Genomic DNA, 50,729 nt, shown 5'->3' on the forward strand with positions numbered 1-50,729 from the left:
TTAAAGTAACGAAGAAACCATTGATAAATTGATAAAATCAGCATAGATCAAGCAATTTAGTCGGGAGTTTGCGGTTTTCACACCTAATCCTGACTGAATCGTTTGACCTTATTTGAAAATTTCGAGGGCAGTGATAGCGAAGAATAGCAGATTATAGCACATAAGTCTGGTCTGTTGGTTCCTAACTATAGTCTAGGTCTCTAGGACAGCGACCCGGACTAGGTCGTGTCCAGCCTAATTCCCTATAGTTATGGCTCTTATACCAATCTGTCACACCCCAACCGATGGCGGAATCATCGGGGCATGGCACTGAGCGAAACAGATTGTCCAGAAGTTTCTAAATCTGTCACACTCCAACCGATGGCGGAATCATCGGGGCATGGCACTGAGCGAAACAGATTGTCCAGAAGTTTCCACAACAACTATTTACATAATTCAGTTAAAGATACGTCCCATACCGTATCCCGAATAAATAAATATATTATTACAGATAACATCTAGTCAAGTAATTCTGCTCCGACAATTCAGATTTTATCATAACATAAATAAATATTGTTCAAATGCTCCTAAAGACCCAGCCTGACAAAATCTACAGACAACTAGGCTCTAGTCGCTCGTCCTTGACAGACAACTATTTGTTGGGGGCCTCTATAGCTTTATTCTAGCCTCGCTTTCCTAGCAAGCAAACATCTTAAACACCTGTCACATACGTTAAAATAAAGTCAATACATATAATGTAAAGGTGAGCATACAAGTTTTATAATAGCATATACAGTTCGAATAGTTTACGCATAACCATCACGTACACAGAGGAAAACGAAGCATGTTAATTATCGACATGGGTCTATCGATACCAATGACTGCGGGTTGACTGTCCAAGACAGTTCGCAATACACGATTACCACCGTAATCCATGCAAGTAATTGTCCTTAACAACCCCCGTGTGAACGGGTGCTGAGTCAAAACTATAGTACTACGTCGTTAAGGCAGGTAGACAGCATTCCACGTGTAAACATAATAACAAGCATTCATTTAGTCACATAATACATGCAATCGGTTAGCGTTCAAATAATTGAATAGTGTGTTTCGATTGTGGTTTTGATAAGTAACGTATGTAACACCCAAAAGTGCTAAAGCAAAAAGGGATCGAGTATACTCACAGCGATTTGATTAATGGATTGAAGGGAGCGCTGGGGAGTAGGGTTAGCCTGAATAGTTCGACGATATAACGATGAGTAACGTGGAAATGCAAACAAGTGTAAATGGGTCGAACAGCCTGGTCGATCGAACAGTAGGTTCGATCGGACGGCTGGTTCGTTCGAGTAGACAAACCGTTCTGACAGTCCATTCGATCGGCCGGTAGGCTCGATCGGGTGGGCTGTTCGAGTAGATTGCTTCTTCCTATGAGTAAGATGTGTTTGTGTATAATGGTTTGAACTTTTGAAGTTTTAGTTGCAGTATTTGAAAACATTGAAGTATCCCTACCTTTCAGGTCGGTCGATCTCGATCGATCGACTAGCTCAACCGATCGGTTAGGTTCCTCAGTACTAGTCCTTAGCAGAGTGTCACCGGGTCGAACAGTACGTTCGATCGGTCGGCACTCCAACGCCTTGGAATGAGTTGAAAATCGATTAAGTGTTGAAGCATAGCATCTCATGATCCGAAGAGTAATGTTTACCAATCGTCGTTCGATCGGTCATTCCTTCGTTCAATACCATATATAACAACTCTCATTAAAATCCGTAATTAGAATGATAATTACTCTATAAGGAAACCCTAATTGAGACACCCAAGTAATTCTACACTAACCCTAAAATTTTCAAAACAATCAGAATCAGGATCAGGGCCCCTAAAACTAAGGGGGGGGGGGTAAACCCTAGTTATAATTATCTACAGAAAACGTTGTCAAAAATTCGAAATAACACGAAACCAACTCAGCAAGCCTAACTGGGACACAAGGCTACCCTAGGGTAGATTGCTACCCCAGGCGAGTCGCGACAGGACCAGAGACATCTCCCGCGACATGCGGGAGGTACCAAATTCGGGTATATATAGGGGGGTCTGGGATTGAATCAGATTGCTTACTTCGACGTTAAAGTTCTAAATGTTCGCTGAGATATAGTTGAAATACTATAAATACACACACTGATCACGAAGTGCTGCCACAATTCAGGGTAATAACTCGATCGCTATTACGATTCATTTTCCGACTGATCAATATATCCAATGGATGTTTAAGTGCCGCCCACATAGGGTTATACTTTGTCGTTCGTCGTTCAATCGATGAATGTTTAAGTATTGCACTTTGTCGTTCGTTGTGAGAATTTGATCTCGTGAGTTATCGTAAATGCTGTATTGATTAACCCGGTTTTGTGTGCATTGTTACTTAAATTAGGTTAACAAGGCTAATCCATATTCTGTCCGTGTTAAATCTGCAAAGTGAGTCATTCTCTTTTTATCAAATGTTTTACAATACTCCAAATTTATTTTCAGAATTATAATTACAGTGATTAAGTTTATGTAATCACCAAATTACAGCCAGTATGTGGGGTATTGTGCACATTACTACTGTTTTAATCACATTAGGTGGGCGAACCTAAAATTAAGTGATATACGTCATTAATTGGGGCAGCCAATGGTGATATGACCACAGTCACAGATCCGGTCGAGTGACAAATACTGTGGGTAGTTGGTAGATATCAGAAACATATGTAAAAACTCTTAATACTGTAAATTATAATAAATGAGTCATTTTAGTAAACTGAATGATTCACTCAGTATTTCCCGCTGACAAAACCTTTTTCAAACATGTTTCAGGTGATCTATTGTAATTCAGGAAAAGTGCTGGGGAGCATTTCAAGCTTAAGAAAGTGGCTCATTATAAAATAAAGAAATATGTTTTGTAAAAATAAAGATTTCTCAGTAAAATCTTGTTATTGTAAATTATCGGGGTTTTATCCCGAATTGTGAAATAAAATAATCGGGAAAAGTTTTAAGCTTTAAAACGATCCTGATGATAAAATTCCGCTGCTAAAATCACATAAATAAATATCACGGGATTTCTGTCCCGTGGCTCCTGAAACGGGTCAAACCGGGTCGGGGGCCGTGACAGAAATGAGGTGGTATCAGAGCCACTGAGTTAAGCTAATTAAGTATTTAGAGATACTTAATTTTCCTGATTACTATTATGTGATTATGTGTTATATTAAACTGACTATGTGTTAGTTACAGTATGGGTAAGCAAAAGCTGCAAGATATCTATCTTAAATTAGATAGGTCAGTCTATGAAGAGGGAAGTTCATCCCAAAACAAATCTTCAAAACTCCCTACAATTTCTGAAGAAGGAATATTTGTGCGAAAAGCACAATATGAGAAACCGCTTTCTCCTAGAAAAAAGGAGTATGATTATTAAGAAAAGTAAAGAGCAAATCCGAGAAAAGAGGATTAAAAGGGAAACCTAGGAATTAATCAATAAATCACCTTGGGAAGACAATCTAGATGAGAAATGGGCAAATTTGTATATGCTAGCTACAGTAGCAGAACATGCAGATCTTTAAAAACCCTAAAGTCTAGTAATAGCACTTCCCAGTAAATAAATAAATAAATCCGAGTGTGATCTTTCCTGTTATTTTGTACAAATAGTGTGCAATAAAACTTCAATGTTTATTTGTTAAACTTTGTTCCAAAGTTTTAACTTAGTATTTTTGTGCATTTTGCATATATGCTACACAGCATGAATGAGATATCTGAAGCCTTTCAGAACCTCGATCTTTACCCGGCGAATGTAGAAGTTTCCTAAGAACTCACTGGATACTTTGCTGATGTGGAACAACCTGTAGAATTCAATGCTCCACCTTTAACAAAGCCAAAACGAAAGAAAAGAAAGAATTATGTATGGGGTAGTCGTATACGTAGGAAAAAGCCAGCCACGAAACTTCCTAAAATAAACAACCCTTTAGGAAAAGGAAAAGAAATTGTAATCAAAGAAAGTACTAAACAGCAAGAGACGGAAACTGAAGTCAAGAGAGACTCTAGGCAAATGGAAGAACAGTTTGAGGAATATTCTAAAGATATAGAAATGGAAGTAGGACAAGGTTCTAGACCAACTCAGATAGAAATTGGAGAGAGCTCCAACCAAAACCAAAACCAGGGAATAACTTTTCAGGAGGAAATAGATTTTCTATTGGCAAACTGTGAGACTATTCAAACTGTCAATACTAATGTTTTTACCTATCCTAGTGAAAATCCACTCCCTATAAACCTTGAACCAGCAATCCCGGAACCAATAGTCCACTCTCAACCTGTAGAAATGGACGAATGGTGGACGAATGATTGGCAATTTCAAAATATTGTCAATGATCCTTATTCCTTTCTTCCACAATTCGATCCAGAACCCCTACCTAATCCACCAATGAGTAACGAAAATATGGCTGAACTTCGCCATTATGGTGAAGAATTGATGGATGCAGGAAATAGAATCAGGGAGATAGGGGGACAAATTGCCTGGAAGTATGATGAAAGGAAATTTCGTTTTTAGAACGACAAGTGGCGAGAGATAGGAGGGTGGTAAAATTATAGTTGTGTAATAGTAAAAGAAATAGTGAAATCAGTCTGTAACATAACTACGAATAAAAACTTTGTAAAATATTGGTGTGTATTGATGCATACTATAACCAATATAAAATGAAATCGAGAAATCGATAGTTTTGACTATACGTGTATTGTAAATTGTCTGATTGTTTGTATATAATTGCTATTTATCAAATACTAATAAAAATTATATATATATTATCAGATGGCAAACATTGGTAATGAACCGGTAAATGAGGTTAATCAGTCGGAGCAACATCCAGGGGATTAATATATGACTAGACAAGATATTGAAAATATTGTTGCTCAAGGGATAGCCAATGCTATTCCAGCATTCGTTGCTGCTATAAAAAGTCCAATCGAACCACAACATATCGTTCCTAGTAAACGTACTTCTGAAGATAACTTCAGTAACAGTATAAATGGGGGCAATAATCATGTTAATCATGATAATGAATCCCAGCACACGCCGCTCCCTAAGAAACTGAAAGCTGCAACATCTGGTTGCACTTTCAAAGAATTCCTTGCTTGTAAACCCACTGAATTTGCAGGCAATGAAGGGGCAACTGCATCACTGCGTTGGTTAGAGAAAACCGAAGCAGTAATTGCAACCAGTAAGTGTGCCAAAGATGATCAGGTCATGTACGCATCAAATATGTTTAAAGAAGGAGCACTCGAATGCTGGAACACTGTGTTACAAGCTAAAGGAAGAAATAGGGCTTATGCTATGACTTGGGAAGAATTTAAGAATCTTGTAGAAAGAAAATTCTGTCCTGAGTATGAAAAGGAACAAATGGCAAATAAGTTCCTAACTCATCGGATGATAGGTGTGGATTGTCGTGGTTATACTTCGACATTCTTTGAATATGCTAGAGTAGTACCAACACTGGCTTCGCCAGAACCGGTACTCATTTCTCGCTATATTTGGGGATTAATTAGCGAAATTCGCAATATCGTTAAGGCTGCGAGACCTCGCACTATTGACGATGCTGTAGAATTAGCTAACACTCTGACTGATGAATTGATACGCACAAGAGATGAAGACAAGAAGAAGGAACTAGCCCAGAAAATTACCCAAGGATTTAGGGTGGGTAATAGTAGTTTCCAGAAAAGAAGTGCAGGGCAATCTTCAACTTTGCCATTCTGCAAAATTTGCAAAAAGAAACATTTTGGAAAATGTAATAAAATTTGCAATTTTTGCAAAACGATAGGACATCATGAAGAAAACTGCAGAAAGAAATCCATAATTTGTTACAATTGTGGAGAAGCTGAACATTTCAAAACAGAATGTCCTAAGTTAGTCAAACCAGTAGACAATAAAACCAAGGCGACCGAAGGAGCTACTAAGAAGAATGCCAGAGCATTCCAGCTAACCACTCAAGAAGCAGAGATCATCCCGGATGTGATAGCCGGTACGTTTTTAGTTCATGACGTTTATGCAAAAGTATTATTTGACTCTGGTGCAAATCAAAGTTTTATAAATACTTCATTTTGCCAAGCTCTTAAGTTACCCTTAACTACCATTAGGTAGATTTTTACAGTCGAAACCGCAGATGGGAATTCAGTAAAAATCAATCAGGTTTTGCAAAAAGTAGGAATAGAACTTGCAGGTCATAAATTTGCTGCAAACCTATTACCTATGAAATTAGCTGAATTTGATGTTGTGTTAGGAATGGATTGGTTAATAGCCAACCATGCTCAAATCATTTGTGATAAAAACTCTATAGAAATTCAAGCACCTACTGGAGAAGTAATCATGATTACAGGAGATAAACCTCGAAAGCCACTGAAGTTCATATCAGTAATGAAAGTTGCTAATTATGAAAGAAAACAAGGAATAGTATATATGATTTCAGTAATCATTAGTACTAAAGGTAAAGAACTTAAGGAAATTCCTGTAGTCTCAGAATACCCAGATATATTCCCGGAAGATTTACCTGGGTTACCACCAGATAGGGAGGTAGAATTTAGGATTCATCTAATTCCAGGAACTACACCGATAGCCAAGGCACCCTATCGATTAGCTCCTACCGAAATGCTAGAATTGAAGAAGCAATTAGATGAATTACTAAGCAAAGGATTTATACAACCTAGTTCATCCCCTTGGGGTGCACCAGTGTTGTTTGTGAAAAAGAAAGATGGATCAATGAGAATGTGTATCGATTATAGAGAGCTAAATAAGGTTACAATTAAGAATCGATACCCATTACCTAGGATTGATGATCTTTTCGATCAATTACAAGGCGCTAGGTACTTTTCTAAGATAGACTTGCGCTCCGGATATCATTAATTAAAGGTTCAAGAAGAAGACATACCTAAAACTGCTTTTAGAACTAGGTATGGACACTATGAGTTTACAGTCATGCCCTTCGGATTAACTAATGCACCTGCAGCATTCATGGACATGATGAACAGGATCTGTAAACCATATTTGGATAAATTTGTAATTGTTTTCATAGACGATATACTTATTTATTCAAAAAGTCAGGACGAACATTGTCAGCACTTGCATGCACTCTTAACTTTGTTAAGAAAAGAAAAGTTGTACGCCAAATTTTCAAAGTGTGAATTTTGGCTACAAGAAGTGCAATTCTTAGGACACATGGTAAACCATGAAGGTATTTACGTAGATCCTGCTAAGATAGAAGCAATTACCAATTGGAAGGTTCCGCAAACCGCAATGGAAATTAGAAGTTTTATAGGTTTAGCCGGATATTATAGACGGTTTATTAAGGATTTTTCCAAGATAGCAATACCATTAACTAAGCTAACCTGTAAAGCCATTAAGTTTGAATGGGGACCTAAACAAGAAGAAGCCTTCAGAATCTTAAAGCAGAAATTAACTAATGCTCCAATCTTAGCCTTACCAGAAGGAACAGAAGACTTTGAAGTATACTGTGATGCTTCAAAATTAGGATTCGGATGTGTGTTAATGCAACGCAAAAAGGTAATTGCGTATGCTTCCAGACAATTGAAGAAGCACGAGGAAAACTATACGACTCATGACTTAGAATTAGGAGCTATAGTTTTTGCCCTGAAGATATAGAGACATTATCTGTATGGAAGTAAGTTTATTGTTTATACAGATCATAAAAGTTTAAGGTATATATTTGGGCAAAAAGAGTTAAATATGAGGCAAAGAAGATGGATGGAAATCCTGAGTGATTACGACTGTGATATTCAATATCACGAAGGAAAGGCAAACGTAGTCGCAGATGCCTTAAGTCGTAAGTATCACGAGAACCAAAGGCGAGTCCGTGCTCTTAGAATAAATCTACAAGTAGATTTAATGGAACAATTAAAGGAAATTCAGGAAACGGCAATCAAGGACGATGCCGAAGGAATGAAAGGTTACCTAAAAGAACTGGAACAAGGAAATGATGGAATTTGGAAATTCCACAAAAGCAGAATTTGGGTACCTAAACAGGGAAATTTAAGATCAAAAATTTTAGAGGAAGCTCATAAATCTAGGTATACTGTACATCCAGGAAATAATAAGATGTACCAAGATTTAAGAAAGAATTTCTGGTGGATAGGAATGAAAAAGGATATAGCCGAATACGTATCTAAGTGTCTAACCTGTTCACAAGTTAAATCTGAACATCAGAAACCTTCAGGTCTACTACAACAGCTAGAAATGCCTGTATGGAAATGGGAACTCATAACAATGGACTTTGTTACTAAGTTACCCAAAACCAGAAAAGGTAATGATGCGATTTGGGTAATTGTGGACCGATTAACCAAATCTGCTCATTTTCTACCTATGAAAGAAACCTTTAGCATGGAAAGGTTAGCCAAGTTGTATGTGGATGAAGTAGTATCCTTACATGGAGTCCCACTCTCCATTATATCGGATAGAGATAGTCGTTTCACTTCCCGTTTCTGGACAAGCTTCCAAGAAGCAATGGGAACCCGACTCAATCTAAGTACTGCATATCATCCACAAACAGACGGAAAAAGTGAAAGGACGATCCAAACTCTAGAAGACATGCTCCGAGCATGTGTAATTGACTTTGGTGGTAATTGGGATAACCATTTACCATTAATCGAATTCTCCTATAACAATAGTTATCACTCAAGCATCGAGGCCGCTCCATTCGAAGCACTGTATGGACGCAAGCGCAGAACTCCCATATGTTGGGCAGAAATAGGAGAAAGTCAATTATCAGGTCCAGAGATTGTGCAAGAAACCACAGACAAGATAACCCAAATCAAGGAAAGATTGAAGACAGCTAGAGATCGCCAGAAAAGCTATGCAGACAATTGCCGCAAGCCACTAGAATTCCAGATAGGAGACAAAGTACTATTGAAAGTTTTTCCTTGGAAAGGAGTAGTACGATTCGGTAAGAAAGGAAAACTAAGTCCAAGATATGTTGGACCATTTCCAGTGATCCAACGGATAGGACCAGTAGCTTATCGTTTACAACTACCAGAAGAATTAGCTGGAGTACATGATGTATTTCATGTATCCAATCTTAAGAAATGTTTATCAGACGAATCACTGGTAGTACCTCTTTGAGATATAGAGGTAAACGAAAAGCTGAAATTCGTTGAGAAACCTCTTCAAATTGAGGATCGAAAGATCAAGTTTCTCAAACACAAACGACTAGTTTTAGTCAAAGTCAGATGGAATTCAAAGAGAGGAGCTGAATATACTTGGGAGCTAGAATCAGAAATGAAGCGGAAATACCCTCATCTATTTCAGTGAATCTCGAGGACGAGATTTTTCTTAAGGTGGGGAGGATGTAACAACTCTCAATAAGGAAACCCTAATTGAGACACCCAAGTAATTCTACACTAACCCTAAAATTTTCAAAACAATCAGAATCAGGATCAGGGCCCCTAAAACTAAGGGGGGGGGTAAACCCTAGTTATAATTATCTACAGAAAACGTTGTCAAAAATTCGAAATAACACGAAACCAACTCAGCAAGCCTAACTGGGACACAAGGCTACCCTAGGGTAGATTGCTACCCCAGGCGAGTCGCGACAGGACCAGAGACATCTCCCGCGACATGCGGGAGGTACCAAATTCGGGTATATATAAGGGGGTCTGGGATTGAATCAGATTGCTTACTTCGACGTTAAAGTTCTAAATGTTCGCTGAGATATAGTTGAAATACTATAAATACACACACTGATCACGAAGTGCTGCCACAATTCAGGGTAATAACTCGATCGCTATTACGATTCATTTTCCGACTGATCAATATATCCAATGGATGTTTAAGTGCCGCCCACATAGGGTTATACTTTGTCGTTCGTCGTTCAATCGATGAATGTTTAAGTATTGCACTTTGTCGTTCGTTGTGAGAATTTGATCTCGTGAGTTATCGTAAATGCTGTATTGATTAACCCGGTTTTGTGTGCATTGTTACTTAAATTAGGTTAACAAGGCTAATCCATATTCTGTCCGTGTTAAATCTGCAAAGTGAGTCATTCTCTTTTTATCAAATGTTTTACAATACTCCAAATTTATTTTCAGAATTATAATTACAGTGATTAAGTTTATGTAATCACCAAATTACAGCCAGTATGTGGGGTATTGTGCACATTACTACTGTTTTAATCACATTAGGTGGGCGAACCTAAAATTAAGTGATATACGTCATTAATTGGGGCAGCCAATGGTGATATGACCACAGTCACAGATCCGGTCGAGTGACAAATACTGTGGGTAGTTGGTAGATATCAGAAACATATGTAAAAACTCTTAATACTGTAAATTATAATAAATGAGTCATTTTAGTAAACTGAATGATTCACTCAGTATTTCCCGCTGACAAAACCTTTTTCAAACATGTTTCAGGTGATCTATTGTAATTCAGGAAAAGTGCTGGGGAGCATTTCAAGCTTAAGAAAGTGGCTCATTATAAAATAAAGAAATATGTTTTGTAAAAATAAAGATTTCTCAGTAAAATCTTGTTATTGTAAATTATCGGGGTTTTATCCCGAATTGTGAAATAAAATAATCGGGAAAAGTTTTTAGCTTTAAAACGATCCTGATGATAAAATTCCGCTGCTAAAATCACATAAATAAATATCACGGGATTTCTGTCCCGCGGCTCCTGAAACGGGTCAAACCGGGTCGGGGGGCCGTGACACCATACTTTGTGAAATTGTCAAAGTATGGGGCCATGTGCTAGCCGACCGACTGGCCTGGTCGATCGGCTAGCGAGTCCAATCGGTTAGGCTGTTCGTTCGGACAGCCTAGCCGTTCGGCCAGCATTCTGACCTGGTCGGCCTGTCGTCTAACACTTGGCTGTTTTTGATTATTTGACGTTATATCGAGGTAGTTTGACAACGAGTTGAACCATGGAACCTTCGTTCTTACTTGTTTCCCTTGCTCGGACAGGAATCACCCAAGCCCGACAGATGAACTGTTCGGAACGGTAGTTTGGCGTTTAACCCGAAATCGGTGAACCTCGTAGTTAGAATCCAAATCTTGAACCACGTGGTTGTTAGAATGATTAATGAACTGGTTCAAGCTCCGTTTCCACTGGTTTGAAGGCTTTGAGTGTAAAAGAGTTGAAAGAAAGTCGGAAAATCCGTCTTTCAATCTTTCACACCGTGTAATGTTTAGATCTATGATAGATTTTAGTTTATTTATGTGGAAATCAGTTAGATCCAAGCTATTCATGGTGGAATGAGGCCAAAACATGATGTTCTTCAAGAACACCATGATGACATCATCCAAGAACACTTAGATCTTGGTGATTTCACGGTTAGAATTCAAGATTTGAAAGATAGAAAGGTGTAGAAGTGTGTATTGATAAAAAACGTACAAGATTTAGAGTGAAAACTTACCGGAATCGGAAGAAATCTGAAAAAAGAAGGGGAGCACGAGCTGGTCGGCCAGAGAGTTTCCAAAAGTGGAAAGAATGACAATGACAGCCCTATTTATAGGCTCCAAAAGAGGAAAGTGTTGGCCGATCGGCCAGGCACCCTGATCGGACGACCTGCTCGATCGAACAGCAGGTTCGATCGGCTGGGCTGTTCGATCAGCAGAATCCTGTTCGATCAGTGGCCTGTTTCGAGTGTTTTGGCGACGATTTTTGATATTTTGATTTCGACTGAGGACGATACGAATACGATAGAGTTTCCTTTTCAAATTACTTTTAGTCCCAACTACTATATCTAACATATAAGCATCTATAATTTCTATCCGACTTCGATTTCGATTCGATGTGATTGAGTTTGATTTGCTTTTCGAGTTTCGATACGATTCGATAGATCACCACACATAACAACATAAAGTAAACATGCACAAGTAACACATAAGGAACACACATATGTATAATAACACCAAAGTTCGCATTATTCGAGTTTCGAGCTTGATTTGATTAGCTTGATTATTGATTGATTAACTTTATCACATTGTTACTTCCTGCTATTCAAGGTCGTTAAGCGGTTCGCATTGATTAAACATTCGATCTTTGATTAGACAACACTTACTCCACATAATACAAAAATTAAAATAGACTAATTACAGTCAAGAAGTCAACCTTTGAATTTGACTTTGACTTTCGGTAACACGGGGTGTTACATGATGTGTGTTAGAGATAAGAGAAAGATGATATGACATTGAGAGAAAAAGACTAAAATATCCTTTTGAATTAAATTAACTGTAGGTGATGTGTTAAAATTCTATTGGATGAGAGGAGTTCTCATGGTTCTCGCAACTGGGGGTGGTTTTCATTTGAACCAGATCCCCCATATATATATATATATATATATATATATATATATATATATATATATATATATATATATATATATATATATTTTAGCATCCCTTAACCAAAATATAGTGATAAATAAGGTTTATATATGATTTAATGTATAAATCACTTAATGTACAACAATTTTAGCTACATGTATAACACTTTAAAGGACCAAAACGCCTTTTTGTACAAGCAGCGTCCGCCTTAGTGGGATTTTTTTTCCAAAAAAGCTCGCTTTTTGTACAGAGCTCGCCTTTTGTCACACAAGGCGCAACTCTTTGTGCCTAGGGTCGCTTTGCGCTTAAGCGTGCTCAAGGCGCGCTTTTTAAAACCAAGATTCCATACACCACCAAAAGTGCACTTCCTGGGTAGTCTTCGTTTCTTCCACGATATTGCCTATAGGCGTGAACGTTCCTAAAAACCATGTTTTTTGTTAATAAAAATGACATGGAGAATGTATACGTAAACAATATGAAGTAAAAGTTGTCGTGGTCATACCAGGTTCCATAGCCAGAATCCATAACCATTGTTGGGTGAAGTTCGACTGGCCAGAGCCCTACCTCGCGGCTGCTCGTTTTTCGCACATAAACAACAATCACATTCACATTCACAATCACTAACCTACTAACAGTTTTGTAACAATATCAAATAGAGAAAGAACTCAAGTCGACTCATTTGTTGTTACTATATTTTTATAAACAAAAGTCTTTTTTAGGAACCTGCATTGCAGAGTATTCTTTTTTCTTATAGGCTTATAGCGCAATGTCTGGTGCATGCAAGGCTATTATGCATCCAGAAAACCTTTCTTCTGATCTATTTTCACACACTACCATACAACAACCTTGATAGTTTTTTTAGTATGAAGTGTGTACTTTATACTGATACAAAGTTATAGACAATTGTCCGAAAAATGCACTATATTGCCGAATTTTTATTGAATAGTATTTTAAATCTTTCGTGACACTTGTGTTGTCGCTAAACGATGTCGTGATAGATGCATGCATGATAACTAGTGTTGTATGATAAAATGTGCTACGTGCTAGATACGTGTAGGATTCGTGTTTTCGCGTGAGCACGCACACTAACTCTTATACGGTAATCATGTTAGAACGGGATTGACCGATTCCACCTCGCGCATTTCTTTTCATTCCTTAGTCCGAGCATTCAAAGGTGAGTTCACTACTCTTTCACAGGCATGCGTCCAGTAGGGACAAACAAACAAACTTACATCCCTGTAGGGGATACTTTATAACTGTTGTTTAATTTTGATGTTGGATAATACACTCAAATCTATCACTTTAAGTCCCATCTTACTACCGAACTAGTTGCTTGGAGGGCAACGGGGTATTAGTTGATAGCGCTATTAGGCTAGACAACCTCACACCGTACCTGGATAGGACGGGCGTGAACTAATGACCTTAACCACATGACCAATGTTGATAGGCATTGGGGAAGGGCAAACAAACTGACGTCACTGCGGTATCGAGTTATTATCAACATGTCTTTAAACTAAACACCTACTTGTTTTATGTTAAACAAAACCGTGAACTCACCGGCTTAATCGTTGATACACTTTTTTCTGCATGTTTGCAGGTCGTTAGATATATCTGGCATGGGAACTTGCAGTCCGAGGAGCGGGAGCTGTCATGGGTCGTATTGTTTGATGAAACGCTTAAATGTTACGTTTACGTTTTGAACAAAAATGGTTTTTATTATTTAAACAATTGTTTATGCTTCCGTTGAATACTTAATATGTTTGAAACGTTTAACTTGAAGTTCACTATTCATGTTGGACATGATGACTTGTTTTATATTATTTATTATGGTTCGACATGATTAGTGGCTAGATCCTGGTATGTCACACGCCTCGCAGTAAGACTCCACAAGTGGATTTTTGAGGGTGTGACAATATATTGTGAAATTATCTATATGAATTGAAACTTCTCATGAATAGTAACTTGATTTTATGTTTTGTTTTTTAATTTTTTTAGGGAGTGAGAAAATATGACATATATCAAAACTTGAATTTTGTTTTCATAAAGTGACGTAGATATGAGGTTGGACATTTTCTTTTATTTGTTTTGCTCATGACATATCCATTCAATTCTTTAGTTTAGACGTATCTTGGTTTTTTTATTGGCATAAGCATTCTTAGTTGTCTTATTTTCTATTTTCAAAAATAAAATTGCAACTTTAAATAAGAAATTTATGGGTATATTAACCTGTTGATTTTTTATTGTGAACAAATGAGAGTTTAAGTTTATAAAAAATTATAGAAAGTTTCTTAAAGTTAATTATATTGAGATTAAGTAGATAAGACGGTTGAATTGAGTTTTCTTTTTCGTTTGCTATACCGAGTGCATCGAGACTGATCAAATTCTCGCCCCTGTTGCGACGTGTCTATATTTATCTACGTTTGTATATATGTTTTGTTCTAAATCGAACGAGTCAATTTTTTTTTGTCGTGACAAATCTAATCAGTACAATCTAACAAACTTTGATATTGGTACTAATATTAACTTTTATGGTTTCCGATCTAAATTTCGTTTTTTACATGACTAACTAAATCAATATCGTCGGAAGAACTTTGATAGAAGTACCTATATTCGTTTTTATGGTTTTCCATTAAAACATTCGTTAAAAATGTAGTTCTATTTCACTACAGAATATCTTTGTATATCATAAGCTTTAGCACGTGTCGGTATTATGCTGGTACAGTGATGAACCGAATTGATACAGTCCCAACAATAACGGTATCTGGTCAACTTCACCCGAACATCATCAGTATCGCCATCGATGCTATTAGAATTGTTACTAATATTCTTTTGTGGTTTTCGATCGATATAAAACATGTGTTGATATCTTTTTGAACATATTACATTTTATTTTTTGGCCTTTATCTTTCATTTGTGACACCGAGTGGCCCGATACTTAACTAATACAATCATGAACTAAACCGATGTTGACCAATTTCCCGCCGCAACGCGCGGGGGAATTCAACTAGTTTTAATATTAATACGCTATAAAAACGTGCCTAAAAATGCAATTAATAGAGCTCGCGAGCCTAAAAAGTCTATTTTTATATTATTTTTATTTAATATATTAATTAATAGACAGTAAACAAGCCGAGCTCGAGAAAATACCAATGAGTCGAGCTCAAGCTTTGGAAACAAAGTTTGAATCAAGCCGAGCATCAAGCTAGAGCCTGGTTGAGCTCGGGCTCGTTTGCACCCCACTTGAGATAGATGTGAACCAACACTCAATTAATTTATATTTAACATACAATATATAATCAAAATCTGAGTGACACTCATCGACTTATTTTGCATATTGCATATCATAATCAAATCATAATCAAAACACAAGCGACATCCATGAAATTTTGACACCGACACCATGATTTAAACAAAATAGAGGTGTGGCATGGTTGATATGGTGGTTTTGCAAACGTGTGGGCGTAGTTCGGCGACAATGGGTGTCACGATAACCATAACATATGGTGTTTAGATGTCGATGATCAGGCGGCTTAAAAGTGGTCGGAGTGGGTTGTTTGGTGGTTGCAAATCGGGACAACGCTAGTGTTTTTCTTCGACCATGTGAAACCACAAAACACAGATTGAAAGCAAGGAAGTGGAGCATAGAGTGTTGAGGGAGAAAAACAGAAAATGGAAGGGTCTTATTATATTAGGTCACTTATAAAATCTTGATGCCACATGAACAAATTTAAGAGATATCCACATGAACAAAAAATATTATGAAAACAATATCATCAAGGGACGTGGACATGGTAGGTAACGGAAATGAAAAGATAAATAACATATCATCACTAGTTTTTGCCCCGCCAGTATTGCGAGGTACTAAGCCAAATATTTCTTTCTCGTAACATGTACATCTGTGTTCGGTTACTTGTACATACTACTCATAACATAATTTTTAAAAAATTACACCGAGTCAACTAGTTAAAACAAAACACTACCATACTTTTGCTAAAAAAAAAATAAAACGATGGAAAGACTATGATTTTAAACTTGGAGCAAAATGGATTTTTTTAGGACAAATGAGCATGTCCCAGCCAGTCGCATGACACGAACAAAGATTACACGGAATTAACAAACTAAAACAAAAGACTAACATAGTTTTGTAAAAAAAAAAGAATTAAACGATAACATGACTATAACTTTACACTGAGGGAAAAATCGTAGTTTGACAACGAAAACAAACAAAAACGATGACAAAACTCTAAATTTTAATTGAGTGCAAAATCGTAATTTGGATGTGAAAAAAAAAACAAAAATAAATAGCAAAACTATAAATTTAAACAGGACAAAATCGGTATTTTGCTGAAATAACGGGGAAGTGCCAGGCAACTACTGTAATAAATAAGCTTCAATCTAGACTCGTTTTTATCCTTACAAGCCTACTAAAGCTCAACATGTGAAGGAAGCTCAGACTCGTTCATCAATAATAAACTTCAATTTAGACTCGAGTTTGTTTAAGCTCAACTTAATTTGGTCTTTTAACAAAGTCCAATCTTGAGTAGCTCACGAGTAACATGACTCGTTTACACCGCTATCCCAATATTGAGTACCCTTCCACAAAAACTCAAAAACCAAGCACCAAAATACTACATATAGCCGGTCCCAGTTCCAAACTAAGGGTGAGCGGGGCACTCCCCTAAGAGGGGAGTCCCCTCTCTTACACACACCCAATCAGGTTATGCCACGTCAACTCCCCTCTTAAACTCCCCTCACACCTCTTTGATGGCATCACTCCACTCACACAATTATTTTTTTATAAAAAGATAAGAAAAAAATATGATTGGTGGAAAAAGAATGGACCCACATTAACAACCAATCACCCCCTCTCTCTCCTCTCTCTCACGCGGTGAACTCTCCCCGACCCCCCTCCCCGAATTCAGTCCCCGCCTTGATGGCGCCGGTGTTCCCGAGCGGGGACTTGGGCCACCGCACCCACTCCCCGCGAGTGCCCCGATCACCCTAATATTTACACACCTAGACTGGACAGAGAAGTATAAAACTAATATTTGCACACTTAGACTGGAATCATAATAACAACATAAACATATACAACGTAGTCACATAATGAAATACATGTTACTTGGTTCCAAAGGCCTAAAAGTATCCAGAAAGTATTCTTAAAATCATCCTTTTAGCACTAAAAGAACATAATATAAGGGTTGTAGGCATTGGTTTTTCCACTATAAGTTAACTGCTGATTAATGCTCCATATATGGCTTTAAACTGCAGGATACTTCCTACTGCGAATTTTTGATAAAATAACTTAATCCACAGGAGCAGCAGTTCACTTAAGGCCTGCAAGTATAATACAAACTTCGAAAATAATCAAGGGAAAGTTTGACGGATATGGTTACTGTAAATGTGTAAAGAAAGATATAATCTTGTGAGATCAGACACTATAATCAAAATAACTAGAATACCGGCTTAACGTCACACATCAAAGTTAAAAAGTCATATGCAATATCCAAAGAATTAAAGTGAGACGCAACGTAAACAAGAAGTCAAGGGTCTCTAGTAGGGCCGTTCAAATTGCTCGCCGCTCGTCGCTCGTTCGGAAGTTGCTCGGAAAATGCTCGTTCGATTCAACGCTCGGTTGTAAACGAGCCGCTCTGATCGTTTCGGTTTGTAAACGAGCCAAGCATGAGCAAAGGTCCGCTCGGCTCGGTTCGGCTCGAATTATTATTTTTAATTAGTATATATACATATACACTTACATATATAATAAACATGTATATACACACATATATATATACACACACCTAAATATATACACACATTACACATACATTATACTTAAATATAAATTAAATTTAGAGTTTTATATGTACCACTCTATTAGATTTTGGTCCACTATATACAAATTTACAACTATATCTATACGTACTAGCCCAACCACGCCGATAAAAAATTAATATCAAATCTAAAAGTTAAACCATTAACCGTTAAACGATAATCTGCTTATCGCCTCAATGTTTCATGTCATTACCCTAAGTCGATCGTCTCCTGCTCTCAACGTAATTGTTCGTGCAATATAATCATCGGCTCGTCGGCCACAACATTGTTATTCATAAGAAAAAAATTATGCCATGTAATGTGCATGTTTTTTATGACATAAAAACTTGCTACCCAACATTGTCACTATCACTCTCAAAAAATTGGGCGACACGGTTGTCCAAATCGCTCGAACTTCGCTCGGCGCTCGCTCGGAATTTTTACCGCTCGAAAAATGCTCGCTTGATTTGAGGCTCGGTTCTAAATGAGTCGCTTCGCTCGGTTCGGTTTGTAAACGAGCCAAGCACGAGCAAAGGTCCGCTCGGGTCGGCTCGGCTCGTGAACAGCCCTAGTCTCTAGCAGCGGAGGTGTGCGTGAAGGCTACATGACCAATACAAGTTGTGTGTGTTTCAGATTGTCCCGCTGCATAGCAGATACTGGTGGGTCGTCGTGACTTTACTGGTGACAGGTTCTCATGATTATCGGAAAAAAGTGAAGGGGTATGCTTCTTTTTCTTTAAAGCTCCCAATAAGAATATAACTAGACATTAGTGTATCATAATTTACACACAATAAGAGGGTGTTTGGGGTTGAGTTTTGAAAATAGATTATGCGTTTTGAATAATCAGAATCAGATAATTAACTAGATAATTAACTGTAACAAAACGTGATGTTGAAAGATAGTGTTTGGATTTGATTATGTTGCTTGATATGACAATAATCAGATAATCAACTATTTGAGTGTTTGGCAAATATATATTTAAAAAAATAAACAATTGAAAATCCTTTTCTAAACGCAAATAATCAATTTTTGGAAAACTGCGTTTTGTTGCAGTAGAGGGGAGGGGGAAGCTGCTTTTGGAAAACTGCGTTTTGTAACTTTCTAAACGCAAATAATCAATTTTTTAATTTTTTTACCCAAACACTCAAAACTGATTATTTACGATTTCAAAAATCAATAATCCAAAAATCTCCTTCAAAACTCAACCCCAAACACCCTCTAAGAATATAAACAAAATTGTTGAAACTAACGACATACGATAATTTATATCAGTGCTATGCAACCACAATGAATGAGTTCTTATCAATTCAAATTAGGGATGAGCTTGGTACTAACCAGTACCGAAAATCCTCAAAAACGGTACTAGTACCGAAAATACCCGGTACAGTACTGGTATTTAAAGGTACCAAACCGGTTCCGAAAATAGTTCGATTCGGGAAAAACGGTACCGGTACCCGGTACCATTTGCTCATCCCTACTTAAAAAAACAACATTTTAAATGCACAACTCGTCACACATGTGACATAAACATGATAAAATAAACCTTAAGTAAAAACTATTCATGGGTATTTGCTTGGTTTAAAAAAGCGCGCCTTAAGCGCCTAGGCGCAAGGCGACCCAAGGCGCCAACCAAATCGCCTTAAGTGACACAAGGCGCACGATGTACAAAAAACGCAGGTGAGGCGCGCTTTTTAGCCTAAAAATTGACCTGAGGCGCAGGTGAGGCGCGCGCCTTATGTACATGGTGTGTTTCTGTGCTGCTGAGTGTTGTACAATAGGCTTTTTAGGCTGTACATTTATGTTTTTTTCATGCTAAAGCATATATAAAGCTTAATTATAGCTAAATCATAGGTATTGGATGCTAAAAACTTAAAGGATATATAAAATAAATTATATAATCACTTTGCGGTTTGCGTACGAAAAGCTCACCGCTTTTGCGCTTCGCTTTTAAAAAAATCGGTTTTAGACCTCATCGCTTCTGTGCGCTTACCGCTTTTTTAAACCAAGGGTATTTGGATGTGCATTTCCAAAGTTACTAATGTGAGTTGAATAACCATATCACACTTTATGTAACTTCACATTTGTCTTAGTAACCAATGAACCAGTTACCATTTTGGGTGGTGGTCCATTGGCAAAGGCAAAGCCTTTAAACACCTGGTGTTGGGAGGGGGAGGTCTTGGGTTCAAGTCCCATAGACGACAGGGATTAAAAGAAATTTATCGTTAAAAAAAACAATGAACCAGCTTTTTTAATAAAACTCTTTACCTAATTATCCTAAGGACCAGTCTCCTAGAAAATCATAAATCACAACCACTTTATCCTAAAAGCCCTAAACTTTGACCTTAAACAATATACATATAACTTCTAAACTTGGGCTAAAATATATATTGCATCTATAATTGATAAGTCAATTATTCATAATATATTACCAAGCCCAAATGCCCAATAGTTCATACTACATATTTCTAACTTCTAACATAACTTACATTGCTACTAGTAACCAGCCTAACTTAAATTTTGGTCTTTTGACATATTGATAGTTAATTAATTTTTGTATATAATATTTTTAACGTTAAAGAAATTAGTTTGTACTAGTTTTAAAAATAGAAGTAAAATACTTTGTTGTTTAGAGTGAAATTGAATTAAACCGGATCTATTCAAATTCGATTACGAATTCAGGTATAAAAAAATGGCAAACTAGATTTAAATAATCCCAACTCAATTATTTTACGATAATAATCCGAACTGGTCCACTTTTGGCCGATAATAGTCCGCCGTTAAAAATAAGCTTAACGGGGTTAAGTTTTTTTCCAAATTACTAACCGATGTTTTAGGGATTTTGATCAGAACGAGGATACGAGTCAATTTATGTAAATCTTACCTCGAAACATAGTTGTCAATAGCGGCTATAGCGACCGCTATAGCGCGCTATGTAGCGAGGCGACCAAGTGTCGCTATATGGGTCATAGCGACCAATAGCGTGAATAGCAACAGTTAGGTTTTTTTTATGTAAATAGCAATTAGATATAGCTATAAAATAGCTGGATTATAGGTTTTTTTTTAAATATACATGTAAAATAGCATATATACCAAGGTATTTTGATATAATATACATATAAAAAATTTCAGAATTCTTTTTCTAGTGTATCGCTATTTATAAAATAGCGGTCGCTATTAGCTATGTAGCATATAGGTCCCTTGTCGCTATTTGTCGCTATTCGCTATTAACAACTATGCCTCGAAACGGTGCTCCAAACGGCTTGATTTTTGTTAATTGGAAGTTTAAACACCCGAATTGAAGCACCGTTTTCGTCATTTGGGGCAATATGCCGAGGTAAATTTTACATCAATCAACTCATATCCTCGTTCTAATCAAAAGCCCTAAAACATCGTTTGGTAATTCGGAAAAAAACTTAACTCCGTTAAGCTATTTTAAACACAGACTATTATCAACCAAAAGTGGACCAGTTCGGATTATTATCGGCGAATAACCGAATTGTGATTATTATCGGACAAATTGATTGTCAAAATCAACTTTATGAGATCATTGTATACTATTAACTCATGACAGCAAAAGTCTTGCCCCATACATCAATCATATAACAAAAAGGACCACCAAAAATATTAATATTCAACTGAGTAAAATTCACGGATAGTCCCTGTGGTTTGGTGAAATTTCACCTTTAGTCCTCAACTTTTCAAAATTACACTCTTAGTCCCTGTGGTTTGACAAGTTGTTACTCGAAGAGTCCCCAAAGCGGATGAAGGTTACTCGGATAGTCCCTGTGGTTTGACAAGTTGTTACTCGGATAGTCCTTGTCATTTCACACCCACTTAACCAGAAAACTAGCCTCCATCCGCTTTGGGGACTATCCGAGTAACAACTTGTCAAACCACAGGGACTAAGTGTGTAATTTTGAAAAGTTAGGGACTAAAGGTGAAATTTCACCAAACCACATGGACTATCCGTGCATTTTACTCTATTCAACTAACCCAAATCCAAATCAAACTAAAATCATCAACAAAAACTTCAATTTGCATGATATCAAAACAATTCAGCACAAACATATATATATATATACCTTTCAAGAAGACGAGTGTTTTTTACCCTCACACTGAGGACTCTCATCAAAATTCTTAACCGGATACTTAGCAGTCACCATCCCAACTTCAAACACAAGATCATCACCGTTAATTTTAATTCCAGTAATCCCCCACCACTGGAAAAAAGCCCTAACCCTAATCCCCTTAAGTTCCGCGATCCGATTCTCAACGATCTTGCCGGTGACTTTCTTCGAATAGGTGGCGAGGTAGTTGTCAGGGGGGAGGATGAGGCGGCAGGGGGTTCCGAGGTCGACGGAGAACTCGCCGGTGGTGGTGTTGAGGTTGTAGGTGAAGACGCCGGTGGGGAGAAGACCGATTGGGAAGCCGTGGTGGGTGAGGACGGAGTGAGCGGTGGTGGTGGTTAGTGAGGGGGATTTGGTGGGGTTAGGGTTAGGGTTTGAAGAAGATGTTATGGAGATGAGGAGGGTGAGGAAGGTGAAGAAGAAGGTGGTTTTGGCCATGGTGATTTAGAGAGAGAGAGAGAGAGAGAGAGAGAGGATATTTTGAGGAGGTTTGGGATGATGAAATAGTAGGGTGTTGGACAGTTGGAGTCTTGTAGATGATTTATGTGTTGATGTTTGCAAGCTTTGACCAAACTTCTGTTGACTAAAAATGGTTACGGATTAAGGGGTGTTTGGGGTTGAGTTTTGAAAATAGATTATGCGTTTTGAATAATCAGAATCAGATAATTAGCTGTAACAAAACGTGCTGCAGAAAGAAAGTGTTTGGATTTGATTATGTTGTTTGATATCACAATAATCAGATAATCAACATTGTTTGGATTTGATTATATTTGATATCACAATAATCAGATAATCAACTATTTGAGTGTTTGGCAAGTATATATATTTCAAAAAAATAAATAAGTGAAAACGTAAAAAATCAGTTTTTGGATAATCACGTTTTCCTGCAGCAAGGGGTGACCTACTTATGGATTATCACGTTTTGAACTCTACAAAACGTAAAAAATCACTTTTTATTAATTTTTTACCAAACACTCAAAATAGATTTTTTGTGATTTCAAAACACAATAATCAAATAATCAGGTTGAAAACGCAATCCCAAACACCCCCTAAAACTGGTTATTGATTTCTTTTTATAATTTCTGTTGGACACTGGATATTTCTATAATTTCTTTTTAATGAAATTATAAAAATGGTTATTGATTAAAACTATTTTTTGATGAAAACCGTTCTTAGATTTTGCCATTTTGTTTATGGTTTTATAGCCTAGTGGCCTCTTGGGGTGGGATAAGACTTTAAGACCTGGGTTTGATTCCCACAAGGAAGGTTTTTCTATATTTATTGGATTTTCTCCTGAATTGGTGTATAGGCATTATGCCTAGTGGAGATGTATATGATCAGGTGGTTCCGCTGGTGGCACGATGATACTCCAATTGTCCGTCAGTGATCCAAATTTGCCGTTCAAAAAAAAAGATTTGGCCATTTTATGTGTCTTTGAAGTGACGTATCATGCATGAGATGCGTCTTTGGAAATATATTTCACTGATACCGAATAAAAAATAGACACGTGGCGTTTTCATAACTTGCAAGTGGGTCCCAGACGCATGAGGTCCCCGACGCATCAAGCACCGGAAGCTTTCGTAATTGCCGGAAACTATGGAGGTTCGCCGGAAATTTTCAAAACAGGAAGTGTGATGTTGATGGGGGATTATTGAGAAAAAATGGGTTTTCTGAAGTTGATGTTGATGTTGATGTCGGAAACTATGGAGGTTCACCGGCTACGATGTGAGATTGTTGAGAAAGATTGAGTTTTTTTTAGTTGTTTAAGTTTCCCGAAAACTATGGAGGTTTGCGGAGACGATGTGGGAATGTTGAGAAAGATTGAGTTTTTTTGGAGTTGTTTAAGTTTGAAATCTCGCCGGAAACTATGGAGGTTCATTGGTGACGTCTGAAAACTCGTCGAAGACGTCTGAAGGACGCATGAGTGGCCAAAGACGCATCCCATGCATGATGCGTCGCTCCAAGGACGCATTAGATGGCCAAATCTGAAAATGGTTTTGGTCAATGACCATTTTTGTAATTTCCCCTTATTTTTTTTAAATAGCGAATTTCTTTTAGTCTATGTTGTTTGTGGAGCTTGAACCTAAGGCCTGCCCTCTCAAACCCAATTGTTTAAAGGTTTTGCCTTTATCAGGAAAGGTCGGACATTCGAGATCATCCCGACAAATGGATCATCTTTCCGCTTGAAGAACAGAACGTTGTGACCTGCTCTATCTATCCTGAAGAAAACCCACTTGCTCAACTAAGAACAAAAATTGTTGAAATCGAGACTCCAACTCATAACTATTTGAAAAGTTATATGACTACCACTTAACTTGAAGGTTTGGTGGTGTTTGCAACTTTTAAGAGATATACATAGTTTTAAATAACATATGAAAAAGTTATGTAAAGTATTTAAAGAGAAAAATGTCCGGATAGTCCCTGCGGTTTCACATTTTTTCACCTATAGTCCCCAACTTTCTAAAACTACCTGAATAGTCCCCAACTTTTCATTTTTTGTTCCCGGATAGTCCCTGGGTCTAACTTCAGTTTGTTTTCTCTGTTAAGTGGGTGTGAAATGACAAAAATACCCTTTCCTTTAAAAGGCCAAACCACAGGGACTATCCGGGCATCTTCTACATTTTTAGAGAAAAACCCCACCACCACATTTTCCGGCGAACTTTTCCGGCGAAATTAATTTCCGGCGACTTTAAATCTTGAACGCGAGTTATTCCGGCACCGCCGCCTTTCCGCATGATGGTCGTTGTTATCGTAATAACATGTTATCGTAACGCAAATTGTTGCCGGAATCAACAACTCCGGCGTTAGGTTGAAACAGTACGAAATCCAAGGACACATCCTTAGGGTTTCGCTCGAACACGAAGAACGGATACGCGTTTATTAAAAACGGCGAACACGTTTTCGCCAGAGAAAATCCAAAACAGGAGACATTACTCCGTTTAAATCCGTCCGGAACGTTCCAGAAGACGGAGGATATGACGTTTCCATGACGGAAAGTGAGTGTGTTGTTGCAACGGTTATCTTCTGGTCTAGGTTAAACTTAACCAGAGCAGAATGAATGTTCTCCATCGCCGGAAGTAAGCAGCCGGAAAGTGACGTGTCATTTGACGTCAGCATTTCGTTTCCGATGGCAACGGAGGTGATTTTAGTCGCCGGAAGATAGGGTTTAACGTTGCATTGGATCCAGTTTTCAGCAGCGGATGGATCTTGTAGTTTTGTAAGGTATTCGTTGCCGATGACGAGGGTGAAAGCGATGCCAGTTTTGGCGAATGCTTTGAGGACGGTAGGGTTTGCATCGTAGAGTTTGAGTTTGTTTGCACCGGTGGATTTGACTAAGGGGACTGCTTGCTGTGGTGAGGGGAGGTTGTTGGCGATTTGGCCGTAGTTGATGCCGATTGCGGTTGCGAAGAGTGGTGAGATGGTGAGGAGGAGGAGGGCGGAGATGTGGAGGAGAAGGGTGGTGAAATGGTGGTGTTGTTCCATGAGTGATAAGTTTAGATAAGTTGAGTGTCACCGACTGGAAGTGAAAGTGATGATGGACCAGTTGAGTGTCACCAGTTTTTTTTATTCCCTTTGAGTTCGTTGTTCTCCTTTCATTCTACCACTGGTTCACTTATTTAAACCACTATTTGATTTAAAAGAACCATGATGCTGAAGATTTACAAATGTTTGAAATCGAAGTCTGACAAATGTTAGTTTCCAAGTTCCAACCATCATGCGGAAAGGCGGCGGTGCCGGAATAATTCGCGTTCAAGATTTAAAGTCGCCGGAAATTAATTTCGCCGGAAAAGTTCGCCGGAAAGTGTGGTGGTGGAGTTTTTCTCTAAAAATGTAGAAGATGCCCGGATAGTCCCTGTGGTTTGGCCTTTTAAAGGAAAGGGTATTTTTGTCATTTCACACCCACTTAACAGAGAAAACAAACTGAAGTTAGACCCAGGGACTATCCGGGAACAAAAAATGAAAAGTTGGGGACCATTCAAGTAGTTTTAGAAAGTTGGGGACTATAGGTGAAAAAATGCGAAACCACAGGGACTATCCGGGCATTTTTCTCGTATTTAAATATTCTTGTAAATATCTAATAAAAGACCTAGCTTTAGGACGTGATTATAATAGTTATATTAGTTCTAAGATTACAAAGCTAATGACATAGGCTTAAGTTTTTATTTTATTTGTGGGAGTCCACCAAGGTGTTAGCAAGCTGTAAATCGTTAAATCCAATTCTTTCGTTATAAAAAAAAAAAAAGAAAAACTAAATCAAACCGGATTCATTGATTATGTTAGTTATAACTAGGGGAGGCGATTCTTAATACGACTCACCAACCCGACTCATACCCAATGCGAACAGGTTTGGGTCGACTAAACGACCTGTTTAAAATATGGGTCAAGGTCAGGTTAACCCATATAAAAATGGGTTGACATTGACCCTTTTAACTATTTACAAAAAAAAAATTTATATTTTTGTTTTTGTTTTCCGTTTATATTTTACATGGTTGGTTATAATAATTTTAAGGGTGGAGGGAGTGGTCACTATTTGGTAAGTGTTTAACTTATTTTCTAACCAATAATGTCATGTCATTTCAAGTCTTCACTTCACTCCCCATTTTGCACTCAATCACTAGCAATTGTCAAACACATGAAGAGTGGGAAACAACTTTAAAAAAAATGTGATTGGTTGAAAAGGGTTAGGGCCCACCATTAACCCTCTCTCTCCCACCTCTCTCTTCTTCACCGAGTCGGTGAATACTCACCGCCCACACCACCTCTCTGCTCTTCCCCGATCACCGAACAACCACCGGCAGCATGATACCCGCTCGGTGAACCCCTCCCCGCACAAAGTTACCGCACCCACTCCCTCCACCCTTATATTATGTTTTTTGTCACACTAATTCTCATCACTAAACATGTTATCGATAACCCGCTTAAACCCCAACAACTCGTTTATAAATCGTCAACATGTATGACTCGTTTAAAAATACGGGTTTAATGAGTCGGGTTCGGGTTGACCCGAATCTATATGTGTCAGGTTAGGGTTGAAATCTTTGATCCGAATAATACTATAGGTCGAGTTTGGGTTGAACATTTCAACCCACCAACCCGCAACATTTCAACCCGTCAACCCATCAACCTGACACGATTCACAACCCTAGTTATAACTAGTTCATTGTTTTGTTAATTTGTGTAAGGTGGACTCTTAAGCTTTGGTTAAAAGGCCATGGTTTACATTATTTTAGAGTAGAAATCTTTTTCAGCAAGTTGCGTATGGTCAATGTGATGGGTTAAAAGTTACCATTGACTACACATATGTTCAAAGTTCAAATTGTTTTTTGTAACCGTAATATATTTGGTTATTTTGATTTTTTTAACAACGACCGACCCAAACCGAGCTGGCGAACAAAACAACAAGACTATATAATTACAAACCTACGCCAATTGATCCAAGACATCTCCCTATATTTCGATCTATTAGAATACCAAAGAAATCCCAAAGGCTTGACTTCGCTGATAATGTTCTCTACTTTACCGGCCTATTGTTGAATTTGAAGTTGTTTCTAGCCTTCCAAATACTCAAGCACCCGATGATCACAATACCTTGAATAACTTCCTTTTTCAGTTCGAGGCCCTCAACAAATAACGTAGATCAAGAATGTCTTTCATAGAGAAGACAAAGATGTTAGGAATTTTGCACCAGATACTAACATGCTGCCAAAGCGTAGTAGCACCAGTAGGGATACTATCCAATTCCTCACGCCACCCAAAGATGTTGCATTTAGCAGGGACCCATTTACACCAGTTCATAACAACCCATTGCTCACATCCGACCCAAAACTCAGTAACCTTTTAATCGATCCGACCGAATACTCCGGCGACGACCCGACAATCCAACTCCACTGGTCATCGGTGTCCGAGAGATGAATATACCCCAGTAAAATGCTCAGCTGCTGGAATTCGTTGCCTTCCTCAGCCGAAACCAGCTGACGTTTCCATTGCCAAACCATCGTTTGGTGAATCCCTTGCCCCCTGATACGTTCTTTAACCTTGCACTTCTTAGTTGTTTCCAGCCTAAATAAGCTCGGAAATCTATGTCGAAGCGGTTCATTCACAATCCATGGATCGAGCCAAAACGTCACATCCTCACCTGTTTCCGACCATTCCTTTAAAACAATTCCTAAGCGGGACCCCATCGATAAGCATGTGTGTAAACACTTTAGCGATGTTGCTCCAAATCCCACTAAGCGTTTTTTTGAACGGGATACACTCCCACCCCACCCTACTAAAGTGAAGCGAATCTACAATTCTCTTCCATAAATTGTCACCTTCGTTTTATAACGCCACCCCATTTTAATTAACAGAAAGTTTTTTTTTTCTTTTTTTTTAATTCATGTAAAATGATTATTATACCCTTTTAATTTTAAATAAAAAGACTAAAATTTTATCTTTAATTTTAAACTCTAAATAAAATGATTATTGTATCTCTTATTTGTCGCCCTGTTCCACATCAGCTGAAACAATACGCATAATTTCAAGTTGAAATTTTATCTTTTTTTTAAAGGTGTGAATTATTCGCAAATGTCAGGAGGTCTAGCATACGATGTATTAATCGGGTCCGCTAGAGAGCCCCTCGCACAAATAGATCCCCACTTTAAACCCCTCAATTGGAAACCCCTATCAACCAGACTCGAACTTAAGACCTACAGGGGAAAACTCATCCGGGCCTACCATAGGTGGAACTTAAATACCCGTGATTTACTTTAGTCGTTTTAATATATAGAGTAGGATTATGCACATGATTTAATCTATTTACATTGTAGTTGTTCACTGTTTATAATATTACACTTTTTTGCTTGTAAAACGAAGACTTTCTACATCCAGTACATTAGGCCAAGGGCTGAGCTTCTTGCGGGCCAGGGGTGTCCCGCCCCCACTTGATTTCTCGCTTGGTAGTTTAATATTACTGAAAATTTTTAAATTTTTGTTTGGATTTTGAGAGTCCGCTCCCTCCTGAGTTTTTGTTCAAGCTTCGCTACTACACTCTAGGCAATAAGACAAAGGTCGTTCAAATGTCAAATTCCAGTTTTTTAGGCCTTCAGTTAGATTTGTCAACTTAACATCGATTTGGTTTTTAACTAATTATATTGATTAAATCACCCCTTTTAGCTATTTATATATTTGATTACTGTCATATAATGGCTATTAAAAGTATGATTCTAGCAACTTACGAAGCTACAAATTTATATTTTGGTTTGGGCCCAAAACAGGCCGAGCGGCCCCAGAGTTTGTGATATAACATAACAAAATTATGACACAATGCTTGCTAATTGGGATCCGAGTTCTCAGTAATGGATCCAAGATTCCAAGTCCACTTGAATTATTTGTAGAACCACGATTTTTTTAACATATGACGGGGTTCGAACTTCGAACCCTTAACCTCAAGGGGGGCAACACTTTAACTCTAATGGCTTTCCCATTTAGACCCAACCCCCAACCACCACAAAAAGTTAGACAGGGATCCCAATATGTTTGTTATTGTTTAGACACTCGGTCTATAAGAGGACACTGAGTCGTCCTGATTACCCGTAGCATTTTCATGTTTAATGATTTTGGGGTATGGCATCTCCGTTTTCTCTGGATCCCCGATTGCACCTTTTTTCTTCTTGCATCTCTCCCCAAGCCGATGAACATCCCTATTTTCAAACAGTCCCCCCCCCCCCCAATAGAATTACCACCACCTCCTCACAAAAACACCTCCATCTCATCTCCCGATTTCTCCATTTTCCCAGATGACTCTGTGACCCCGGATAGTATAATGGGAGGGATGGGTGAGAAGTTTATAGTATTTAGTGAATACAACTTACCTTTAGAGTGAGACGAGGCTAATGACATGGGGGCAGAACCAGAGGAGGGTCAAGAGGGTCTACTGACCCCGATCATAGGAATTTGCTAGAATTTATATTTATATATGTATAAAATATAAAATTGTTTAGAATAAAATGATTTGAACTCTCTAATTGTAGCTGGTAAAGAAGAGACTCGGAAAGTCTTATGATGACCTACTCCAGATTCCGCCACAAGCGAATGATGTGTGTGTGTTTATAACTTTCAAAGTGAGATCTACTTGTGAAAATGTGTGTTAACACCCTCCTACATAATTGGTATAGAAGAAATCGTAAAAAAAGGTGCTCATTAACTTAACATCGAACCACAGGTTTTAGGTTTGGTCGATTGATGTGTTTACATTGTTGATCTTGAATAGATAGTTTTGTTTTGTTTTCTTTAGCTCGTTACATTTGCAATAAACAATTAAAATTTTGTGTGTAGAAATGGCAGATTTTTTTTTATTTTGTTTTCTTATTATTTATTTAACTAAATTCTAAATGTAAAAATAAAATACTACATAAAAATAAAATCGTACATAAAGCAAATAAATATTTAACACAACGTGTCAGGTACAAATGTTTAAAAGTTAAGTCATCCCAGTGTTTGATTTTGTTTAATCATTATAAAAGGCTTTCACTATTCTCACACCCATAAATCTTATTTTTACATCTCTTTTCTCTCTATATATATATATATCTATGTATGTATAGAGGGAGATAGAAGAGGAGGGAGGGGGTGTGAATATTAACTACCTTAAATGACTGATTAGTTAATACTTTGAATTTGCCTCTTAAAAATAGAAATGCTTTTGTTTCATTTGACTCTTAAAAAAAACATAGCAATATTCATATAACAAAAAAAATTTAATTAGGAAAAAAAACTCCATATGATTTTTGTTGATACAGATTATAGAGAACCTGGATCATTATTAGCCGTTCAACCCATGACATTATAGTCTAGTGGTATCTTGGGGTTGGGATAAAGCTTATGACCAGTAGGTCATGGGTTCGATTCCCACAAAGGGGGTTTTTCCCAGATTTATTGGGTTTCCTCCTGAATTGGTGTATAGGCATTATTGCCTACTAGAGATGGATATGATCGGGTGGTTCTGCTGGTGACACGATGATACTTCCGTTGACCGTCAGTGATCCAAATTTACCGTTCAAAAAAAAAAATATTAGCCGTTCAACTTGAACACTTGAGACATTGGTGGTCTTGTGGGAATTGGTGATGCGAACGGAATCACATGTGAGAATCAGTACGTTGTTGATCTCATTAAGCGTACATGAATGGTGCTTACGCTTGTATATATGAATAATAATGAGCTTTGGAGTGGGTATTAATGTCGCCTGTTAAGATTATGACACATTTCTCATGATAATATAATGAGGAGCGGTATGATTAAATTATATTAGGGATGCATGGGAGAAATCATGATCCTATAGCCAAATCTTATCTACCCGATTATGTAAGATTTAAGTAACCTTGGGTGATGGGTATGCTTTTTTTAATGTCATTGAGTACCCGAACCTTGTAGACAATTTTTTTGACATCAAGAGCATCACCATCCATTTGAAAAAGCGCCTAACCCATGAGGCAATGAGAGAGAAAAGGGGTTGAAGCAATTCGTTGCTTGTACCTTGGCATAGGGTTAAACTATGACTTGTTAGCTAAATGTGTTGTGAGTTAGACTCGAATCTAACACGAACTAGCAAATTCCATATTAGGGTTTATTGTGCTTTTATATAGCAAAAATCACACCCTTAATTCAAGTCGGAGTATTTTCCTAAAATCCTTCTTAAAATCCTAAATACAACTTCGATAACAATGATATATTAAAGTTTTAATTATAGTTTTTGATTTTTTAAAACGATATTTGAACCTAGGTAGATAAGAGGTTTTTGAAAAAGCAATCTAATTGAATTAAAGAAACATATATTCAACTTATTATTCTATTTCAGTTTTGTGAGTGTTTTGAAATAGTGATTCACAACAAATTAATAATGTGGGTATATAATTATACTGTCATACATGACGTGTTATTTGTATTTTTTTTTTGGTCCTGTGTGATATGACAATTGACATGCCAATTAAGTGAAATAACTAACATTACATATAAGACTGTCTTACGTCAAGGGTGGATAGATGCTCCATGTTAGCCCCTTGTCGTGATAATCGGCCAAAAACCCATTGCCTTACTCCTCTTCTCCATAGCCACTCACCCCCCTCTAATCTCTCATTCCTACACGCATTTCCAAGGCCTCTCTTTGTCACATTTGCTTGTTGTTTTCTTTCGTCCACCGCACTCCATGAGTGCTTAATACAACACGTCAGAGATAATCTAAGATACATAAGATGATGAAATAGGCATAACCTGCTCTCAAACCTATACATTTATTATCTTAGGAGTTGAACTTGAACCCTCAACCTTCGTGGAAGAGACACCTTTTCATAGCACCTTGATATAACTAGACTATAAACCCTTTCGTATTTAAGCTACTTATTAGTATATTATCAAAAGTTGAATTACATATATATTATCATAATTTCGAGTCCACAATCCTTGATCTAGGATGTTCAAAATCACCAAATTACATATAAGCGAAACTTGTTGTACGATTACATATTGTAAAATAGCATACCTAATTCATCAGGAAACATAAATATACAACTTCTATACTTGTTTTCTTATAAATCCAAAAACTATTAACTAGCATATAAGTTTGAGCCTTTTTAATATGGGCTTGAAACAAGTGAAGTCCACATCATATATAGGGCTTGCAATGTATCAGACTACTTCTTGGGTACATTATACAAATAATGTTAAGCCCAACTAGGAAATGTCTCAAACCATATTATTTTGGATTTTATATAGATATATTTAAAAATAAACAGCCGCTACTTTCGGTGACAATAATATATCCAAATTTATGAGATTGGTTCAGTCCAAAGCTGTGCATTTTTGACCTTTGAAACACTCTCCAACACCTCAAATGGAACAATGTCTCCCATTACAATCACCATCTTGGTTTCCAAGTCCACTTGGTAGGATGTAACTCCTGTTTTTTTGTTACCAATTATTAAAAACTACATTATTCTTATTGGGATAATAAATCAACATAAATAATTACATAAAAAACAAAAAAAAATTATTATATTATATGAAGGCAAAAGATCAAATACAAATAATCTTAACATACTAAACATACAAATTGAAGGAAAACCCAAAAAGACAAGGTGACATTTTTTAATTACCACCAACTATCAAAGTTACAACCAAAAATACCTAAAAAAACACAATTTTTTTTTAACATTTTTTATTAAAAAATCGCTACATTTCGTTAGCAAAAAAAAAAAAAAAAAAAAATTGGCTGCTATTAAAAGTAGCGATTTTTTAATAAAAAATGTTAAAAAACTAAAATAAAATAATTTGTGTGTTTTTTTTTTTATTTTTTTAGATTTTTTTAGGTTTTTTTTTTTTTTGGGGGGGGGGGTTTAGTTTTTAGCATTTTAGCTTGGGTGGGAGGGGGGTTAGGTTTTTTTTAGGTTTTTGGGGGTGTGGGGGGGGGGTAGGTTTTTTTAGGTTTTTAGGGGTGGGGTGGGGGGTAGGTTTTTTTTAGATTTTTGGGGGGTGGGGGGTTTAGGTTTTTTTTGGGGTGGGGGGAGTGATTAGGTTTTTTTAGGTATATTTGTAGAGTAACTTTGATAGTTATTGATAATTACAAAAATGTCACCTTGTCTTTTTTAGTTTTCCTTCAATTTTGTATGTTTAGTATGTTAAGATTATTTGTACAAGAACTTTACCCATTATATGAAAGAAACTATAAACATCTTGGATATTGGTTTCTTGTTATTTGTTAAGAGCATTAAAATAGAAAAGATAAAGAAGATGGATAGAATATGATGATTGCTTTTTGTTTTTTGGTTTTTTTTATATTTCTACTTTTATCCAATCTAACTAGTGACATTAGGGATGTTTGGATTAACCTTTGAAAATTTGATGAGTTCAATTTCAATAAGTTTATTAACTTGAGCTTTACGAGATTAAATACATTATAAGCTGAAAATTAATTTTATTATTATTCTTTTGAAATTCTGATATGCCTGAAAATATGGGATGTTTGTATTAACTTATAATATTTAGGGTTTTTAAGTTTATTGAATATTCTGAGTTTAATTTTGATAACTTTATCACTTTATCGACTTGAGCTTAAGAGATACGTTATATCTTATAATATGTAAATTAAGTTTATTTTTTCTAAATTCTGATAAGCCTGAAAACTTATCCAAACACCCATTTTTAATTACAAATTTTGATCGCTGACGGACACTGGAGTATTATCGCGTCACCAGTGGAACCACCCGGTCATATCCATTTAATACTAACTTTTTTGTGATAAATTTCCGGTCTTATTCTCACCAATTTCAATTTTGGTTTACAATCAACTTATATTTTTATTTTTTTTTAATCTTGGTTTAAAGATAATTTAATTATTTTATTAAATAATATATTATTTAAATAAAAAATACATGATTTGAAATTGTACCTTCCATCTTGGCGATGTGTCTTTGAACCTTCCTTGCACAACCATTGCAATGCATGGAGACCCTTAACACGACCATCTGTACACGATCCAAGATAAGAGGAAATATAATTTAACGCAAGACCATTGCAAAAGTATGTATATCCCATAACCAACCCATGATATAGAATCAAAATTTTTCATTTTAACTTTTATAATGTATTTGACAAAATTACAAGAAAACGACAACGTTGCATAACCTTATTTGATAAAAAAAAGTTTACAGCCCGAGGGTCATTGATGGATCCCTTAGACATAGGGCTACAAACGAACCAAACGTTCGGCGAACAGTTCGTGAACCGTTCAACGGGAAGTTCGTTTGTGTTTGTTCGTTTATTAAACAAACGAACACGAACAAGAAATTTCGTTCGTTTAGTTAAATGAACAAACATGAACAAGGGCCGCATTCGTTCAATGTATGTTCGTTAACGTGTTCGATAGTTTATTAGTGTTTTTAGTTTATATATTTTTATTTAAATACTTCAAAATTTCGACAAGTAAAATATTTAATAAGTGTCGGTGTAGTATATATTATGTTCAAAATGTTTATTTGTGTTCGTTTGTTTCCATTTGTGTTCATAAACATTAGTTTGTGCTCATTTGTGTTGATCAACGTTCGTTTTCCTTCGTTGCCTAAAATTAACAAAAAACACAAACGAACATGAACAAGTCCATTTCCTTAACAAACGAACACGGACAGAAAATCTCGTTCGGTAAGCGTTCATAAATAATTCGTGAACACATATATTTCTTAAGAAACGAACACGAACAAGTCTTGTTCATCTCGTTCGATTCGTTTGCAGACTTACCCTTTTGGTAGTTTTACGACCGGAGGGTCAATAGAGCCCTTAACACCCCCCCCCCCCCCAAAGTTGAGGCAATGACATCATGTGAAAAAAGAGCTTTTGAATGCAACAAATCCTACATGTTATGTGCAAAGAAGATATTGTTTATAATAATTCTGAAGTTGAGAAGATAACCTTTGGCTTTAGAAAGAAGGCAAGTGTTTGAGGTTTATCTGATGCATCTTTGGACTGATCCACAAGTGGTTCTCTCTCAAACTCATAGTCATCTTGGATTTCAAAGTTGTTAGTGCAACAAAGACAAGAACTTGCACCACCATTTGTTAGACAAAAACTGTCTAGAAACTTGCCAAAACTCATCATCTTCTTCTTCCCCATTTTGGTTCTTTTAACCAAGAAAACCAATATGAAAAGACAAGATCTAAAGTGAATATATATATAAAGATTTATATGATCAACCCAAGAAAGTGTGGGAAAAAACGGGTCAAGACCCGAATTTCTAGGGGAAGATTAAGTGTGTTTGAAAAAGGGTGTTTGTATAAAATATGATGGATTAAGAAGAGTGTGTGTGTATATATATTTATATTGTGGTGTGATGAGGTAGAAAAGACAAGTGAGAGAGCATCTAGTTTCATGTGGTTATGGGCTATATAATTGGAGAAAGAATTTATAATGTTGCATATCTCACATGACCAAGTTGTAAAGAAAACCAAAGAGACAAGTGCCACAGCCTAGCTGCCTTCATAAAAACATGTGGAAATGTCTCTTCATGACTTGTTTCTTATATTTAAGTTATGGCCCATAAAAATCATATCTCAACTTAGAATGCTATAATAATTTGATTTAGGAAATATACTTAAGCTAAAGAAATCTAAGTTAATAACTTAAAGTGAGTTTAGTTATAAAAAAAGCTAGGATTTTATATTTAATCTACGTTAAGAACTTAAAGTGAGTTTAGTTATAAAAAAGCTCGGATTTTATAAAGGATTTTATATTTTTCATATAAATTCATTACTAAATTTTAAAATCATCAAAGCATCGTTTCTCAAACTTTAACTTTTTATCTATAGGTTTTTTAGACTCACTAAGAGATTTTTTAATCCCTTCTTCTCCTCCTCCTTCATCACCTATGCCGTTACTGTCTTCATTATTACCACCGCCTATATCACTCGTGTAGTTGTAATTGTTGATTATTGCCGCTACCACTATTGCAATTGTCGTTCAACATCGTGCTATAATCGATGTATATTTTTTGTATTTATGATTTTCTTACATTGAACATATTTTAAGATTTTAATAAGTCTGTTAATGGAAAAAGAAATTTTATTTTATAGATAAACAAACAGACAAACGTACCCAACAAAGTCACTCATTAAATAAGGTTTGGGATGACAAGATGAGAGCAAACCTTGTTTTTCTCATATAAAATAAAAATACTGCTCTCTATTTTTATAGATAAAAAACTAAAAAGAAAAATTTCTACAATCACACTCACCTAAAGATTACTTTTCATTTGTCATTTCTACAACCTTTAAGCTACTTTTGATTTTCAGATTTTTAACTCATTTCTTGTGTTTAAATATTGCAAAGAGTGCTTACTTTTTGGACGTGTTATGGAAACCGCTTGAAATGATATATTGAATTAAAAGATTAAGGTTGTAGACTTGTAGATTAAATTTGAATTACATAAAGTTTCAGAAAACGAAGGTGGTGGTAGTGTCGACTATGGTGATCAGGGCCGTCTTCGAAAATCATAAAAAAAAAAAGGCCCTGTGCGAGATACAAAATTTGGGCCCTATTCGAAAAGCTCCATTTAATATAAACTCATCAATCACTAAAATTTATGTGGATGTAATTTAAATAGTTATTTTTAGCTAAGTTTATGAAGTAATTTATGAATTAAAGGGAAAAATGCAGTTGCCAAAACCAGAATTTGAACTCGTATCTTTTTGTTGTCTAAGCAAGACAGTAACCAGTAGTACAAGGGCTCCTTTATGTTATCTCTCGATTCAGTGCATATATATTCTATCTTATACAACGTAAATTCTATACTTGATTTGGGCCCTTGGAGGGTTTGAGCCTTGTGTTGTCGCCCAACCTGCACCCCTTACGGGCCGACCCTAGTGTTGATGATGGCCGTGTCAGCGGATACTGGTAGGTGGCACCGTGGCGGAGCATATAGCGGCGATGGGTGATGCAAATCCGTTCAGATTTTTCTAAGTTAAGAAGTTTAGTAAATATAATATTTGATCAATTTTTACAGTTTTGAGTAGCACAAAGTCCAACATCTTTAACAAACAAATACTATTCATATAAATTCATTTGTTCAATAATCGGTCATAAAAACTCCTTGTTCAATAATAGGATATGCTTGTAAAGTGTAGTCTCAATGACAATCTTTAAATTGACGTGTGAAAGTAACAATACTTTCCTTATTAATCTAAATGATAATGAAGATAGATTTTTTTTCTATATATTACATTTGTCTTACAAGATCGTGTTGTATATTCTAACTAGTATGATACTCGTGCTCCATAGTGGGGGTGCGTGTTTATAAACAAAATATAAATTAGAAACGTAGATGCAATGTTAAAAATAACGTTAAACTGCGAAAAAAGCAACGTTTCCAAATCTAAAAGCACGTTGTGGCGAGTTAAACATCAAATCATTAGTACAAACACAGTAAAAAATTTACAAAGAATTGCGCGATAGACATAGAATCGTTAGTACAGACACAGTAAAAAAAATTCAAAAAAAAAAGTGCTAAAACCTTTACGTACCCACATCTCGTGTTGTAGCGAAGACATTGAACCGTCAAGGAGAAATGTCAAATATGTATACAACTTTAACGACGTGTACATATATGTACATTAACATACGAACTTCGTTTTAAACGAAAGTTACATCAAAACGTAGATAAAAGTAACCAGACATTCGAAATTTTACAAAATATCAAAATTTAAATTTAAAATTTAAATTTAAAAGCAAAAACAAAAAGAAAATGAATAGTGATGACTGTGACATTTATCAACTTGTAATCGACCAAATAGAAAAAAAAAATAAATAAATAAAACTTCGAAAAAAGTGTAGGTTATAAATAGGTGTGCAAATGAGCCGAGCTACTCGCGAGCTACAAGAGCTCGGCTAGTCGGCTTGAAAAAAAGCTCGAACGAGCCGAACTTAAACGAGCTCGAGCCCGAGCCTAAAAACAAGCTTGTTTAATAAACGAGCCCGAGCTTCGCTTATCGAGCTCGAGCCGGCTCGCGAGCTTTCTGTTTATATATTTTTATTAATATATTAAACATATATTTATATAATAATAATTACCGTTTATATAAATATAGAAAATAACTAACTTATATGTATAATAATAACTATAATTAACATAAATTAATTAATAAATACTAAACGAGTCGAGTTCGAGTCGAGCTCAAGCTTGAAAAAATATCTTCGAGCCGAGCTCGAGCTTTCATATGTTAAACGAGCTCGAGCTCGAGCCTGGTCGAACTCGTTTCGACTCGTTTGCACCCATAGTTATAAATGGTAGGTTTAATTGAAGTGAAAACGCCATTTTATAAGTTTAAGAGAGACTATAATTGCAATTTTAGCTACATAGCAATCCCATAATAGGTACGAACTTTAGAATTTATTTTATACAAGATGGTTTACCCCTATCATTTGATTTCTTTGTTGTTTTGACATGAAGGTTATTAATTTCTTTGTTGTTTTGACATGAAGGTTATTAAGAAAGATCATCAAAGAAATTTCTTAAACTACGCAATATCGTAAGTCTTGAATATGCCAAATGTAGAGATTAATGGGGTAGATATGTTACGATGATCTTAAATATATTTGTGTGGAGCTTATTTTTTTTTTTTTTAAATTGACATACCAACGTGATTGGTTTCCGAATATAAGAAAAGTATTTTTCTCATTAACTAACATCAATTATTTAAAATTGCCTCTATAGGCCATGAGAGGTCTCATCCACGTCATAAAACTCAACTACATTATATACATTAATCCTTCAATTATTCCTATTTATGTAAGTTTGTTAAAATATTTTTATAATTTGTAAAACATATTGTTGCATTTGACTTGTAATTGTTTAGGCCCAACACGACTTATTTTTTCTTGGCTCAATTTTTACTCCCACTTATGCAAAATTATAAGATGTGTCACCAAAAGACACTAAAAAACAAAGATGTTTACAACAAAGTTTGGTATGTTTGCCTGGATTTAGGCATCAAACACTTTGGAATAACAAGAACAAAAGATAACAAATTCAAATGTAACAGAAAAGAAAAGAAAGTAAAAGACAATGAGTGTGAGTGTTTGGGTAGATGAAGGTTTAGAAGACAGTGAGTGTGTGTTTGGGTTATGGATGACAAAATGATGAAATTGCCCTTGGATTTTTAAGTAAAAATACACCATACCCAAGTCAACTAAAAGTTGGCTAACAGAAAATGTAAGGAGAGATTTGATTGCGTGCAATCAACAACCAGAAGGACTTGATTATTCGTTTTTTTTTCAAATGAAGGTGTTGAAGAAATAAGAACTTGTCATGTGTTTTTAAGATGGTAACGTTTTAAAGATTAGGTATTTTTTTAATGGCGAATTTCTTGATCATGTTATATGTGGTACTTAAACCAAGATCTTAAAATGTGGGTATCTCTAAAGACTTTGTTTTTGCTATGGGTCACCAGCACCATTGGTTAAGATTAGCTATTAAATCACAAGTCAACATTATAAGTATTAAAAACCTTAGGTAATACAGAGTTGAGATCCTGTACAAACAGTGCTAACTGTAAGAACCGTAAGAACAGATCTAAACAATTGATACTTTAAATCAAGGGTTGGGGTTAATTATAAATAAAACCCTAATAATTAAAAATTAGTAGTAACAAGTTAGGGGTAATTTCGTAAAATAGCTAGTCATTTGACTATTTTCAATTAAATACAAATTCTACTAAGGTTTTTTAAATTAAAATAACTTTTATATACTTCATTATTTTTTTTAAAATATATCATAAAACCGATTATTTTTTATCTTTAATATGAGTACCATATTGCTATACCTTTTTTATTTATAAAAGGGACTTTTAAAAAAGTTACCAAAAGTTGTTTTATAATTCTGCTGACAATGTGCTGATTATGTGTTAATTGCAATATAATACAAGCAAACACTAAAAGTAGATATAATCAGCATACCTGATGTGCTAATAATGGAGAACGATTGAAGATGTTGTGCTAATGTCGTTTATGCTGATAATGGAGAACGATTGAGGACGATGTGTTGATAATGGAAAACGATTAAGGACGTTATGCTAATTTATAGTGTTGTGCTGATTATATTTTTGTGTTGGTTCCTACAGGTTGGTTCGATCATAGAAAATTACTAGATCATGGACATCTTAAAAAATTCAAACTTTGATTTGAATTTAACTTGCATGGATTTAGAGTTGTTTTAATAATTATTTTTAATTAGTTATAAATAAATATGGTCAAAAGGTCTAAATTACCCCTAAATTAATTTTTTATTGAGGGACACTTGTCATTTATGTGTTGGTTCTTACAGTTCTTAGAAACATAAATGTTCGTATTTGATCTCATTCCAGGTAATACATATGTGCATAAAGGTAAGGAACTAAACTTACCTTAAATTTCTAAAAATCAACTTATTTTTGTGTAAGAAGTTGAAATTATAAATTGTTTGTTAGCCACTTTTACACACGTTTTCAAAATTCATAGTATTCAAAAAATGAGAATCCATGTGCATGCGTAATATCTCACATTTTGTGTGTTGATTAACCCTAAAATAGTAAAATATCACATTCAACTCGGATGTTTATAAAAGTGGCGGATCTAAAAAATCCTTATAAGGGTAACGTTTCAGAAAAAAGGATAACGAAATAAAAAAAAACGTAAAAAAAGTCAAAAATTTTCTAAAATTTAAACTAACGTGAGACCTACCCCTTATCATAAGGTAGGCCCGCTCCTAGTTTATAACTGGTTAGACTAGATTTATCAACGTGTTATACTCAAGTTATTGTAGTCCAAAGTCAAATGAATTATGTATTTATTGTTCTTGTATCTTGGTTTTACTCAAAATCATTTTGAGTTACAATTAAAGATAGCAAACAAATGTATAAACTGTAAGCTCTATATTACTAAAACATGTTTTTTTATAAACATATATTAGATAAAATGTCTCTTAAAATAAGTTTTTGTCTTTCATTATACAACACAGTGTGAAGTTTCTGTAAAAAAGATTTTTTTTAAAGTATGAGAAGACATAGAAATTGATATGTTGGCCTCATGTTTTGGACTTATGCATGATGTTTTGGATTGTTTTGGAAAGAAAAACACTAAACATAACAATTTAAAACACAATGCAATGTATTATAGGCATGAAATTTAAAATACAACTAAAACACACTGCTTAACACTTAAAACACTATACTTAACGTTCTTGACATGATGTTTTAAGTTTTAAGTCTAAAATCCATTGCATTGTGTCTTAAATTATTATGTTTGACGTTTTCTTGCCAAAACAACCTAAAACATGATGCCTAAGTCCAAAACATGATACTCACATGTCAATTCCTATGTATTCTCACACTTCTTACGAAAAATATCATGTTTACAGGAATATAAACCATACAAGTATACAACACATATCAAACCTTTATTTAAAAAAATCTCACTCCCCCTCCCCACTCTCTCTCCACACACACATATCACTCTTCTCATATGATATGACCCTTGGCAATAAGATATAGTCATGTGTGTACCTTCAAAATTCTCTTTTTATTTAAAACCAAAATCTAAAATTTAAAATAATGTAGTATTATCTTTTATTCCATGATGTATAAACCCAAAATGAGGTGTATGAGTGGTTGAAAGACCCTTGTCATGGCCCTCAATTAAAGCCATGGTACTAGTAAGTTGAAATAGAGTATAGCAGTAGACAAATAATTATTAAAGAACATGAGGTATTGAAGTTTCATTTAAACAATTATTGATGAATTGAAATAGGGTTTGTAGCTTTTTTTTTTCCTTCTGTTTTGTGGGGTCTAACATGCATCATAATTTGGTATATTAGTTGTTGGTCCATGTGCACATGCATTCTATAGTGGTAGAAAGATAGATAACAACAAACCTTGAAAGACAAGCATGTTAAGTGCCACACACACATGATTAAATTATTGCCAAACATATTTAACACAAAATAGTGAATCAACATAAGGGAAATTTGGTCATCCAATGTAGCACTAAGTAAGGAACTAACACAATCCTTTCTGGTACTATTGGTATCTTTTAAGTTTATACACTTAAAACATTTAATGATCATAGAACTTAACTAATTTAATTTGGATAATAAAATGTTCACAAGATAATTGATTCGATTTGATCTATGATTTTACATGTCGTAATAAACGAAATAGAGTCGACCAACTATATTTCGTTTAGTTCGAGCTTTTCTTTAACTACAGGTGTAAATAGTTTGAGCTAAGTCCGATCATAACTAAGCTTGAAGATAACCAAAGTCGGGCCCGCTTAAGTTATATAATCAGTTTCATAAACATAAAATAAAACCGACCATTTTAGAAGTGGTTTCTTTAAATAATCAAGGAGACTTAACCACCCCCTTCAATTGTTAACTATATTATTTAAAAATTTATATAAAAAAATATTGGAACTGAAGATGGCAATATTTTTTAATAAGCTCAAAGTGAATGACTTGTAACAATATATTATTACAGATGATCATAGGAAAAATTGTCGTAATCTATGTTAAATACTTTAACAATAAAAAAGAATGTATTTATTGGCTATTTATCTATTTGTCCTTTATATATTTAACAATAAAAAAGAATGTATTTATTGGCTATTTATCTATTTGTCCTTTAGGGTGTAAGGGGTGCTCACCTAATAGGTGAGTCCCCCCTCTTACACGTAACCAACCAGAATAAGCCACGTCAACTCCCCTCTAACACTCCCCTAATACCCCTTTTTGATGGCGGCACTCCCCTATTAGGGGAGTTGGTTTCGAAAGTTGTGCCATCTCCGAAAGATGGTTTCCACAGTTGTGCCATCTTCGAAAGATGGTTTCGAAAGATGGTCTCCCTCGAAAGTTGTGCCATCTTCAGCGGTGAACCCACACCCAAAACCCACCCCGATTCGGGACCCCGCGGGGATGGCGGCGGTGTTCCCGATCGGGGAAAGGGGTCACCGAAACCCCTTACCGAGTACGCCCCGGACACCCTTATATAAACAAAGTTTGTCATACATTTAAAGAAATAATTATCCAATTATTTTAACTTTATCTTTTATGATTTAATGGCATTCAATATCTAACTTATTAGTGGGGCGACCTATTTTCTTACCGTAGTGTAAATCTTTAAGTATTTGACCAAGTGGACCCCGAAAACATCATGACAACTACTCGGCCCACAAAATTATTCGAAGTTTTGAAAAAAAAATCATAAAACCATTATCCGTTTGTGTTCACAAGGCATCTCCGGTGGGACATAGCCATGGACGAGGCCACGTGGACAGATAAACAAGGTGGGGAGCACCTCTATGGACTGTCAAAAACTTGTCTCATCTTCTCTCATAAAAAAAACACGTCTTTTTTTTTTTTTCTACAAAGATTGTCTATAAGGATGAACCTTTTGTCTTGAAAACCGACGACGTCTTTGGCCTCTCAATGCCTCACACCCTCCACGTGGGACCTTGCGAGTTTTAAATTTTCAATGAGTTTATTTTAGTTTTTTAAGCGGCGGATTATATTAACACCGACCAGCAGAAGGTACCGAAAGATCACCGAGCTAAGGAAATGTACAAGGAAAAAACTCAAGAAAAAACAAGAAAGTAGGGCATTAAACCATTTGGTCCAGCAAAGAGTATGTGCTTCATTATGTGATGTATTCAAGAGAACAAATGTGCCTTAGCTCCATCCACAAGCGAATCTATCTTAAATACTCAAGCATAACACTAATGACTTTGTCAACTTTAAACCCTTTTGATGTGCGATTCAAGCACCTCGCTAGGTGACTCGATTTGAACATGACCTAACAACCAAGGCCGGCCATGGGGAGGGGCAAAGTGGGTGATTGAATTAGTTTAGGCCAAATATTGCGGTGAATCCTTTTTTTAGTTTAGAGTTTAGACCATGTACTATGATGAATCATATTTTGATGCAAAAATAATGTTACCGGTAATTAAATTAGTTGGGCCCAATATTGTAGTGAATCAAATTAAGATTACCAATCGATGGTGGGCTAATCAAACCCGAATTGCCAAATACCCAAGTGCTCAACTAAATAATATCAAGATATTCAAGATTGGTGGCATAATGACAAAGTAAAAAAGATCAACAATTCAGTATTCTTCATAAATCAGTGAATCAAATGACCTGGTCAACTAAGCCATATGACGAGTTTGGATACTTTTGTTTAACTATTTAAACTAGTTTTTTTTTACTTCGCGCGTTGCGGCGAAACCGAGCAAATGATAATGTAAAACAAACGTGAATTGAAAATAAAACATGTTGTTTAGAAAGCCAAACCATTAGAACGGTTTAGTTTATCATCGTACCGTTTTATGATACCAAATAAATATTTTATTTTGAGTAAACTTCGTTTTTAACAGAAACTTATAAAAGAATGTCAAAGAAAAAATGAAGCAGGGGCGGAACCAGTGCTTTGTTAGTCATAGCACGGGCTACGGCTCAAGTCGGTATTGGTAGTGTATTTTTTATATATTTTTTTTGTTCTTATACGAAGGATACCCCTAAAATAATAAAAGGATACCCCTAAGACTGTGTTATCACCATGCCATGAAATGAAATTTTCAGCTCGACAAAAACAAAAATTTTCCGGTTAACCGGAAGTTGCAGCAGCGTACTTGAAGAACTGATGAAGAAGATGTAGGCTACAGCTATGTATTAATTAATTACATTACAATATAATATAAATATCGAAAACTTGAATGAAAAAAGAAAAGGGTCTGTGTAAAAGTAAAAAGTAACTTTCTCAGTCAAACTTTATTTAATATTTAATTAATGTTTTATTTTATTTAATTGATTGTAAACCTTTTTTTTTAGTTTTTTTTTTAACAGCAAAGGACATTTTATTAAATAACATTTAGTTTATTTCTTTTCTCTTGAGTTTATTTCTTTTATTCTTGAGTTCTTGAATTGTTTGTTTGTTTTCCAAGTTATTCTTGGTAATTTTGTATGTTTATATTTTTCTAATTTTGTATGTTGATCGTAAAACTCGAGTTTGTTTTCTATGGTTTGTGCGGTTGAGAAAGATTTTTTATATAAAGTAAAAGACGACGATGTGATGTAACGATTTCAAGCTATGATAAAAAAAGGAGGACAAATCTATTAGGTATTTGTTTTACTTTATTTATTTATTGTCGTTTTTTAGTATTGTATGATTGCACGGTAAAAAAAATTTGGGATACCCCTGAGTTAATGTTCTGGTTCCGCCACTGAAATAAAGCACAACTACACACTTAATATTTTAGAAAAAAGTTACAAACGTAAATTATTAAAGAAGTATCAAATTAATAGATAAATTAATATTTGTTCTAAAAAAAGAAAAATAATAATTAAAAAATGATTAAGGAAATATGTGATTTTAAAAAAGGAAAAAAAAAAAGAAAAGGTAAATATAATAATAAACTATTATAATATATTAAATAAAAAATAATAAAAAACTATATATTATTATAAAAATAAAGTTATCATTCATCGTCTTTCATCAACAATATATATATAATAATTAGACAATTTGATACAATTTTTTTGTTTTGTTTATTGTTATCATAATTATCGTCGTATAGTTGATTTTAAATATTTACACAAGTTTATATTTAAAGTGACATTTTTTTCTAGTCCTACAGGACCTCTGACTCTTAGAGACAACCTTGCTAGCAACAACGGTATGCACGACATATAAAAGCAAAATACGATATAACTATATTGTCATGAAATTAGTTAGGTGTCGTGTTAGATGAATTAATAAGAGGGGCCATGCAACATTTTTCTCTAGTCCTATAACAGGACTTCTGCTCTTAGGGAGGACCTTGCTAACAACAACGGTATGCACGACATGTAAAAGCAAAATACGATATAACTATATTGTCATGAAATTAGTTACGTGTCGTGTTAGAAGATTTAATAAGACGGGCCATACAAAACCGACCGTTATAGAAATGTTATTTATTGAGTGTGTTAGTTTAGAGTATGATAAAACCCCTTCTATATTGAAAGTGAAGTTATTTCCCTTTGTGACGATTAAAGGTCACGGTAGATGGGTGATGTTTCTTGCAAATTAGGTAGAAAATGTCAATTCCGACTGAATAGGGTGTCAGTAAAGATCAAATTATTGACCAGACAAAATAAAAGGAACCTACTTCCACTTAATGTTTAGTGCTTAGAAATTGTACTCCATGTGATCTCAAAGGCTGTGTTTGTTTCTTTATTTTTCTAACTACTATCATTTTATTTCCACCGTTAGTTTTATATATTTGTTTATATATTTTATATAAATATTTTATATATTATAATAGAATTAGCCAATTAGGTGTCAAAACTATTCTCATTGACTTTACTCAATAACTATTGAGATTTTTGTGATAGGTGTAATTTTTAAGAATAAAACACTTGTTACCGACTCAAGAGAACTTCAGATAACTATAATTATAATGTTTGAACTGGACGAGAAACGTAAGCAATAACTTTACATTAGTTCTAATCCGTGTGTGTTAGAACCCAAGAGGTAGCTTAATTCTTAATTTCTTCTTGATCGACCAAGATTATAATGATCTACAAAACAAAACACCATGCAGCTCGTTACGAGAAGGAGAGGTGGAGGATTCTTCTCGTACGTCGTAACTACCATCCGGCGTGAGAATAAGTAATCGCTTTAAGGAATAAAATGTAGGAACCGTTCGCGTAATTGAATAAAATAAAACAAATTTTATTATAACTGATTACAATACAGAAATTGGAAAGCTAAAAATCTAATACGAATACAACTGAAATAAACCAAAATACAAGAAATGGAGTAGAAGCAGAGTGGCTGAGGCACGTGAACACACGCTTCCCTTAAAACAAATTCCGAGTCTCCCAGGAGACTCGTTTTGTTTCCCAGGGTACAACAGCCGGAGCAGTGGTACTGCCGGAGTAGACCTACAACCCGAAGGTTACCTTGAAGAATGCTGGAGAAGATCTGAATATTGTAGAGAGAGAGTTGTTTGCTGTTGTTGTTGCTGGTGTCCTTCTGAAGTGGGTATGGAGCTGTATTTATACAGCTCCTAGGTTGAAACAGTCAAAATGAATTAAATGAGAGGTTTAAATTGCATTAAACGTCTTCAATGCAATTTACTACGTCATTTAATTCTCAGTCAAAGCCTATTAACTCGTCAGTTACGAAGCTGGACTGAAACTGCCCTGTCATTCAATGCTGGAAGCTTCTGCGCGCGCGCGCCCATGCGCGGTGCGCCATGCGGCGTGCGGCCTCTTGGCTCACTGCCGTGCGGCGTGCGGCCTCTTGGCTCACTGCCGTGCGGCGTGCAGCCTCTTGGCTCACTGCCATGCGGCGTGCGGCCTCTTGGCTCACTGTCGTGCGCGGTGCGGCTCAAGTCCGTCCATGCGCCGTGCGGCGTGCGCCACGTCACCTGTGAGTCTATACGTGCGCGCCACACAGTCGCGCCGTATTGGCTCACTCTGGTGACGTGGCGCACGCCGCACGGCGCATGGACGGACTTGAGCCGCACCGCGCACGACAGTGAGCCAAGAGGCCGCACGCCGCATGGCAGTGAGCCAAGAGGCTGCACGCCGCACGGCAGTGAGCCAAGAGGCCGCACGCCGCACGACAGTGAGCCAAGAGGCCGCACGCCGCATGGCGCACCGCGCATGGGCGCGCGCGCGCAGAAGCTTCCAGCATTGAATGACAGGGCAGTTTCAGTCCAGCTTCGTAACTGACGAGTTAATAGGCTTTGACTGAGAATTAAATGACGTAGTAAATTGCATTGAAGACGTTTAATGCAATTTAAACCTCTCATTTAATTCATTTTGACTGTTTCAACCTAGGAGCTGTATAAATACAGCTCCATACCCACTTCAGAAGGACACCAGCAACAACAACAGCAAACAACTCTCTCTCTACAATATTCAGATCTTCTCCAGCATTCTTCAAGGTAACCTTCGGGTTGTAGGTCTACTCCGGCAGTACCACTGCTCCGGCTGTTGTACCCTGGGAAACAAAACGAGTCTCCTGGGAGACTCGGAATTTGTTTTAAGGGAAGCGTGTGTTCACGTGCCTCAGCCACTCTGCTTCTACTCCATTTCTTGTATTTTGGTTTATTTCAGTTGTATTCGTATTAGATTTTTAGCTTTCCAATTTCTGTATTGTAATCAGTTATAATAAAATTTGTTTTATTTTATTCAATTACGCGAACGGTTCCTACAATCTTAAAACAAATTTTTAAAACCGTTCGTGTAATCAAAACCATTCTGTTTGTGATTCAAACCAGTTTTGATTTCACTCAGTTTGTGTTTTAAAAACAGATTTTTTTTTTTTAGTTTTCATCTTCAAAGGAGCGACTTTGGTTGAAAACTATTTTTGGTTACATCAGAATTTGTCCTAAAAATTTGCTAAACTTTCTGATTTGGTCTTCAAAGTTGGACTTAGAAGCCGATTAGTAAGTTCTAAATATTATAAATTTTCTGTCTTTGGTCTTCAAAGTTGGACTTAGAAGCCAAAACAGTAAATTGTGGTAAAATTAAAATTTAGTAGTTTCCTTCTGGTTTGTGCGTAAATCAGAATTTATTGACTAAAAATTTTAATTTTAATTTTTTCAGAATGTCGACCTCAAACAACAACAATACGAATGTTGTAGTTGGAACCCCTGCCAACACTGTGGGAGCGTCCACAGTGGCAAATCATGCTGAAAGACCTGAGAAGTTCTCGGGTCTACACTTCAAGCGGTGGCAACAGAAGATGTTCTTCTACTTGACCACCATGAACCTTGCGAGGTTCTTGACGGAAACCGCTCCCCAACCTGCGGAAGGGGAGACCGACCATCAGGCTCTGAGCGCGGTAGATGCGTGGAAGCATTCGGATTTCATATGTCGAGGCTATGTACTCAACGGTCTCTCGGATGCTTTGTATAATGTGTACTATAATATCAAGACTTCCAAAGAATTATGGGAGTCCTTGGAGAAAAAGTACAAAACGGAGGATGCGGGAACAAAGAAATTTGTTGTCGCCCGTTTCTTGGACTTCAAAATGGTTGATAACAAGCCGGTTATGAATCAAGTCCAGGAGTTGCAAATTATACTAAATGACATTCATGCCGAGGGAATGATACTTAGCGAGACATTTCAAGTGGCAGCCATGATTGAGAAATTACCTCCTGCTTGGTTGGATTTTAAGAATTATCTTAAACACAAGCGGAAGGAAATGTCGGTGGAGGACCTTGTTCTTCGTCTTCGTATAGAAGAGGAGAATAGGATCGCCCTAAAAAACAGCCTTGTGCAGCCTAGTGCTAGTGCAAACGTGGTTGAGCATGGGCAATCCTCTAAAGGCACAAAGGGCAAGGGGAAAAAGGACAAAGGGAAAGGGAAAGCAAAGGCTAGCAACCTTGGACCGAAGAAAGGGGTTGTGAAAAAGAAACCTCAAACGTTCCAAGGGACTTGTTACAACTGTGACGAGCCGGGGCATCGGGCTAACCAATGCAAGAAACCAAAGCGTGAGCGTGCGCACATGGTGGACGAAGACGGAACGCCTTTGGTGGCAATGATTTCCGACAAAAGCGCAATGATGGATGAGGTCAATACTGTGACCAATACTCCAAAAGGTTGGTGGGTTGATACGGGTGCGACCCGTCACGTTTGTGCAGACAAAAGTCTCTTTACCACCTTCAAGGCGCTTTCTGGAGAAGAGAAGCTGTATATGGGAAATGCAGCCACCGCTGACATCATGGGTGAAGGAACGGTGATCTTGAAGTGGACTTCGGGGAAGGAGCTCACTCTAAGCAACGTGTTGTATGTCCCAGACTTGCGCAAGAATCTAGTCTCGGGATGGTTGCTTAACAAGTTTGGTTTTCGTTTAGTTTTTGAGAGCGATCAATTTGTACTAACTAAACGAGGAACGTATGTAGGCAAGGGCTATGCCCAAAATGGAATGTTCAAATTG

At 36.2% G+C, this 50,729-nt stretch overlaps 2 protein-coding genes and 1 pseudogene across 3 annotated transcripts; all 3 read right to left on the reverse strand.

The window, feature by feature from the left end:
- Positions 1-17,343: 17,343 nt before the first annotated feature.
- LOC110886871 lies at positions 17,344-22,769 on the reverse strand. Of its 2 annotated transcripts, none has more exons than XM_022134737.2 (2): positions 22,206-22,769; positions 17,344-17,664 (listed from the first exon to the last, which is right to left on the reverse strand). In XM_022134737.2, exon 1 carries the CDS (start codon positions 22,686-22,688, stop codon positions 22,209-22,211), a length of 480 nt encoding a protein of 159 aa, XP_021990429.1. In that variant the 5' UTR covers positions 22,689-22,769; the 3' UTR covers positions 17,344-17,664; positions 22,206-22,208. The 2 variants fall into 2 exon arrangements, with proteins under 2 accessions (XP_021990429.1, XP_021990428.1); XM_022134736.2 differs by having other exon boundaries at positions 17,346-17,646; positions 22,206-22,768.
- A 1,888-nt stretch (positions 22,770-24,657) lies between these two features.
- On the reverse strand, positions 24,658-26,190 carry LOC110883712 (annotated as a pseudogene).
- A 6,447-nt stretch (positions 26,191-32,637) lies between these two features.
- Positions 32,638-36,194, reverse strand: LOC110886872 (protein SODIUM POTASSIUM ROOT DEFECTIVE 2). The gene is made up of 3 exons (XM_022134738.2): positions 35,689-36,194; positions 34,673-34,748; positions 32,638-33,184 (listed from the first exon to the last, which is right to left on the reverse strand). Exons 1-3 carry the CDS (start codon positions 35,887-35,889, stop codon positions 33,054-33,056), a joined length of 408 nt encoding a protein of 135 aa, XP_021990430.1. The 5' UTR covers positions 35,890-36,194; the 3' UTR covers positions 32,638-33,053.
- Positions 36,195-50,729: the final 14,535 nt, after the last annotated feature.

The sequence above is a fragment of the Helianthus annuus genome, chromosome 10 (assembly GCF_002127325.2).
Source record: "Helianthus annuus cultivar XRQ/B chromosome 10, HanXRQr2.0-SUNRISE, whole genome shotgun sequence".
NCBI lineage: Eukaryota > Viridiplantae > Streptophyta > Magnoliopsida > Asterales > Asteraceae > Helianthus > Helianthus annuus.

Excerpts from the sequence above, each read along its gene's own strand:
- LOC110886871 (XM_022134737.2), bottom strand. The coding sequence starts at position 22,688 with ATGGCCAAAACCACCTTCTTCTTCACCTTCCTCACCCTCCTCATCTCC.
- LOC110886872 (XM_022134738.2), bottom strand. The coding sequence starts at position 35,889 with ATGGGGAAGAAGAAGATGATGAGTTTTGGCAAGTTTCTAGACAGTTTT. Across the intron at positions 34,749-35,688 it reads CCTTCTTTCTAAAGCCAAAG|ATGGTCGTGTTAAGGGTCTC; the intron begins GTTATCTTCTCA and ends GATCGTGTACAG. Across the intron at positions 33,185-34,672 it reads ACACATCGCCAAGATGGAAG|GAGTTACATCCTACCAAGTG; the intron begins GTACAATTTCAA and ends ACAAAAAAACAG.